The sequence below is a fragment of the Drosophila albomicans genome, chromosome 2L, assembly GCF_009650485.2.
Source record: "Drosophila albomicans strain 15112-1751.03 chromosome 2L, ASM965048v2, whole genome shotgun sequence".
NCBI classification, from domain to species: domain Eukaryota; kingdom Metazoa; phylum Arthropoda; class Insecta; order Diptera; family Drosophilidae; genus Drosophila; species Drosophila albomicans.
The window spans coordinates 1,921,100-1,993,188 of record NC_047628.2 but is presented as its reverse complement, the minus strand read 5'-3'; the positions used below and the strand labels follow the sequence as shown (position 1 = coordinate 1,993,188).

The 72,089-nt window shown below is 35.0% G+C and overlaps 1 protein-coding gene and 2 long non-coding RNA genes across 4 annotated transcripts; 1 reads left to right on the top strand and 2 right to left on the bottom strand.

The window, feature by feature from the left end:
* The first annotated feature begins 27,371 nt into the window (after positions 1–27,371).
* Positions 27,372–39,682, top strand: LOC127565232 (uncharacterized). The gene is made up of 2 exons (XR_007954611.1): positions 27,372–27,697; positions 39,501–39,682. It is a non-coding gene; the product is annotated as an uncharacterized LOC127565232 (long non-coding RNA).
* A 2,957-nt stretch (positions 39,683–42,639) lies between these two features.
* LOC127565149 (uncharacterized) lies at positions 42,640–49,746 on the bottom strand. 2 transcript variants are annotated; one of them, XR_007954523.1, is made up of 3 exons: positions 49,638–49,746; positions 49,110–49,554; positions 42,640–42,735 (listed from the first exon to the last, which is right to left on the bottom strand). It is a non-coding gene; the product is annotated as an uncharacterized LOC127565149 (long non-coding RNA). The 2 variants fall into 2 exon arrangements; XR_007954524.1 differs by having other exon boundaries at positions 49,647–49,695.
* A 12,692-nt stretch (positions 49,747–62,438) lies between these two features.
* Positions 62,439–63,678, bottom strand: LOC117563230 (uncharacterized). Its single transcript, XM_034241433.2, has one exon. It carries the CDS (start codon positions 63,603–63,605, stop codon positions 62,856–62,858), a length of 750 nt encoding a protein of 249 aa, XP_034097324.1. The 5' UTR covers positions 63,606–63,678; the 3' UTR covers positions 62,439–62,855.
* Between the last annotated feature and the right edge of the window lie 8,411 nt (positions 63,679–72,089).

Here is a 72,089-nt window from a genome sequence, read left to right as displayed (position 1 = left end):
GTAATGTAAATACCAACAAAAATTTCGGAACATCACTCTACATTTTAGTAAAAATACCGTGTTCGCATTATTGGGTTTTTACTACTAGATGGTTGCTTTGTTACTTGTTTTTAATTAAGTATATAAATTAATGTTAATCCTAGTTGTAGAAATATTTTTCAGAGTAAGCTTTTGCCTCAGTCTATTCAATATTTTTAACATTTCATAGCATGCATGAAATGTTCTCGCCCGTAAAAACATAAGAGATAGAGGGAGAGAGAGATAGAGAGAGAGAAAGTGAAATAAATAAGTAGTCTAATACGGACAGAAGGGCAGAGAAGGAATAAGGTGGAAAGTGAGGGATGTAAAGAAATAAAAAAAAAAATAAATTACATTTTGGATCTCAAAATATTAAATACTCTATTAAAGTGAATAAATTTATTTTAGTGTATACATATATTTCTGTTTAATTTATTTCAATATGAATTTTATTATAATTTAGAATCTCATGATCCCATAGTTTTTGAAGAGAATTAAAAAAATCTTTAATTTAATAGCAGATGCTATAAACAAAAAAAAAGAATCCTCGAGATAATAATGAAGATTGAAAAACTAACCGTCCAAATGAATATTCGAGATGACATTAAGTTCTATTTTATATGCTGTGAGATTTCTGTAAGTAACAAAATGAATAAAAGGGATGCAAACTTAAGAGCAAAGTTATAATACCTCTTGCAAGAGTATAATAACAACAGCTACGACAACAGCAAAAATCTTTTATGTAAAATTGAATATTCATAAGTTGTTCCACATAGCAGTAGCATGAGTAACAGGAATTGGAGGAGTAGCAGTAGCAGCAGCAGCATCAAAAGCAGCATCAGAAGCAGCAGGAACAAGAGCAGTTCAGGATAAAGCAGCCGTAAAGCCTAACATTCGTTGTTGTTTTTGGTGTTGTTATGGTATGCCTGCTCTGCTGGTCGGTCGGCTCACTGTACACTGCACACTGGCAGTTGATTGTTTTTTTGTGTAGTTGTGTTTGGCTGAGTGAACCTACAGAAGCACACACACAAACAAATTCGCTCTTACATGCACATATAAAAGTTGTCGTTGTTTGCTATTTTGTCATGCAAATTGTATTTATTGCGGCGAAAAAGCAACAACAGATGTGGGGACGACAGCAGCAACAACTACAACAACTGAAAGACAACGCCACGCAGTTGTAATTGTTTGCTATTTGGCATAGTGTGCATGCAGCACAGCACAATGGCAAATTTGATCAGTTTTGGTGGCATTCATTAATAACTCGCGAGGGACTTTTACAAATATTTTTGTAAAGTAAGCCCCTATCGTTTTTTTTTGTATTTTATTTTTTTGTAAGAAATAGTTTTATTTGAATTTGTTATTTTACTTCTTGTAGTTTCTGATTACCTCTAAACAACCACTCTGGTGACGTACTTATTTTTTAGATTGAATTATCTGTCATATTGTATTGTATTCGTTTACCGATGGCACCCCTCATGCAGTGATAATCGACGGAATGCTTTCTAAAATAACGGGTTTTTTCCAAAAAAAATTCAAAATTGCACATTGACACTGGATTTCTGAATTAATGATTTTACAACACAGCTTTAGACACAAATTTAACACATACATATGATCAATTTTTGCAATTTCTTTCAAAATTGAACTCTGTTTCCAAAAGATATTCATGCTAATTTCACCAAGTTTACAAATTGCTCGAAATATACGCCAAAAAAGCCACATGTTAATATTAACAGATAGCGGGAATGGACATTTCAAATTTCAATGTGCTGGCAATAGCGATATTTTAGCACTTTAGCACTGTTAAGTGAAGAATATGTTTATGGCAAAATATCCCAAATTTGCACGGGACAAATTTCCCATAGTCCACTGCTATTATGGTACTATGTACATACATATACGCTTACACGTATATGTGTGTGTGCGCTTCTGAATGTGAAAGGTGGTGTGAGTGTAGCCGCTGTGTTGTACATACATACATATGTATTCATGTATATATGTACACAAGAAAATTTACTGTCATTGCCTTCGGTACTTTGGCATTTCTTGAATTCTTTAAGAAGGAATCATATGTTGGACAGCGAAACTTTTGTACAATAAAATCAATGGTATCGAAACCCTCTTGAAGATCTCTAGTAGGGATTCTCTCGTTTAGGGGAGTGTGATCGTTGTTCTCGATTTTGAGAATCTTTCCCTCCGTATATCTCAAACTGATTAGTCGCAACGTTCATTATGTTGGAGCCTGGAAAACAGTTGCATTATTTTTAAAATAATAATACAAATAATCTTTGGAATAATGATTATTTGAGAAGGTGAAATCTAAGGTTTTACTCAAACTTTTTTATGACTTTGTCTTCTCAAGATCGCAATCCATTGATGTTTTTTGTAAATAAATACATTTTCATATTCTTATCAGGTTAACCCATTTAACTTCTTCGATTACCGGAAGCTCTCTTCCACACATGACTTATGGCTATACACCCTGGACCTACAAAAATGTCCAGATGGAGTCCCTCGTTGATATTACTACACTGACATTATTTACATTGATTTTAGTAAGACTTTTGACTCTGTGAATAGTTATCGTCAGGGCCACTTGATGGTATTGCTGTTAGGAAGTCAATATCCAAATAAACACAATGGAATCTATTTTATATTAAGTTACTCATTGCCATGATATGTTTATTGTGTTGTATATATAGAAGAGCACTTGCTATTCTCAAGGTCATATTAACTTAACAGATTTTAAACTAAACATATTAACTGTCTGCTCCACAGCATGTTCATTATCAAGGAAGATTTTCCATATATGTATATATGTACAAGATACGTACATATATAGAGAAAATGGAGTATGTATATTCCACCAAGGAGATGCGCTAATTTGATTTGCAGTCACAAAATTTACGATTGCGTTGTGGCCACTTTTGGTTTATGGCGGAGTCGTAAAACCAAACACAACCCGTTGGCCAGACGAGGCCACTCAGTTGCCTACTTAAAGTCATAATTGTGCCAATTGCGAGTTTCTCACAAGCCCGCAATGCCTTAAAATCACCATGGCCCATGGGTTAGCCTGAAGTTACAATCAATTTACAAACAGCAATCATATAGACACTCAGTCGATAAATTTTAATGCAGCACACGCAGATATACATATAACTAAGAAGACATAGGGGAGGTGGTGGTGTGTGGAAATCCTGTGCAGGCTAATTCCTAGTTGACTATTAACATAATCCTCTCAGAGGAGCTCTGTCTGTGAGAACGAGGTATACAAATGCATTAAAGTTTTTCAGTATCTTGGTTTGGAAGGCAACTGATGACTTTGATGAAAACTGTCATGAGAATGAGTTTCGAAATGAGTCTTGGAATGAATTTCGAAATGAGAATGGCAACGTGTGGCAAATAAAACCCAGAATCATAAAAGCAGCCAAGAATTGTGTTTGCAAGTTGAACACTGACGCGAAAGTTATGAGCGTATTTGAGGATTCATTTGGAGAAACGATGGCTCAACCCGGGGTTTAGTTTATAGTCAGCAATTTTGCAATTGTTCTTGCTTTGGGAAATTGAGCTTAAATTGGAGAGGTGTGTGTCAACTATTTTGGGTTATCTTTGCTCTGTTCATTGAAAAAGCTTGTAATAAAAGATACATTTGCATTTAACAATACAATCTCACTGGAAACACCATGTCTAATTTGACTTAACTACATAAATTATTTGTTCGATATCTATTATTGTGCTGTGGATGACGACAATTGTTTCAAATAATTGTAAGTGGCTTTTTGCACATTTTATTGCATTATTAATTAACTGCAATTGGGTAATCAAATTGAATATTACCGCTGTCATCGAGTGGCTGAAAGAGCACTGTCATTAAATTATTTTAATTACATTCATAATTTAATTGATTTTAATGTTGTGGCTGCAATACATTCTCCACTCCTGTCGAGTTCATTGTAACCAAACCCCCCCATGGCTTAGAATAATTGCTGACATTTGACATTAATTAAACTTTGCATGCGAACTTTAAATATTAAATTGCGAAATGCATTCGTTTGCCTCTTTGCTGTTATTCTGTTTTGTTTCTCATTTTTTCGATTCCTATAACTAATTTTATTATTTCACATTAATCATATGCCGCATGTTAATAATTATTAATAGCCAATAGCCGCACAGCCAATTGCTAATTTAAGCCATAAAATTGCAACAACATTTGCATAAAAATACCTTGATTTATGGCCCATAGCAACAAAAGCAACTGTAGAAAGAACACCAACAACAATAACAAGTTCATTTAAAAAAGTATACAAAAAATTTTACAGAATGCAAATAAAAAATATAAATAGCAATTAATTATTTGGTAGTTAACTTTCTGACACAAGTTCATACCCAAATTTGTATACTCTACAATTTACATTAGAACTTATGAAAGCAAAATGGGAATAAACTGTACTATAATAAATATAACAAAATAGCTTGTGCATGAATTCGATAATCGTTTTATTTTACAACAAGTCAATAAAACAAAATCGGTCTGAATTGCTAATATTTCCACTTCTCGCTTCATAAATACTAATGCATTCTCTTAAGGTTTTAGGAGAACCTTAAAATGTATATTTCACTGAAGTTCGTTCTTAAAAATGCTATCAATAAGTTATTCGTAAGTTTCAGACATTCATAACAATAAAGTGAATACGTGTCACCCAATAGTATTATATGTATATGATATTTATTAAACCTTACTCACAAGTCAACAAATGAATGAATGGATGAGGTTGCGTAGTTAAGGGTATTTCAGACTCTCGTTTGAACGGTCTGGTGGCCATTTACTGCATTTGGTGCAGCGAGTCAGACTCTTCATGCTAGTTCTGTTGGTCATTAAATGCATCTGCGTTGAACGAACGAAAAAAAAATAATATAAAAGGAATGATACTGGGACTATCAAGGGGCATGCGGGCTTGCGGTGGAGGAAGTGCTAGTTCCGCTCTGAACATTTCTATTTCCTTTGGCCATTTCTAGAATTTGCATATTTCATACCACAATGTATAATATTCATATTTATAAATCTTTTAACTGCACAAAACACAAACGGGACGCATCAAAAAGCCAAAGGACAGAAGTGAAAAATGTGCAAATAGAAAATGAAAACGTAAAAAAACGATGGGAAAAATTACATTTTTCGGTACATAGAAAACTACAAAAATACCCTTTCAGGCAGAAATCAAGTTTCTATTTTGTTAATTGTTTTGTTTTGTATGTTGTGTCGACATAAAATTCAATTTCAATTTTTCGCAAATTAGCGGAAAATTTCATAAATTCATGTCTTAGTTGAGTACTATTGATTATTGTATTGTAGACTTTTGGATCAGGTATATTCAGTTCTCTTGATAGGGTCTAACATGAGCTGGCTGCTTCTTTGAAAGCGAATTTGAATACCCTCTGCGAGGGTATAAAATAAATATATATGTATGTATGTATATGCATACATAAACGAAAAACCTGAAATGAGCGAAAATAAAATGAAGCAGTCGAAACAACAATAACATTCGCCTTCACATTCACACTTTGCTCATAAAAAGGAGACATAAAAATGTGTTGCAAGTCCGAGTTGAATGAATGAATACGAGTATGACTTTACCACACACACACACATACACATACACACACACACAGATACATAGACTCTACGGCAGTCCAAGGAACACACAATAAAAATACTTGCCTGGCATAGTTATGGGCAAGCAGAGCAGTCTCTGGCATGGCGCTGTGATTTTTCATTTTACCACCCGGCGTAGTTCTTCTCTATCCTCTATCACTTCTTACCTCCACCTTCATCTCCGGAATCCAAATCCGTCTGCGTTTCCGGTTGTCTTCTCCACCGACTCGCCTTGCGGCAACAGTTGTGTCAACGGCGGTCCGAACGCTAAGGCAAAAAAAAGGAATGCGTGCTGCATGCAACTGCAAAAGTGACCAACAATTACAAGTGAGATGGTTGCATTTAATTTATTTTTTGGACATATGTATTTAGTTTTCTTTTTAAAAATTGCTAAGAAATTTTAAATAATTATAAGGCGCCAAAAATTTGTAAGTGGAATAATCAGCTGATTTCCATAGATATCGCACTTTTTTCGATAAGTATATCAAAATATTAGCTAAAATACGGGCACCTTTTCGGAATCATTGCCGCATGATAAATGATGCGGCTCCATTAGCCATCCTTCTCTTACACACAGCCTACTTAATGGAAATTTTAATGATGCAGTTTAGTCTAAATAGCGTATTTACATTGTATTATTTACAAAGATACCACTTATATTTTTGTTGTATTTGATTTATTTTTCAAAAAACAAGTTACAATTCCAGTACAATTTTTGTTTCTGCAAAGCATTTTTTCGTGAAGAGAAATAGCAATAATTAGTATTGTGAAGTCGCAAGAGTTGTGGCAATAATATGTGCTTTGAAAATGTTTGCCATAGAAATAGGCAATGAATGTGATTTCATCTTACTTTTTAATAAATGCTAAAAAAGGTTACCAAAAACGGTCATTAAAATTTTTGAAACTTGTGAAATATATTGATTTTTCGTACCTTCAAAAGTTTGCTCATCTGGGAACGGCGCTTAAAACAAGTGAGTGTGCTCGGCTGTGAGATACCCGCTACCCATTTAAAAAAAAAACATTCTAAAATGATATAGACAATATACCGGAAAAATACTGAAATATTCCGCTAATGTACCACATTCATAATATACTTTAAAAAAAAAAGTCTGCCGACTAAAGTAGACGATTTTGCAATTCAAAAGAATCTCTTAAATAATTTCTGAAAATTTGCATAAATTATAACTACTGTAGGTTTTTTGTATATACCAAAAATTGCGCTTTAAAATTACACTTGAATTGGAACATAAAAAATGCGACGAAAACCAGTAAGAAAGTTACAGTCGAGTGTGCTCGATTGTGGGATACCCGCTACCCATTTTGAATAAAAGCAAAATATTGCGGTATTTTTCTCAAAATATACCAAACATACAAATAGTTGTTATTGTTTAAACCAAAATTCGCAGCTCCGTCTTTAAAATTACGCTTGTCATTCGATTTTTTGATTTGCGGGGGCGGAAAGGGGCGTGGCGAAAATTTGGAACAAACTTGATCTGCGTGCAAACATAACAAATGCTGTCGAAAAAAAATTATAGCTCTATCTCTTATGGTCTCTGAGATCTAGGTGTTCATTCGGACGGACGGACAGACGGACATGGCTAGATTGTCTCGGCTGTTGACGCTGATCAAGAATATATATAGTTTATAAGGTCGAAAATGCCTCCTTTCTGTTACCTGTTATATACATTTCCTCTCGGCACAAAGTTATAATACCCTTCTACCCTATGGGTGGCGGGTATAAAAATAATAGCTGATCTGAGATGGAGTGATTCATACGGACTATATCATCCCGGCTCGTTATGCTGATCAAGAATATATATACTTTATGGTTTCGGGGATGTGTCTTTCTGTCTGCTACATGTGTATACGTAAGCACAAAGTTATAATATCCCTATACCCTATGGGCAGCGACTATAAAAATATTTATAGTGAGGAAATTAACTTTTAAGTAATTGCCGTTTAGAAGGTTAATCAGTGCGTATAGATTTGTAAATTTATGGAAGTTAGCGAATGTGGGGCACTTCATGTAGCTTATTGCTCAGGAAAAGTGCTTGCCGAAAATCTGACAAATTTTTTTAATCAATCAATTAAATTATTGATTACTGATTTGGGTATAATAATGCTATAATTAATGCCATATTTGAATTTTGAGTACATTAGTGCTCTTCACCCCAAGAACTCATTAAAACCGCCCTCCCAGCAAACAATTTTTATTGCTGACTCTATTAGGAATAAAATAATGTAAAAATTGCAAGCAAATTCCCGACTTGGCAAAATAAATGAGTCTGGGCAAGAATCGGCAAAGGAATTTCCTTCGATTAAGTTCGATGATGATTGTACGGAAGATGGAGATGGTGAGAAAGAGAGTGGGGAAGAGGTGGATAACGAGAGGATGCGATTGTAAACTAGCCAGACCGACGGCTAAGCCAATAATCAAGACTAGAGGCAGAGGGGCATCCTCTACAGCTCTGGCTGTCCAGTAGACTTCTGGTCTGTTGAGCTCTCGGTCTGCTGAGTGGCAGCTAATTTATTACGAGCATTTAACAAGCATACTCCTGGGAGGCGCTGGAGATGTAGCTTTGATTTATTAGGTGTGGCTTCCCTGTTTGGTTTCTTTTAAGTTCCTCTTTAGACTACATTGGACTCTGATTGTCTATGAGATACCCGGTATTTATATCTTTAAATTGAAATGAATTTTAACATTATTAATGCGAGAGTGTTTTTTTTTATATATTTTAAGACTTCGATTATGTATTCTATACAGACATAAGATATTAATTGTGTAATATAAAACACATATACACGACTACTTTTTCGATTGTGACTAATTTTGTATACCCTTGCTCACTAAAGATATCGTTACACATATTGCCAACACAGTGCACAGAGTCGAAAAAAAAGACACCGGAGATACTGAAAACCTAATGTGAATGTAATTTGTTGCTAATGCGATGTGGGCGATGCAAGTCTTTTTTGAGCTTTGTCTAGCAATTTAATTGCATAGATTGTTCAAAACGGCCAAGAAATTAAAGAAATTTACCAAGTCATAAAAAACAGCGTAAAATTTACCGATTTGATATGGCAAAAATAACTTTAATGGAGAACACAATAATTAGAACATTTATTCCACAATTCATTTTAAATAATTATTTATATTTGGTCAATCACTGATGTTTTTTATTTGTATAAGTATTAATCACAACAAATAAGGCGTCATCTGCCAAACTTATTAGAATCTCATAAATATACATTTTTTTTTATTGTTTTGGCTTTAGCAATATGAAATAATTTAAATATTACTTATTGCTGATACATCTTACGCATTGACTTGAGTGCATTTAGTTTTCAAATTACAGTAGAAGTTAAATTAATCCTTAAATTATATAAATGAGAATAACTTTTATTTTTCAATTTAATTACTGTTGAAATGTGGTTGCAGAACTTCCAAGTAGCTTACGTATGCCTTTAATTTGTTGGCTTTTTGCTTTTGACGATTCACTCGACGAAGAGTCGTACAACAAGGAGTTGCCATTAAAGTCCATAAATCACAACATGCTCGAAGCATAGAAATAAATCAACCCTTTATTATCAACACATCGCTATGTTTGTTATCGAAAGGGTTATTTATAGTACTCTTGGGATCGGGTCAATGCCATGCGGCTTCCACTTGCGTAATTCCAAATCTAAGCGTTGGCTTGTTAATTTTAAAACGTTCAAAGTTCAAGGTTGTTGGTAAAATAATCTTACCTTTTGCTACTACGCCGCGCGGCTGACCGCGTTGCCTACTTTCGAGGGCCAACTGAGACCTAATTATTGTCAGTCTAGATGAATATGTGTGTGTTTGTTTGTGGGTGACTTTGTCGAGCTCATTAAGCAAATCGCATTATTTGCTTATAAGAATACCGAGCATTTACAGTGCACTAACCCGCCACACACGCTCTGACAGTCCCAGAAGTGGCAGCTTCATTTACTGCCAATAGAAAGACTCTGAAAAGGCTCAAACCCTGTCGAGAGCTTACACATGCCAAATGAATACATCATTAGCTGCATGGAAATGTCCTTATGCAGCAGACACACAAACACACACAGACACACAAGAGACTAAAGCCGACTGAGTAGCAACGAGAGCTCACGTAGAAAGGAAGAATGGGAAATGATGGACTCCTGGTAGCCGTGGTGAGTTACAAGTAGTCTTGGCTTAGCTACTTAAACTGCAGCTTAACTTTGAAGTGCTCTTGCAAGTTGTTAACTAATTACGTATACGTACAGCATGAAAGTTGTCAATAAGTACGCTATAGGCATTTACCACAATGTGAGTTGAACAGTAAAAAACTTAACAGAGACAAGGATAGACTGCAAAGAGCTTTTACGTGTTAACTTTGGGAGAATTTTTTTAAGAATCAATTTATATGGGTCATATGCAAACTAATGGAAGTAAAGTATAATATAATAATAATAAAATAAAATAGGACACATAAAGGTTTTCTTTTATTTAAAAGTTAACTATCATAGAATACAATGCAAAAATTGGAAAGAAAGTAATTTTTTTGAACCGCAATTCAAGATTAGTGGAAGAACCGTAACACGTAATGTAATTACATATCAAAACTTTGAACGCTTTACTCGAAACACGTTTTTTGAAATTGGCACATAGCATAGCTCAAACAATTGTCAACATTGTCGCTTGAAATTTCGACCATATCTGATTTTATTTATTTATTTTTGTTTTATTTGATTGGGCGATTTTTAGTTAACTGACAAAAAACTGCTAAAAAATCAAAAATCTGTATATTCTCTGCATATTCGAGGCCAAAAGATATATTCTCAGATAGATAAATATATGAAGCCATAGAAATCATTTATTATAATTTACAGAATTGCTTTAAAAGGCTTTAACTGGATCAAATAAGAGACAATCAACAAGAAAAGAGTAAGAGTAATAGTCGCGATTGTAAACTTTCAAAAAAGTTTAATTTTTTTTTTTGGGATTGTGAATATGGCTGGGCATCCAATTTCTGGGCTTGGTTTTAAAAACCATGACGACCGAACAACTACAAAATTTTTACTTAAAAATAACTTAGATAATACCATAATTTTTATTACATAATGTCAAAAGTTGACAATTTTTTTCGCCTGTTATTATGAATTAATTTGTAGTTAAATTATAATAGAAGAAGAGACAAAAAAGAAAAATCAAATTTATAAATTTTTTCTCAAATCTTTTATTATTATTATAAGAAAATTGAATTGTCTTCAATCTGATTATTTTTAAACAGTAAGAAATGCTATGTGAGATACCCGCTACTCATTTTGAATAAAAGAAAAGTGGTGAAGTGTTTATTTTAAAATATACCGAATTATTATTAAATTATATTATATTATAGAAGAAGAGAATACGTAAAAATATAACAACGGCTAAAATGGCAAAAATTTTAAGCAACATAACAAGTTTTGTCTAGAAAAAAATAATCTTTATCTCTTATACTTTCTGAGATCTAGATGTTCATACAAATAGATAGATATGGCTATATGGTCTAGGCTGTTGAACCTGAAGAAAAATATATATACTCTATAGAGTTAGGGACGCCTCCTTCTGGCTATTACATACTTATCTTGGAGACGCGAATAATACTCTTCTATCCTATGTTTAGCGGGATTAAAAAAGGTAAAAAGGGAAAAGTTGCTGACATCAAAATAAGGAATCAGCATACACAGCAAAATCGATTTAGTCATGTTCATGTGTTAAAGCCCCTATATGTTAGCGACTTAAAAGATAGAAATGCCGTATCTTCTTCAAATGCTGATATATAATAATAACTAAATCGTTCCTTTAATAGTTATAATTTTTTTTTATGTATTAATATATATACATATATATTTTGTAAATATATATCGAAGAATTTATATCAGTATAGATTTGAGAGGAAAAATGTTGAACCTAGCTTGCGATAGTTTTAATTCATTTCTATCTGACTGTGTGGCCGTCTGTCCGTATGAACACATTTTTAAGACTTTAATAACCTAGACTTCTAGAGCCTATAAGAGTTAGGTCCAATCCCACAAATCAAAAAAAAAATTCGAATAGCTATACTAATTATCCTGAAATTTTGATTTTGATCAAATAAAAACTATGGAGGTTTTTTGTTACCCTACATAGTTATATCTAATATATTTTGTACACTATACTATATTTGTATACTTATCCACATCAGTCTCTTCATGTAGAGACTGCAAGAGCAAAATAACTCTCATCAGTTAGATCTAATCTATTTTCAGTATTTTATGCCCATAATGATTCACGCAAATCCAGAATTAGTCATAGTTCAGGCAAGCAACGGAATATGCAATATGTCATGTTCCATCAAGCATTTTAATGGGCAACGTATATCGAAGTTGAGCACACACAGCTTTAGTTTTCTTCAGTGCTTCGACTAATTTGATTACTTCGGCATTTTAATTTCCTTCTGACGTTCAGTTTAATCAGTTCGCATCGAAAATGAAAGCGATTCCGGTGCATAAATACAATTAAGAAGCTGAAGCAATGCTTTGAAAAGTTTTTCCAACGGTAAATTTGTGAGAAATCTAAATTAAAATTTAAAACGAATGTTGGTGATCCAGAGATAGCACATTTCTAACAAATATTTTTTTATTAAAAATGTAAGTTGAATTTTTACTCAAATACCACAAATGTTTATCTTGCTAATAAGCTAATTTCCTCTCTGAAGCCAGCTTAACGGAGATAAAGTTCATTATTTGAAATTGGGAATGAATATCATTTGAAATGTTTGTTCAGAACAGCGGAAAGAAGGTAAGGTAAATTAAATTTTCTAAAATATTGATACTCGATAAATGATTTTTGTCATTTTTAGGGAATCTATGTTTTAACTTCTTTTGATGTAATTTGAAATATTGAGTTTGAAATCAGCTGCTATTGAAGTCAAGCTAGAATAATTAATTGATAGCAAAGCCTTAACCCGTGTCATTTGTGTAACGATGCCGAAATTGAATTTTCTATCAAAGCATTGATGTAAACTTTGAGTTAATTTAAATGCCAATTGCTTCTTAGGCTGGCAAAACAAAAAACTTTGCAGACAATTGAAAAAGTAACGGCCCGAAATGAAGTACAAACACAAAAATGTTCTTAAAAAAAAGAAAAGAGAGTCAAGGAACAAGAGGGAAGAAAGCGAATAACCCAAAAAGCATTCAAATAATAAATCACACCTTTGTCACTCAATGCGTCTCGTTTTTTCAATTAAAAGCCGAGATGCCACCTTAAAAATTGCTTTTGCTTTGCCTTCTGCTTTTCGCCTTTCGTCGGTATTCACTCCCTGAGACATGTAATTAGTTGACAAAGGTGTTGTCGGGGCTTAATTGAATTTTTATCTCAGCTTCTTTTTAGCGTCCCCCAAAATTGCTTCAATTAGAAAACGAGATTCACTCTTTTTGGGGCTCCTTCGAAATCATGCAAATTTTGTGGGGACTAATCTAAAATACTTTAAAGATGGCGTTGACATTTAAAATATTTCAGTTATGTTTGTATTAATTTGACTGCAGCAACTTTAAACAAAAGGGTTTCCTTAAAAATTGGTCACTGGAGTCATTTTGTATGTAACCTGTTGAAGAGCGCTTACAATTTCAATTGATCAGTAAGTGAGAAGAAAACGTCATAAATTTAATATCTATTCATATCCCGAATGTTAGTAACATTATTTGTTGCCTGCCAATTTGTATAGGATGTATTGGGCTCATAACAAGCTCAGGTCATAAATTGGCGTTTTTATTGAAAACCAACAAAGAGGAAAACACTTTTAATTGCTATTACTAACAGGCTAGAGACTTGGGCTGGCAGGTTGGGAATTCGAAATCGAATTGGATGGCGACGCCCACCATCATTGGTTTGTTGTCGGAGTTGTTGAATTTTTTCAATGCTCTTCATTGTTTCGCTTTTGGTAGTGGTCGGATTTCGATGACCATTGTTGTTGCTGTTGGTCGGGGTGTTGTTGGAGTTGTTGTTATTGGCGGCGAGTTGACAATCACAATCGTGTCGTAGTTGGGGCATCAAACCGCAGCAATGTCAGCATAAGCCGATTGCGTGGAATTTTCCATTGTCCTGTTGCTGTTGTCGTTGTCGTTGTCGCTGCAGTGTCACCCAGAACAGAAAGGGGAATTCTACGGGGAATTACGCGTAACCTCCACCGCACAAAGTCGAATGATAAGTCAATTGTTGTCTGGAATCCTTGCTGGTCCCCTTGTGCTTCCCGTTGCCATCCCAAAATAATGAACAGCAGAACGGACAGTTCCAACAAACAAACAAACAATCGACATGCGATTTGTGCTGAGCCATAAAGAAAAAAAAAAAAAAAAAAAAAGAAACAGAAACATCAACAAAAACAAAAATAAAATGCAATTGACTGCAGCTCTTTGGGCTGGGACTTGGGGCGCTCTTTTATTAACTGCAGTTAGTTTCAATTTGCGGCTACGATCTAATTGTTCATTACGGTCTTTATCCTGTCTCCGAGTCGAGCCTTGCCCCAGTCATGGCTTCTGTTTGCCCAACGCACACACACACATCCTCCCCCACAGCCTAAGGAGACCGAATCGAGTTTTATGGCCAACAATTGCGCTTAAGTGGACCCAACTTTACGAGCCTTCCTTAGTCACACATTGCCTGCGACTGTCTGGGATACTTCATGGCTTCAAGGCGTGTTCCATGTTGTTCGACCGAGGACCCACTTTGGGCTTCAACGGGCACGATAGAACAATTCAAAATAGCACGCAAGCCAAATCAAGTTATGTTGTTGTTGAGTGGAGCCTGGTCTGGGGAATGAGCAACTAGATGTGTGTGTGAGTGTGTGTGTGTGAGTTTAGGTGTGAGTGCGGGTGTGGGTGTGAGTATTCGCAGGGAGCGGAACGTCTTCGTATAGCTGTTTTGGTGTTGACATGCAAACAGAAACTCAGTATGACAACAAATGAGCACGACACGCTGCAAGTGATAGACTAATAAATACCTTTCTGATAAAACTTTGTTTACACTTTACAAAACACTAAATGAAAACAATTTATATATAGACTTCAACTCTGTCAAACAATAATTGTGTGATGTTAGGCCTATTAACATAGCGCATACATATATTTATATTAGTTAGCCGGACTTTAAACTTCCGTTCTGAAAGAGCTGGATTCCGAACCTCGATCAAAAAGACTTGTCAGTGGTAATACCTCCATTGACATATTGAGGCCGCTGTGCAAACAGTTGACTTGGGAAATTATTAGAGACAAATAAATTAAATTTTATCGCCCCACCCAGCGAAGCGTAGGTGCTGACGATAGAGGGCGCCATTCAGTAAGCAATCCTCACTTTGGTAGGCCAATATTTTACGACTGATTAATGCGGGCGTCAGAGTTAGTAATGTGGAAACCCGCTAACGGCGATATACATATATAATACACGGAGAGACATAAACAGAGAGAAAGAGAGAGAGAGAGAGAGAGAGAGAGAGAGAGAGAGACGGGTGAGAAGTGAAACCATCAATACAATTTTGATTGCCGTTTGTTAGCAATTATGGATTTAGTCGCTGTTCGCTGCTCTTTGTTGGTTTTGTCGTTGCTGCTGCTGCTGCTGTTGCAGTGCAGTTGTTGATGTTGTTGAATTGATTTTGGGGGTGGCACGAAGGCTGACGGAAATGGAAATAGGGAATAGGGAATAGGGAATGAGAAAAAGCAATGGGGATCGGGAAAGGAAAAGGGAGTACGTATTTGTGCTGGGCCAATGGCCAAGTGCACTAGAATTTCTTCAGCTCCATTAATGCCGCAACATGCAAACTAAAAGTTAAGTTTCCGCTCAGGCAAAACAACACGAACTCCTCATACAAATAACAACTACAACGAACAAAGCTTGGCAGCAGCGTTTAACAAAGTTATTGGCTGGCAACACCCAGAGAAAGCCAACTCGACTCTACCCAATTTCCTGGTAATGCTGCAGATGATGGTCAACTGCAACAGCAACAACAGCAACAACAGCAGCAGCAGCACGGCTAACGCTTTGTCTTTTGGCCAGCCTCTTGCCCTCTTTCATCATCTCTTGCTCTCTCTTTATTGTTCCTTTTGTGCTTCCCTCTCAGCAATAGCACCTTTTGTTTTTTACAAGCACTTTGCAAATATTTATTGCTGAAAGCAGCGTAAACAATAAACTCATAAACTGCAGCGTCGCCACGCCGACGTCCAACGTCCAACGTCCGATTTTCGACGTTGCAGTCGGCTGTGCGTCGACGCCATTGGCATAGCGGATAAATCGATTTTGAAAATAAATTATATTTTGCAATATGCACGACGACATAATATATTATATACTCTACTTTTTTTTTTGGTATATAATAAGTATTCCTTTTACTACTCGTATCGCTGGTTTTTGTTCGCAATACTAACTTTGGCTATCAATCGGATTTGCTTTAAAAGTTCTGGCACTATTTTCAAGCGAAAAACGTTTCCTAATAATGCGATAATAATGACCATGTAAAACCCAATTGAATGTGTAAATATACTATATTTTCAACAATAGCTGATTGATCTGAATGTGTTCTTAAAGTTTAAGAATACATGTATTCTATTATTTAATAGCACGCGGTGTTAACTACGCTTTACACTCAATACAGTATTATATTATATAGAATATATATAATGCTTAGCATATTTGACGTAAGTCCCTACAGGACATATACCAGTCGGTTAGTCCCCTTTTAATATACTTTATATTTTAACAATGTCGAGTATAAAGCGAAAAGCACAAAGTACGTCATTGTCGGGTACTTTTTATATTGTTTGCCTTGCACGTTTGTCATGTGTCAAAGACTTATGTACACAGACGTTGGTATGAGTGTGTATATGTATTGCACTCACATACACACACGCACACATGTGCGTGCATCTGTGTAAATGCATACGCTGGAGGCCTGGGCATTGCAACAGAAATTGCATTTTATAAATTAGCTAAATATTTTGGCAACAGGCTTCTCTCTACTTTCCTCTCCCTCTCCCTCTCTCACTCGTCCTCTCTCCCTGTGCTTCCATATTTCTCTGTATCTCAGCTGCCTGTCTGTTTGCAAAGCAAATGAATGCATTTTCAACTCGACTATTTACTCAACATTGCGAATGAGAGATTTTTGTTGTTGCTGCTCCTGCTGTTGCACAAACATCGGTATATAGCAGGTAAATGTAGTCTGAAGTAATGAGAAGGCGTTGCAGCGTAAAATATTACTAACAATTTGAAGGTAAACATCAAAAGTTAGACCCCCAAACAGAGATCTAATTAGATATGCAAACTGCAAGGAATAACATACAAGTATGTTATTTTAAGACACATTTAATCCAGACATTTCCAAATTAACGAAGTGGAAACTATTAAAGCTTCAAATAACGTATTTGGCTGCAATCACAAATCATATGTCTATCCATATTAATGTGTAATTGTGTATAAAGTTATTAAATCATTCAATTATATTGATTTCACATACTCAACTGACTTTCTTAAGACACTCTGGGACGAATGGTACAAAGTTTAAGTTGATAACAAAGTCAGAGTCAAAGGCATAGAAATAGTCTCGCTTAAAATAATTAAGCTTTTGTGCGCAGCTTCATTATATTTCTTTACCATGACAACGTTTTGATACTCAACAATTACGAAAATGTTAGTTTAATTGTATTTGATACGTTAAAAGTTTCTAGATTGCTTTTGCCTCATAACAATAAAGTATCCAATATTTTAGTCCAGTTTAAAAGTTTATGGTTAGAAAAAGGTGATTTATTTATCGTTCGTTTAGTTATTGCTACTTAAATGGAATAAATAAAAAAAAACATTCTTTTTATTTTTCGGAAACGTTTAACAGTGATAAAAAAAACGACATCTTCGCTTGCGATTCTTTTAAATAAATGTAAATACCCTATCGACAAATTTTTAAAAGTAATAACATTAAAATTAATAAAAAGGTATACAAAATGGTGAAAATTACAGTCTGCTTTGCTTAAAGAACAAGTAAGAGCATTATCCACTATCTAAAATTAGAATAACATAAATTTACCAATAAGAGGAATTGGGTTATTTCTGAACTCTATCAATGATAATTGATTTGCATATGCACACAGTCTAATTTGTATGGAATTGCAAGAGGAAAGGTAAATAGAAGATTGCCGAAGCTAACTTTAACTGATAGATCACACAGATGCACCGACATATTTGAGAATACTCACAATATTCATCTGCATTCAATGTCAATGAGTTATAACACTCATATTTTGATATCCGCAACTAATTGAGTAGATCTCAGAAACTATAAGATATAGATTATAGAGATTTCGTTTAGATTTCGTAGTTTTCGTTTAGATTTTTGCACGACACTCTATTGTGTGTACAACAAATCGCGACTATAGTTTTATAGTCTCTGAGAACTGTCTGACGGATAAGCAGACAAATGGATATGGCTATATCGTCTCGGCTGTTGACGCTGATCATGAATATATATTGAGATAACTCCTTCTGCCTGCTACATCCACTTCATTAAAGAAACCAATTTTATATTGTAAGAAAGGCTGTTGCTTTTTACGGTTGACAATCTAACTTTGTCTCTGCTTTGTCGGTATATTAATTTGGAAAACTTATCGATTTATTCCCTTCGCACAGTTAAAATTAAATTGGGTGGAGCTTTCTTAAATGTTTTTTATGTATTGTGAAATACTGTGTGTAGATATGGAATTGACTTAAATTTATTATTAACTTTCAGTCAAGGCAAATAGCTGCATACATATGCAACAATAAGAAAAAGATAGAGTATAAAATAATAAAAACAAGTAAGAAAGCTACAGAGATACCACCGACCCATTTTGAATAAAAGCAAAATATTGCGATGTTGCAATTATAATATACCAAATTAATGTACCGAAAAATACTACAAATATACTAAAGGATATTTTAGGTATATAAACAAACTTGATCTGCTTGCAAACATAACAACAGCTGTCGAGAAAAAATGATGTCTATCTATTATAGTCTTTGAGATCTAGATGTTCATACAGACGGACGGACAGACGGACATGGCTATATCGTCTCGGGTGTTGACGCTGATCAAGAATAAATACACTTTACAGGGTTGGAGATGGATCTTTTTGACTTTTACATAATACCCCTCTACCCTTTGGGTGGCGATTATAAAAAGGATAATGTACTAGTAAAATGCATCATGGCTTCTACAAGTTGTTAATATTGCTCAGACATTTGATCATCAATCGTCCATTCACATGAACAACAAATCTATCCAAATGTGATGAAACTTGCTTCAATTTCATTTAGTTGTTCACGACGTAGCATATATGCTTTGTTCCCTTCGTTGTTGACGAACATAGAACTGAAGCAACCGTTTGCTGTACACTTGACGATTGCCCACAACTACGGTTCTATGGCCCAAGGATCATCAGTACTGTGCTGAACCATCACTCAAAATGGCGTCAGTTCATATGTGGCATGAGGATACCTGTGTGTGTGTGTGTGTGTGTCTGGGCTTTACGATGTTGTAATCCTAATGAATCCTGCACCTATTTATTTTTCATTGTGGGAAATTGTGCAAATGCCATGACAACATTCGGTTCGGTTCGTATGAGCAGCAGACCCAGCCTCCTCAGCCCCCTCTCTATCTCCCATCTCTCTCCCCCCCTTTGCTCTCCTCCTGTCTTGTCTCCCCTCGTAGCGTTCAATGACCATATGTGTGTTCAATTGTTTAAATGTGCTGTTACAACAGCAACAAAATACGAGCCAAGCTCAGGAATGTTGTTGTTCGGCTGGCTACAACATTCTCGTTCTGGTTCTGCGAAATGTGTGGGTGATGCGGTGGAAATGGAAGAGGACACTTAGTATTTGACAGCAGTAGCTTCATTGGCCCCGTTGTTGTTGTTGGTTGTTGGTTGTTTGTGTTTTACATGAGGCATTGTCTCTCATCAGTTTAATTAGTCGCTACGCTTTAGCTTTGCTTTGGCAGAAACCTTGCCAACAAAAATAATAAATGTGTGTACTTTGTTGTTATCGTTGTTCCTCTCGTAGCCGTTTCCGTAGATGTTGTTGTTCTTGTCATTGATGCTGTAGCTGTTGCTGTTGCTGTCGCTACTGTTATCCACATCATGCAGAGACAACAACCTAACAGCGACCCACAGCCTGACAGATGCCTGCAGCTAGCAGCCCCGACTCACGACTCTATTCAGTTGAGCCCAAGACATAGCGCATCTGGTATGCGTATGCATATTTTATGGTCCTGCGTCTGTTTAATGTATACGAGCTTGATAAAGCGAGTAGACTTACAGTTATATCTGAATAGGATACAGCTAATAAACCAAGGATTAATTATTGAATTTATGTTCACAAGAACTCAAAAACCTATCCGCAGACGAGAAGAATTTTTTTGCAAAATATTTAACAAATTTATATTTGCATTATAATATTTGGATTATGATAAATAGATTTTAATTAGTATATCACATTACTATGGTGAGATGCAAATGTCTAACAATTAAAAAATTTGTATGCTTGTTAATATTTAGAATACTATTCATGATCTATCAGAATGTATCGATTTGACAGCGCTAAATTCTTAAAGCTTAATTACTTAAGTGGCGTATAGTGTTGAAATATAGTGTGTGTTAGAGATGATTGTGATCGGATGAGTTGATATATTCAAAACTATTCAAAATGCATGTTTTTCAGTTTGTAATCTAATCTATGAACATGGTACTTAAAAACGCCTTACATTTGTTTATTTCTGTATACGCATTTATTGCTGTTTGTTAATCATCAAATAGGGAAAGTGTTGTGCGATTTTAGCAGAAATATCACGAGTATAGCGTTTTCCACAAAACCACTCAACTAATTGCTTTTTGAATGCATTTTCAATTGCCAGGCCGTGTTTTTTTTATTGAAATTCAATGTGAGAGTCAAACTGTAGATCTGGATGAAAGTATCACAAAAACGTGATGAAGTTTGTAACATTAGAATGAGATGATTTATTATTGTTGATGCATTTTAGTTGCATATCATTCATTATGTTAAAGCTTAAATGTCCTCAATCCAAAGCAGTTATATTTTTTCTCAATAACATAGAAAGGTATTTGACTATCGGTGAAACCCTTCCCAACAAATTTGTGTTAGCCAAAAATAGTCATGCACAGAGGAACATGTCCATTATCGGAATCAATTAAGTAACTGGTGCTCCGTGTTTAGCAAGGACTTGTCTTGCATGATTTTTTGAATAAAAGTCCGTTTGCATAAACAAATGTACATTCTTGCTGGTCGTTGGATTATGCTTTTTACAGCTTTGCGATAGTAAAAAGAATGAAGCAGAGATCGAATCGGTTCGATTCAAAAATGTGCATTTAATGGGAAGCGATTGCAGCGGCGTCAGAAATAGATGGTGCTTCCGTTTAACTGCCTCGTTAGCCCGGCCATCGAAGAAACATAAAAATGGTACGCTGTTGGACTGAAAACGAGACCACTCCTTCCTTCCTGCTCCTTTAAGTCTACTTCTCTTTGCCCCTTAGATTTATCGCTTTTATGCGCTGGAAATCACATTAGCCCCGCATAAAACCAACGAAACGCGTAAAAATTTTTGCAAAGAAAATGCATTGATCTGCCGGAGCAACACTTAAGAGGACTATCACCTTCACACGTATATAAAGGGTGCTATTTTGTAGGAACTCTGAATAAAGTCAATGGTTAAAATTACCTTCGAATATTTAAGATAATTTTTTCAGCTGAATGTATTGTAAGTAAATAATTTATTTGTATCTATAATATTAAAATAAACACCCTCTGTGAACTTCATTTTGAATGTTGAAGAACGCAATGTTATTGGAAAATCAGAAAGAAAAGGAAAGTAGGATGTGAATGGAAAAAATAAGGACAGCTTCCCTTGTGTGCTTTCCACTGTTTGTTCAATTTGTGGGGCGAGAGGGAGCCAAGGACACAGAGTGGGGGGTAGCGTACTTTGCCAATGGTGCACATGAAATATGAGTTAAGGAAATTGATGACAAACATTTCAACGTTTATTGCATAAAATTACCATAAAATATTGCACGCAAATATTTTTTGCTCGTTATGAAAATTCAGTTCTATTTTTTTTGTTTTTGTTATTTAGTTTGCAATGATTTCACGATCGAAAGAAGTGCAAAGCGGAATAATTGCAACAGAAATTGTGGATAGACTCAGAGAAGCGGGAGAGAGTGTTTGCTTCACATATAACATATAGCAATGCTTTAATGTTCATTTAAGCTGAAAAATCTTTCATTCTATTGTATCGTGCATTGACTAATTTGCTAAAAATTATTTATATAAATTTATATCAGTGAGATAATAAATTTTTACTTATAAAAACAATTGTTTAACGGCTCGTCATTTATTAAAATGATGAATACAAATAATTTATCTAAGCGGTCAATCTTCAGTATTTGCCTTCGTATTGGTTATAAATTAAAACCAAAGCACTCAGTGCACTTTCAACAGAAGGAAGTTAGAAAAAAATAAGATTTAATATAAATTATATGTTTGTGTTTAATAAGGTGCTAAATATTTTATAATTTCTAAAAAGCTTTAATTCATTAAATAAAACCAACTTAATAAAAGAAATAGCCTTTAATAAATAAATAAATAAAAGAAATAGTCAAGATCTGATTTTAGAACAAAATCTTTCCGAACTTCTGCAGAAAATGTATGTAATAGGTAGAAGCAGACTCCGACCCTATAGAGTATGTATTCTTAATCTGCGTCAACAGAGCAAACTATATAGTCATGACTGTCTGCCCTCATGAACACCTGTATCTCAGAGTTATAAAAAATTGAACTTTGATTTTTTTCGACAGTACTTGGTATCACGTAAATCAAGTTTACTTTACAATTTTGTTACGCAACCTAAAATTTTTTGAAAACTGGAGTAGGGTTTAAAAGAGTTCATACAATTATAACTACAGTTTTTATTATTCCTAAAAATCGATTTCGAAATCATAGAAATAATAAAAGTTATTTTAGAATTCATTGCATATGGCAAAACACGGTTGTCAAATGTTAAATGTTTTGGTTGACGATCTGATATACATGGTATATGATATACTTCTAATGTAGATGTATCAATATACCAAATATATTTCGTTTATTCTTTCGGTATATTAATTTGGTATATTTAGGGAATAATACCATTTTAATGATATTACTTGTTATGTAATGATAACTAGTAATGAAGCACACAATAATTATGAATTTACTTGATATTTTTAGTAGTGCATCATGCACGTCTGCTTGTAGACATATTTTCACCTGACAGTCCAAGCGTCGCTCCATGGACATCTCTGGGTGATATCGATGTTTTAGGATACACTAATATTTTTGCAATTTTTTTTAAATTAAAATTGATTTTTTCAAATTTTTATGAAGTGATATTATACGTTTTATATATTGAAATCAGGTTTATTCACCTACAATTACAGTTAAACACCTCTAAAGAGAATGTCTGCAATTGCATAATTAAAAATATTACCGTTGCCTTGGTAGCTTGCTTCGCTACTCGCTACTTTTAGTGCCTTGCTGGTCATGTCATATTTATCACTACCTGCACTTTATTTTCCAGCCACTATAAATTGTCGGCTGCTACTGCTGCTGTTGCTGCTGGAAAGTGTGGCCAGGATGCTAGATGGTGTCTTTCCCGTCTCTTCATTTCTCGCATCAACGTATCAACGTTGCCAGCCGCATGGCACCCACAGGCAACATTATTTGACGTAACCAAAGTAATTTTAATTTTCAGTGCGCACAACTCAGAATGGTGCGGTGGGAAAAGGTGGGGTTTGCCTACCGCCGGTGAACCAGCAAGTGGCACTACAATGCACTCAGAAAGCGAGAAAGGCGAGGTGTATGGCGGGAGAAAGACTGAGGAATGGTTGCTTAAGCATATTGTAAATAGACTGCATAATGAGCTGCGTTTGCTTTTTGAGAGTGGCAGTCGGAAATTGAGATGAAACTGGAATCTGATGAGACACCTTAGTAAAGTAGCTATAAATTAAAGTTTTACTTCTCGGAAATCAAATTTAAATTCAAACAAAATTACTCGGTTAAATAATTGGAAAATGATTTAAATATTGGTAGTATCTAAGTTTTATTTCAACTGACACCGAACAATTTAGTGTGGGCAACCCTTTGCAATGATGCGACCTCAGTTTGTGTATTGTTCACACGATCAAGTCTTATATGATCTAGACTAACGTCAATTTCTACCCATGATGAAGTAAACTTTTACCTTACAAAAATATACATTCTTGATCGGTTCAAGAAAAGTGTAGTCATTTTAACAGAACGATATTAGAGTTACGCAACAAAGTCTAAAGTGCTTTACTTTCAATTTGTTCTGTTTGCATTGGGTTCTTGGTAAAATCTCAGCGATCGATTTCAGGAACCTCTTTGAGAGATTGAAACAGGAAAAGTTAAAATTATTATATGTGAGGAGATCAACCTAAAAAAAAGAAACTAATTTAAAAGAACTAAAAAATTGTCGCAAAACATGTATAATGTTTGTGGCACGTTGTTGGCTATTCCACAGTGATTGACTATTTTGAATTACAACTTTTACGTACTTGTCAGTCTGTTCACATTTGAACAAAATGATTAAAAATTTTTGGGCTTGTTTGATATCGAAGTGTGTTTAATATGTATAGTCTCACAAACAGCATCATTAGGAAAGTAGATCTGATCATAAACTTAAAAATATAAATTAGTTTTAATTTTTATTTTTAAAAATATAATATAAAACTTTTTTTTTTTTTTTTTGGTTTTTATACCCATAGGGTAGAAGGGTATTATAACTATGTACTGGCAGGAAATGTATGTAACAGGTAGAAGGAGGCATCTTCGACCCCATAAAGTATATATGTACATATATTATTTCCGTATGAGCACCTAGTCATCAACAAATATAGATATAGTTAGTTTCTGACAGCAGTTGTTATGTTAAGTGAGTTTCAAATTTTTGCCACGCCCAATTCAATAATAGTTATTGTCCTTGTGATTTCTGAAAATTTGGTTGCGGTCATATAAAAATTGTGAAAGTTATTAAAGAAATACTTTTGTATAGGGAAAACGCATTAAAGTCGAGTGTGCTCGACTGTGAGATACCCGCTACCCATTTTAAATAAAAGCAATATATTATATTTTGCTGTATTATTCTAAAAATATGCAAAAATACTAAAAATATACCAACTGGTATATTTGGTATATTGATTTAGTACCGCATTCAAAATATACCATAGACGTCACAAAAAACCAGATTGTCAGCCAAAGCAAATGCGACCCCTAGGAAGTAGGCGTTTTTGCTCATACAAAAGTATTTCTTTAATAACTTCGATAATTTTTATCTGATCGCAACTAAATTTTCAGGAATCTCAACTACTATAGTTGGCGTCGCAAAAATTTGAAACAAATTTGATCTGAGTGCAAACATAACAAATGCTGTCGAAAAAATTATAGCTCTATCTCTTATAGTCTTATAGACATGGCTAGATCTTCTCGGCTGTTGACGCTGATCAAGAATATATACTTTATAGGGTCGGAGATGCCTCCTTCTATCTGTTACATACACGGTAAATTTAAGTATTTTTGTAGTATATTTTTTATTTTAAGAAAATATGTTTTTTTAAATGGGGTACCGGCTATCTCAAAGTCGAACACACTTATCTGTAGTTCTCTTACTTGTCTTCATATTCTACTTAAATATACTATATTATCGATAAGCATTAGAAATAAAAAACACCGGCTGATACAATAGTTGATACTTTTGGTAAGACTTCTCTAATAATGTTCATAATTCTACAAATATCTAGCCAAATATATAAATCGTTCTTAATAAACATTTGGCCTAATATACACGAATGTATTCGTACGCATATGCACATTAACACTTTTAAGAAATATATTCTTATAACTATTGAAATTATTATTTCAAATAATAAATATTTCAAATGAAAATTGTTAAATTTAAAAATTTTATCGTAAAGTGGTCTTCTATCAAGAACACAATTTTTTGGTGTATACTTTCTATTTTAGAAACTGATCTTGTTCTAAGTACACAAGCTGAATAAACATTTAAACTTTGCGACGCTCATTAAATAGTAAGCACAAAAAGAGTATTTGCGTTCTGACCTTTTTTTGTTAAATCAATTGTCGCTATTCTTCTGCAAAAATCTGCAGTCATATTTAATGTGCAAATTTAAAACCTACTGAATAAATAAGCCTATTCGTTTCCTCATAGTATATAAGACAGCTAGTTGTGGGAGAAAGGTATCATTCACAAAATCTTTTCGCTAACATGAGAGCTACTACAATTTTATTGGGATGTGCCTTAGTGGCCATTTGTCTTTCCTATTTACCAAGAGCTGACTCTACTTCAACTACAACTACAACCACTACCGAGGCTAGCACCACCACCACCACGACCGAAGCTACCACAACAACCACTGCCTCCTCATCTGACACCACTTCAACAACCTCTAGTAGTGGAGCTAAGAAGACCAGAAGGAAGCACCATTGGAAGGTCGTGAGAAATCCTGGAAAGACGGTCATCAAGAGACACCGCAAGCAAGGCAAATAAGAAAATTTTCCTCAGATATTGATTTTCTTCAGAATTGTATGTACAATACTTGCAGTGCATGAATTAAAATGACCGAAAATGCATAAATTTGTTCGTGTAAAAGTATTTAATTCTTCATTGTTGAGTAATATATGTTACAATCAAACAATTCTGAAAATTACAAGAGTAAATGTGCCTATAAAATATGTTGTTACTTGTTTTAATATTTTTGAGGGAATACGACAAAATATTGAAATATTTTGGGCGTTCAATCTTTGTTACACATGTTACACAGTTATATTCATGGTAAGATGCTAAAATTTGCACACTACTTAGTTCAGAAAACTCAATTGTGAGATTAAACCCCGATTTAAATTCAAATGCAAGATCGGTAAAAGCTACTATTTTCTAGCAGAAACAACTAACCTTTGTTAACTACAGTCGAGTGTGCTCGACTATGAGATTAGAGGGTATCTCATAGTCAAGCACACCCATTTTGAATAAAATAAAATATTTCGGTATTCAATGTAAATTATACCAAAAAATTTACCATAAAATGAACAAAAAATATATCAAATGGTATATTTGGTATATTCCACTTTCACTACATTCAAAACATTCTTAGAGTGACAGCCGAAGAAACTAATGCCCCTAGTAAGTGTGCGTTTTTGTCCATACAGAAGTTATATTTAATAACTTCGACAATTTTTATCTGATCGCAACAAAAATTTCAGAAATCACGAACACTTTAGTCATTATTTACCGTGGGACCGATTTAGCGAGCGAGACAGAGATAGAGTATCGGAATCGCCTCTACACGATTGCCAGTGTTGCCCCACAGGTTCACACCCAGCAAACAAATATTAATATATTTATTGCTAAAATGTAGATTTCCTTTTCATTAATAACATTCTGAGAATGGTTTTACATCTGTCAATAGCTGCTGTAATAATTTAGTCCTAAATTTATGTATTACTCAAGATTGTAAAATATATAGTATTTTATTTTAGTATTAAATTATGTATTATATATGTATATATTTTTTTTATTATTTTTTTCTTCTCTGCAATCTGATAAAAATTGTAAAAGTTATTTTAGAAATAAATATCGAAATAAAGAATTAATTAATATTACACGATCAAAATTAAAATGTATGCATTTTTCGAAATATTAATGCACACACTTTAAGAATTATACAAGTTTATCTGAAGAAAATCAATATCTGACAACAAAATATCTCATTTAGATCACAAATTTTCGGCCTCCTTTGCGGTGTCTCTTGATGACCTTCTTTCCAGGGTGTCTCACGACCTTCCAATGGTGCTTCCTTCTGGTCTTCTTAGCTTTACTGCTAGAGGTTGTTGAAGTGGTGTCAGATGAGGAGGCAGTGGTTGTTGTGGTAGCTTCGGTCGTGGTGGTAGTGGTGCTAGCCTCGGTAGTGGTTGTAGTTGTAGTTGTAGTTGAAGTAGAGAGTCAGCTCTTGGTAAATAGGAAAGACAAATGGCCACTAAGGCACATCCCAATAAAATTGTAGTAGCTCTCATGTTAGCGAAAAGATTTTGTGAATGATACCTTTCTCCCACAACTAGCTGTCTTATATACTAAGACGAAACGAATAGGCTTATTTATTCAGTAGGTTTTTAAATTTGCACATTAAATATGACTGCAGACTTTTGCACAAGAATAGAGACAATTGGTCTTTTTAAAAGAAATTTGTTAAAAGGGAAATATTCCGTTGGATTATGACGTTGGGATCCGTGCAGTGTTATCCAAAACGTAGCAAACTCTAGTTTTATCAACAAGTAAGAAAACTACAGTAAATTGTGATCGACTTGAGATACCCGCTACCCATTTTTAATAAAAGCAATATATTGCGGTATTAATCTTAAAATATACCAAAGATATACTACAAAAATATTAAAAATATAGCAAGTCGTGTTTTTGGTATATCGATATAGTACCACATTAAATCAAGTAAGAAAGCTACAGTCGAGTGTGCTCGACTGTGAGATACCCGCTACTCATTTTTTATAATAAAAGCAAAATATTACGGTATTTTTCCAAAATATACTAAATGAATATACCATTTTTAATAAAAGCAATAAACATGTATTTGGTATATTGATATAGTACTACACTCAGTGCAAAACATACCAGATTGTCAGCCAAAGCATCTACGACCCTTAGTAAGGAGGCGTTTTTGCCCATACAAAAGTATTTCTTTAACAACTTCGACAATTTTTATCTGATAGCAACCAAAATTTAAGAAATCACGAAGACTATAGTCATTATTGTATATGCCTAGCTCTAGCTTTAAAATTACGCTTGTCATTCGATGTTTGTCAATTTGCGGGGGCTGACGTGGGTTTGGCAAAAATTTGAAACAAACTTGATCTGCGTGCAAACATAACAAATGCTGTCCAAAAAAATTATAGCTCTATCTCCTATAGTCTCTGATATCTAGGGGTTGATATGGACAGAAGAACAGACGGACAGACGGACAGACAGACAGACGAACATGACTAGATCGTCTCAGATGTTGACGGAGATGCCTCCTTCTATCTGTTACATACATTTCCTGCCGGCACAAAGTTATAATACCCTTCTATCCTATGGATAGCGGTATAAAAACTCCACACTTTCGGTTTCCAACTCTTGGTTTCCTTTCTACTCCTCTGTTTTCCTCATTCCTTTCTGACTTGGTGTTATCTATGCATACATCTGTATGTAGATAAACTAAACTATTACTAAATATACATATGTACATTGTATTTAAAGAATAAATATAATTACCTTTTTTTTTAGATTCACAAAATATTTCTCCATGCTTAGAGCCGCTTCCAACCTTCAATTTAAGTTAACCTAGAATGCAATTTTATCAGTAGAGAATCTCTACTAGAGATATATATTTTCTAACCCAAATTCGTGCAACCAAACCTCGTCTTAGAAAAATGTGAAAATTGCCCAGGGAAAAAAGACTATCGATAGTGGCTCAGAGAGATAAATATTCGATACCTCGATAGTGCCATCGATAGTTTCCCAGCTGTATTTTCAATACCAAGGCGAGGACGTCATCTGATCGGAAAAATTTATAAATATCTAATTTTATTATTAATCGAAGAAGAACACTCTGCGTGGATATAGCAGCTAGCTTTATAAACGATCAAAAGCGCTTCAATAATTCGGCGTGTTAGCGAAATATGGATCGCCGTACATAGCGTCATCTCCACGCTACTCGCCTGTGCACAAAAACTGCTAATGTCGACATCGTTTGCACCTATGCTGATAAGCTAACATAAGAGAATCTCCTAAGCCCCACCGCCGCGACTATGTTCTTAGCGCCGGCTAATGATGGAACTATAAACGTGGGACCCGATTTAGCGAGCGAGACAGAGATAGAGTATCGGAATCGCCTCTACACGATTGCCAGTGTTGCCCCACAGGTTCACACCCAGCAAACAAATATTAATATATTTATTGCTAAAATGTAGATTTCCTTTTCATTAATAACATTCTGAGAATGGTTTTTACATCTGTCAATAGCTGCTGTAATAATTTAGTCCTAAATTTATGTATTACTCAAGATTGTAAAATATATAGTATTTTATTTTATTTATGTAAATTATGTATTATATATGTATATATTTTTTTATTATTTTTTTCTTCTCTGCAATCTGATAAAAATTGTAGAAGTTATTTTAGAAATAAATATCGAAATAAAGAATTAATTAATATTACACGATCAAAATTAAAATGTATGCATTTTTCGAAATATTAATGCACACACTTTAAGAATTATACAAGTTTATCTGAAGAAAATCAATATCTGACAACAAATATCTCATTTAGATCACAAATTTTCGGCCTCCTTTGCGGTGTCTCTTGATGACCTTCTTTCCAGGGTGTCTCACGACCTTCCAATGGTGCTTCCTTCTGGTCTTCTTAGCTTTACTGCTAGAGGTTGTTGAAGTGGTGTCAGATGAGGAGGCAGTGGTTGTTGTGGTAGCTTCGGTCGTGGTGGTGGTGGTGCTAGCCTCGGTAGTGGTTGTAGTTGTAGTTGTAGTTGAAGTAGAGTCAGCTCTTGGTAAATAGGAAAGACAAATGGCCACTAAGGCACATCCCAATAAAATTGTAGTAGCTCTCATGTTAGCGAAAAGATTTTGTGAATGATACCTTTCTCCCACAACTAGCTGTCTTATATACTAAGACGAAACGAATAGGCTTATTTATTCAGTAGGTTTTAAATTTGCACATTAAATATGACTGCAGACTTTTGCACAAGAATAGAGACAATTGGTCTTTTTAAAAGAAATTTGTTTAAAAGGGAAATATTCCGTTGGATTATGACGTTGGGATCCGTGCAGTGTTATCCAAAACGTAGCAAACTCTAGTTTTATCAACAAGTAAGAAAACTACAGTAAATTGTGATCGACTTGAGATACCCGCTACCCATTTTTAATAAAAGCAATATATTGCGGTATTAATCAATACCATAATACCAAAGATATACTACAAAAATATTAAAAATATAGCAAGTCGTGTTTTTGGGTATATCGATATAGTACCACATTAAATCAAGTAAGAAAGCTACAGTCGAGTGTGCTCGACTGTGAGATACCCGCTACTCATTTTTTAATAAAAGCAAAATATTACGGTATTTTTCCAAAATATACTAAATGAATATACCATTTTTAATAAAAGCAATAACATGTATTTGGTATATTGATATAGTACTACACTCAGTGCAAAACATACCAGATTGTCAGCCAAAGCATCTACGACCCTTAGTAAGGAGGCGTTTTTGCCCATACAAAAGTATTTCTTTAACAACTTCGACAATTTTTATCTGATAGCAACCAAAATTTAAGAAATCACGAAGACTATAGTCATTATTGTATATGCCTAGCTCTAGCTTTAAAATTACGCTTGTCATTCGATGTTTTTCAATTTGCGGGGGCTGACGTGGGTTTGGCAAAATTTGAAAACAAACTTGATCTGCGTGCAAACATAACAAATGCTGTCCAAAAAAATTATAGCTCTATCTCCTATAGTCTCTGATATCTAGGGGTTGATATGGACAGAAGAACAGACGGACAGACAGACAGACGAACATGACTAGATCGTCTCAGATGTTGACGGAGATGCCTCCTTCTATCTGTTACATACATTTCCTGCCGGCACAAAGTTATAATACCCTTCTATCCTATGGATAGCGGGTATAAAAACTCCACACTTTCGGTTTCCAACTCTTGGTTTCCTTTCTACTCCTCTGTTTTCCTCATTCCTTTCTGACTTGGTGTTATCTATGCATACGATCTGTATGTAGATAAACTAAAACTATCGTACTAACCACGAACCACACTCGGCGACAGCGACACTATACATATGTACATTATATTTAAAGAATAAATATAACAGCATAATTACCTTTTTTTACATTATGTAGATTCACACAAAATATTTCTCCATGCTTAGAGCCGCTTCCAACCTTCAATTTAAGTTAACCTAGAATGCAATTTTATCAGTAGAGAATCTCTACTAGAGATATATATTTTCTAACCCAAATTCGTGCAACCAAACCTCGTGTTAGAAAAATGTGAAAATTGCCCAGCTCAATCGATAGAGAAAGAAGACTATCGATAGTGGCTCAGAGAGATAAATATTCGATACCTCGATAGTGCCATCGATAGTTTCCCAGCTGTATTTTCAATACCAAGGCGAGGACGTCATCTGATCGGAAAAATTTATAAATATCTAATTTTATTATTAATCGAAGAAGAACACTCTGCGTGGATATAGCAGCTAGCTTTATAAACGATCAAAAGCGCTTCAATAATTCGGCGTGTTAGCGAAATATGGATCGCCGTACATAGCGTCATCTCCACGCTACTCGCCTGTGCACAAAAACTGCTAATGTCGACATCGTTTGCACCTATGCTGATAAGCTAACATAAGAGAATCTCCTAAGCCCCACCGCCGCGACTATGTTCTTAGCGCCGGCTAATGATGGAACTATAAACGTGGGACCGATTTAGCGAGCGAGACAGAGATAGAGTATCGGAATCGCCTCTACACGATTGCCAGTGTTGCCCCACAGGTTCACACCCAGCAAACAAATATTAATATATTTATTGCTAAAATGTAGATTTCCTTTTCATTAATAACATTCTGAGAATGGTTTTACATCTGTCAATAGCTGCTGTAATAATTTAGTCCTAAATTTATGTATTACTCAAGATTGTAAAATATATAGTATTTTATTTTAGTATTAAATTATGTATTATATATGTATATATTTTTTTATTATTTTTTTCTTCTCTGCAATCTGATAAAAATTGTAAAAGTTATTTTAGAAATAAATATCGAAATAAAGAATTAATTAATATTACACGATCAAAATTAAAATGTATGCATTTTTCGAAATATTAATGCACACACTTTAAGAATTATACAAGTTTATCTGAAGAAAATCAATATCTGACAACAAATATCTCATTTAGATCACAAATTTTCGGCCTCTTTTGCGGTGTCTCTTGATGACCTTCTTTCCAGGGTGTCTCACGACCTTCCAATGGTGCTTCCTTCTGGTCTTCTTAGCTTTACTGCTAGAGGTTGTTGAAGTGGTGTCAGATGAGGAGGCAGTGGTTGTTGTGGTAGCTTCGGTCGTGGTGGTGGTGGTGCTAGCCTCGGTAGTGGTTGTAGTTGTAGTTGTAGTTGAAGTAGAGTCAGCTCTTGGTAAATAGGAAAGACAAATGGCCACTAAGGCACATCCCAATAAAATTGTAGTAGCTCTCATGTTAGCGAAAAGATTTTGTGAATGATACCTTTCTCCCACAACTAGCTGTCTTATATACTAAGAAGAAACGAATAGGCTTATTTATTCAGTAGGTTTTAAATTTGCACATTAAATATGACTGCAGACTTTTGCACAAGAATAGAGACAATTGGTCTTTTTAAAAGAAATTTGTTAAAAGGGAAATATTCCGTTGGATTATGAAGTTGGGATCCGTGCAGTGTTATCCAAAACGTAGCAAACTCTAGTTTTATCAACAAGTAAGAAAACTACAGTAAATTGTGATCGACTTGAGATACCCGCTACCCATTTTTAATAAAAGCAATATATTGCGGTATTAATCTTAAAATATACCAAAGATATACTACAAAAATATTAAAAATATAGCAAGTCGTGTTTTTGGTATATCGATATAGTACCACATTAAATCAAGTAAGAAAGCTACAGTCGAGTGTGCTCGACTGTGAGATACCCGCTACTCATTTTTAATAAAAGCAAAATATTACGATATTTTTCAAAATATACTAAATGAATATACCATTTTTAATAAAAGCAATAACATGTATTTGGTATATTGATATAGTACTACACTCAGTGCAAAACATACCAGATTGTCAGCCAAAGCATCTACGACCCTTAGTAAGGAGGCGTTTTTGCCCATACAAAAGTATTTCTTTAACAACTTCGACAATTTTTATCTGATAGCAACCAAAATTTAAGAAATCACGAAGACTATAGTCATTATTGTATATGCCTAGCTCTAGCTTTAAAATTACGCTTGTCATTCGATGTTTTTCAATTTGCGGGGGCTGACGTGGGTTTGGCAAAAATTTGAAACAAACTTGATCTGCGTGCAAACATAACAAATGCTGTCCAAAAAAATTATAGCTCTATCTCCTATAGTCTCTGATATCTAGGGGTTGATATGGACAGAAGAACAGACGGACAGACAGACAGACGAACATGACTAGATCGTCTCAGATGTTGACGGAGATGCCTCCTTCTATCTGTTACATACATTTCCTGCCGGCACAAAGTTATAATACCCTTCTATCCTATGGATAGCGGGTATAAAAACTCCACACTTTCGGTTTCCAACTCTTGGTTTCCTTTCTACTCCTCTGTTTTCCTCATTCCTTTCTGACTTGGTGTTATCTATGCATACATCTGTATGTAGATAAACTAAACTATTACTAAATATACATATGTACATTATATTTAAAGAATAAATATAATTACCTTTTTTTTTTAGATTCACAAAATATTTCTCCATGCTTAGAGCCGCTTCCAACCTTCAATTTAAGTTAACCTAGAATGCAATTTTATCAGTAGAGAATCTCTACTAGAGATATATATTTTCTAACCCAAATTCGTGCAACCAAACCTCGTGTTAGAACAAGTAAGAAAGCTACAGTCGAGTGTACTCGACTGTGAGATACCCGCTACCCATTTTAAATAAAAACAAAATATTTTGCGGTATTATTCTCAAAATATACCAAATATACTGCAAAAATACTAAAAATATACCAACTGGAATATGTGGTATATCGGTGCAGTGCCGCATATACCTTAGACGGCACAATATACCGGATTGTCAGCCAAAGCAACAAAGGCCCCTAGTAAGTAGGCGTTTTTGCCCATACAAAAGTATTTCTTTAATGACTTCCAAAATCTTTATCTGATCGCACCCAAATTCTCAGGAATCATAATTACTACAGTTACTATTGTATATACCAAAATTCGCAACTCTAGCTTTAAAATTACGCTTGTTATTCGATTTTTTTGATTTGCGGGGCGAAAGGGGGCGTGGCAAAAATTTGAAACAAACTTGATCTGCGTGCAAACATAACAAATGCTCTCGAAAAAAAATTATAGCTCTATCTCTTATAGTCTCTGAGATCTAGGTGTTCATACGGACAGACGGACAGACACACAGACGGACAGACAGACAGACGGACATGGCTAGATCGTCTCGGCTGTTGACGCTGATCAAGAATATATATACTTTATATGGTCGGAGATGCCTCCTACGACCTGTTACATACATTTCCTGTCGGCACAAAGTTATAATACCCTTCTACCCTATGGGTAGCGGGTATAAAAATGTGAAAATTGCCCAGCTCAATCGATAGAGAAATAAGACTATCGATAGTGGCTCAGAGAGATAAATATTCGATACCTCGATAGTGCCATCGATAGTTTCCCAGCTGTATTTTCAATACCAAGGCGAGGACGTCATCTGATCGGAAAAATTTATAAATATCTAATTTTATTATTAATCGAAGAAGAACACTCTGCGTGGATATAGCAGCTAGCTTTATAAACGATCAAAAGCGCTTCAATAATTCGGCGTGTTAGCGAAATATGGATCGCCGTACATAGCGTCATCTCCACGCTACTCGCCTGTGCACAAAAACTGCTAATGTCGACATCGTTTGCACCTATGCTGATAAGCTAACATAAGAGAATCTCCTAAGCCCCACCGCCGCGACTATGTTCTTAGCGCCGGTTAATGATGGAACTATAAACGTGGGACCGATTTAGCGAGCGAGACAGAGATAGAGTATCGGAATCGCCTCTACACGATTGCCAGTGTTGCCCCACAGGTTCACACCCAGCAAACAAATATTAATATATTTATTGCTAAAATGTAGATTTCCTTTTCATTAATAACATTCTGAGAATGGTTTTACATCTGTCAATAGCTGCTGTAATAATTTAGTCCTAAATTTATGTATTACTCAAGATTGTAAAATATATAGTATTTTATTTTAGTATTAAATTATGTATTATATATATATATATATTTTTTTATTATTTTTTTCTTCTCTGCAATCTGATAAAAAATTGTAGAAGTTATTTTAGAAATAAATATCGAAATAAAGAATTAATTAATATTACACGATCAAAATTAAAATGTATGCATTTTTTTCGAAATATTAATGCACACACTTTAAGAATTATACAAGTTTATCTGAAGAAAATCAATATCTGACAACAAATATCTCATTTAGATCACAAATTTTCGGCCTCCTTTGCGGTGTCTCTTGATGACCTTCTTTCCAGGGTGTCTCACGACCTTCCAATGGTGCTTCCTTCTGGTCTTCTTAGCTTTACTGCTAGAGGTTGTTGAAGTGGTGTCAGATGAGGAGGCAGTGGTTGTTGTGGTAGCTTCGGTCGTGGTGGTGGTGGTGCTAGCCTCGGTAGTGGTTGTAGTTGTAGTTGTAGTTGAAGTAGAGTCAGCTCTTGGTAAATAGGAAAGACAAATGGCCACTAAGGCACATCCCAATAAAATTGTAGTAGCTCTCATGTTAGCGAAAAGATTTTGTGAATGATACCTTTCTCCCACAACTAGCTGTCTTATATACTAAGAAGAAACGAATAGGCTTATTTATTCAGTAGGTTTTAAATTTGCACATTAAATATGACTGCAGACTTTTGCACAAGAATAGAGACAATTGGTCTTTTTAAAGAAATTTGTTAAAAGGGAAATATTCCGTTGGATTATGAAGTTGGGATCCGTGCAGTGTTATCCAAAACGTAGCAAACTCTAGTTTTATCAACAAGTAAGAAAACTACAGTAAATTGTGATCGACTTGAGATACCCGCTACCCATTTTTAATAAAAGCAATATATTGCGGTATTAATCTTAAAATATACCAAAGATATACTACAAAAATATTAAAAATATAGCAAGTCGTGTTTTTGGTATATCGATATAGTACCACATTAAATCAAGTAAGAAAGCTACAGTCGAGTGTGCTCGACTGTGAGATACCCGCTACTCATTTTTAATAAAAGCAAAATATTACGGTATTTTTCCAAAATATACTAAATGAATATACCATTTTTAATAAAAGCAATAACATGTATTTGGTATATTGATATAGTACTACACTCAGTGCAAAACATACCAGATTGTCAGCCAAAGCATCTACGACCCTTAGTAAGGAGGCGTTTTTGCCCATACAAAAGTATTTCTTTAACAACTTCGACAATTTTTATCTGATAGCAACCAAAATTTAAGAAATCACGAAGACTATAGTCATTATTGTATATGCCTAGCTCTAGCTTTAAAATTTACGCTTGTCATTCGATGTTTTTCAATTTGCGGGGGCTGACGTGGGTTTGGCAAAAAATTTGAAACAAACTTGATCTGCGTGCAAACATAACAAATGCTGTCCAAAAAAATTATAGCTCTATCTCCTATAGTCTCTGATATCTAGGGGTTGATATGGACAGAAGAACAGACGGACAGACAGACAGACGAACATGACTAGATCGTCTCAGATGTTGACGGAGATGCCTCCTTCTATCTGTTACATACATTTCCTGCCGGCACAAAGTTATAATACCCTTCTATCCTATGGATAGCGGGTATAAAAACTCCACACTTTCGGTTTCCAACTCTTGGTTTTCCTTTCTACTCCTCTGTTTTCCTCATTCCTTTCTGACTTGGTGTTATCTATGCATACATCTGTATGTAGATAAACTAAACTATTACTAAATATACATATGTACATTATATTTAAAGAATAAATATCCTTTTTTTTTTAGATTCACAAAATATTTCTCCATGCTGAGCCGCTTCCAACCTTCAATTTATTAACTAGAATGCAATTTTATCAGTAGAGAATCTCTACTACTAACCCCGAATTCGTGCAACCACCTCGTGTTAGAACAAGTAAGAAAGCTACAGTCGAGTGTACTCGACTGTGAGATACCGCTACCCATTTTAAATAAAAACAAAATATTTTGCGGTATTATTCTCAAAATATACCAAATATCACGGCAAAAATACTAAAAATAGTACCAACTGATGAATATGTGGTATATCGGTGCAGTGCCGCATATACCTTAGACGCACAATGGTGGATTGTCAGCCAAAGCAACAAAGGCCCCTAGTAAGTAGGCGTTTTTGCCCATACAACATACACTTTAATGACTCTCTTTATCTGATCGCACCCAAATTCTCAGAATCACATAATTACACAGTTACTATTGTATATACCAAAATTCGCAACTCTAGCTTTAAAATATACGCTTGTTATTCGATTTTTTTGATTTGCGGGGCGAAAGGGGCGTGGCAAAAATATAAAACAAACTTGATCTGCGTGCAAACATAACAAATGCTCACGAAAAAAAATTAGCTCTATCTCTTATAGTCTCTGAGATCTAGGTGTTCATACGGACAGACGGACAGACACACAGACGGACAGACAGACAGACGGACATGGCTAGATCGTCTCGGCTGTTGACGCTGATCAAGACTATATATACTTTATATGGTCGGAGATGCCTCCTACGACCTGTTACATACATTCCTGTCGGCACAAAGTTATAATACCCTTCTAACCCTATGGGTAGCGGGTATAAAAATGTGAAAATTGCCCAGCTCAATCGATAGAGAAAGAAGACTATCGATAGTGGCTCAGAGAGAGATAAATATTCGATACCTCGATAGTGCCATCGATAGTTTCCCAGCTGTATTTTCAATACCAAGGCGAGGACGTCATCTGATCGGAAAAATTTATAAAAATATCTAATTTTATTATTAATCGAAGAAGAACACTCTGCGTGGATATAGCAGCTAGCTTTATAAACGATCAAAAGCGCTTCAATAATTCGGCGTGTTAGCGAAATATGGATCGCCGTACATAGCGTCATCTCCACGCTACTCGCCTGTGCACAAAAACTGCTAATGTCGACATCGTTTGCACCTATGCTGATAAGCTAACATAAGAGAATCTCCTAAGCCCCACCGCCGCGACTATGTTCTTAGCGCCGGCTAATGATGGAACTATAAACGTGGGACCGATTTAGCGAGCGAGACAGAGATAGAGTATCGGAATCGCCTCTACACGATTGCCAGTGTTGCCCCACAGGTTCACACCCAGCAAACAAATATTAATATATTTATTGCTAAAATGTAGATTTCCTTTTCATTAATAACATTCTGAGAATGGTTTTACATCTGTCAATAGCTGCTGTAATAATTTAGTCCTAAATTTATGTATTACTCAAGATTGTAAAATATATAGTATTTTATTTTAGTATTAAATTATGTATTATATATGTATATATTTTTTTATTATTTTTTTCTTCTCTGCAATCTGATAAAAATTGTAGAAGTTATTTTAGAAATAAATATCGAAATAAAGAATTAATTAATATTACACGATCAAAATTAAAATGTATGCATTTTTCGAAATATTAATGCACACACTTTAAGAATTATACAAGTTTATCTGAAGAAAATCAATATCTGACAACAAATATCTCATTTAGATCACAAATTTTCGGCCTCCTTTGCGGTGTCTCTTGATGACCTTCTTTCCCAGGGTGTCTCACGACCTTCCAATGGTGCTTCCTTCTGGTCTTCTTAGCTTTACTGCTAGAGGTTGTTGAAGTGGTGTCAGATGAGGAGGCAGTGGTTGTTGTGGTAGCTTCGGTCGTGGTGGTGGTGGTGCTAGCCTCGGTAGTGGTTGTAGTTGTAGTTGTAGTTGAAGTAGAGTCAGCTCTTGGTAAATAGGAAAGACAAATGGCCACTAAGGCACATCCCAATAAAATTGTAGTAGCTCTCATGTTAGCGAAAAGATTTTGTGAATGATACCTTTCTCCCACAACTAGCTGTCTTATATACTAAGAAGAAACGAATAGGCTTATTTATTTAGTAGGTTTTAAATTTGCACATTAAATATGACTGCAGACTTTTGCACAAGAATAGAGACAATTGGTCTTTTTAAAAGAAATTTGTTAAAAGGGAAATATTCCGTTGGATTATGACGTTGGGATCCGTGCAGTGTTATCCAAAACGTAGCAAACTCTAGTTTTATCAACAAGTAAGAAAACTACAGTAAATTGTGATCGACTTGAGATACCCGCTACCCATTTTTAATAAAAGCAATATATTGCGGTATTATTCTTGAAATAAACCAAAATATACAGCAAAAATACTAGAAGTATAGCAAGTCGTGTATTTGGTATATTTTCAATAAAGTAACAAATATTTTATGTTAATGTGCTGAACTTCTACATACGCACTATAGAGAGTGGGCAAAAGCATACATACATATATAGATAGAAGAAAATTTAGGGTTGACAGTGTGCCAAATTGAAAAGAACAAATGTCAGCAGTTTTATGTACTAATAAAAAGCAACAGAAATAACAAACAACAACAACTTTGACAAAAACAGGAGACCCGACGAAATCAACGAGTAACACAGACAAAATACAATGTATAAATGATGATGTGGCTTCTGATGAATGCATGTGTGAGTGAGGATGTGAATGTGTATGGACATGTGGATGAAGGAGCATTGCTATGTATTGTATATATGCATGTGTATGTTGGTTGCAAAGTGAATAGCAAATTTGCATGCGTTGGATTACGACAGAGTTGCGGAGTCTGTAGACCCTGCACTCTGGCATAAGTCTGACCTGGGCTAGGATCCAGTTTTGGATCATTTTATTGAGTGCGGTTTTGTCAGAGTTTGTTATCCTTCATCGGTTTGTCTTGTGCTCATTTCAACTTTTGAACCATTTAGCAAGGCAACATTTTCATCTGAGAGGACCACTTGATTGCGGCACTAAATTATATTATGGTCATTACTGAAAGGCTTTGCAAATGCTTTAGCTTGCATTCATGGAAATGTATGTACATATACATCAAACATACGTATGAGTGGTGGTGTTTGTGCTTCGCTTATTACGAATGTTTTATTCATTTAGACAACAAAGTTGTATTGAATGTGTTGTGTAAAGTTAATAGTAGTTTTAGGCAAAAGTCTAGCATATATTTAAATTTTATGCATTCAAGTCCAGTGTAACACTTTCTGCTAACATCGATCAAACTAAGAATTTAGTTGTTATACGCGTATCTTTTGCATCAATTTCAACTATATTTTAGTCCCAAATTACTTCTAGCAATGTTTTATGAGATCACGTAGGGAGCGATGACCGGAGCACGTTTTTACCCGTCTTTATTGTAGCCACAAGCTGCAGCATATCTGCAACAGTACAAGTTGCAAATTTGCCGGTTTCTTCACAGCCATGGAGTACAATCCACTTTCACCAGCAAGTCAGAGGCCACAAACTGTGCTAATTAGCACAGACAAAGAGTTACAAAAAAGCAAAAATGAAAAAAGAAACACACACAAAGGAGAAAAAAGCAACGAAAAAATGAAACAGCTGCTTTTGCATTAAGTCCCGGGAAGCACACGAGCAGACTTGTTGTCTAAGGGAAGCAGGCGCAATAATTACAACCGTTAACACACAATAGCCTTCGATGCACATACAAGCACAGACACAGCGAAGCATAGAGGCGAAGAGCTGTGGCAGAGGGGCGTACATTACGCATACGACATGGTGCATGATTGAGGCATTGTGCGATATTGTTGTTGCTCAAACAAAAGCCGCTGCATACGCTGCTTACAATGATAAAAACAGAGCCTGGATTTGGACAATGTGTCTGAGTCCGAGTGCCAGAGCGGATAAAAGCTTATTTACAAGGATTACATTAATGAAGCTCGCGGCTATGCAGCACGCTCTTTTGTGGTGTGCATTTTCGAGTTTGCTTTAGACATTTCATTGATGTAAACATTATTCGGTAACATTCTAACTCGACCTGGTTTGCTAGGACATTGCTTGGTTTTCGAGGATCACAATAAATATAAGTTGTAGAAGTGATCACATTTTTAAAGATGCCTCAACCCCGTGCAATCTTAAAATATTCTTGCACTGTACGTATGTACCATAAATAATGTAGAAGGCATCCAGACGGAATCATATTGCCAGCATTTGCATTTACACCTGTAGCAATGACAAGCCGAGCTAAAGGTGCAACGACTCGAAGTCGACGACAAATCACGTTCGCAGCCTTTGGAATAAGGTATGTACCAAAGAGTATGAACATTTACATCAATAGCAGCCTTTATATCTACAATACATATGCATACATATACATATGTATGGATACTACATATACGAGAGTATGTATACCGCAAGAGACGCCTAAGCTTAAGTGCCATTTGGCAATTCAAGTGAAGCCGGTACAGAGTGTGCCAATGTCTGCTCATTCCCTTGGAGAATGCCTCTGTGTCGAGCATGTTTCACAAGGAACTTAATGCATATTTAAAGAGTTGACTGGTAAGTGCCAAAAATCGAATATTTAGTCGAATTTCTCTATGTACATTGCTGATGCCAGTGCCAATGGCTCTGGCAGCGCCATTGCCATCGCATACAGCAGATGAAGCAGCAGAAGCACAACCAGCAGCTGTTGCTGCACCTGAAGTCCCGTTGGACTACAACTTGCCACTTAGAGGCGTCGCATTGCAAATATCGTAAACTTAAACTGCTTAAGTGCCTCTCGCCTCGACTCCTCCGTGCATGTGTTCATCGACTGCTGATGTCTCACAGGAGTGACATTATCTCACATTAAATATAAATCCATTAACGATAAGGATATAATAGACAATCACTCAAATAACAATAATGATGCAATCAGCTACTTTAAGTATATTTTTCTAATTTTCTAATATGTAATACATACAGTTAGAATACCATGTTCTTTGGAGAAAGCTCTTATTTCTTAATTGCGATAGTCCATATCTGCTTCCTTTTTTTTGTCATCAATCTGAATTGCAAAAAACAATAACAATGACAAATTACACGCAGCTTAAAAGTCAGTAATAAAAATATATTAAGTGTTAGAAATTAATCATATTATAAACTGTGATCCTGATCATTAAATGCGATAGTGATAATCATAATTTTTTTCTAATTTCTAATTGGATTTTATTTTGGTGTTATTCTAAAAACTAATCATTATTATTTCATATTATATTATACTATACTGTGCATTATATACGATTCGATACAATTGTGGGCAAAAGGTATCACGGCTTGGAAATACTGTAATTGATATCCATGCACAATTGAAAGTCGAAGTATAAATTATTTTTTTTAGAAAACGGCACGAGGTACGAACAAAAGTTCCCAAAAGTCAATTTTTCGTTTTGGTACCTTGATGTGTGGAACGCCATTTTTGCTACTAAAACAATAAAATTTGTAGTGGTTCTTTTCAATGAAAATAACAATTATTTTCAAAAACATTCAATCCGAGAACGAGCCTGGACCTTTAACGAATACTAATTAGTTTTATGTAAGCAAGCAAGAAAGCTTCTGTCGAGCTGTCTCGAAAGTGAGATACTCCATTTTGAATAAAATGCAAACAATGCTGTAGTTTTCAAATATACCAAATTGACATATCTAAAAATGTACCAAAATATGTATTTGGTATATTGATAAAGTACTAGATTCAAATATACCAAATTGTCAGCTAAAGCATCTAAGAGTCTTAGTAAATATACGTTTTTCCCCATACAAAAACCTTTTCCATTTTTTATCTGCTCGCAACCTAATTTTCAGCAGCATAATTCAATAAAATAAACTTGTACAGGAGCTCAAAATTTCGTGTATGTATATATATTTATATTTGCTAAAGTAGTAGTACGTAGTTTTTCGTGATAGTTACTGGTGTGATCTTTGGCAGATATTGTTAAATTGATGATGAAAACTGTTGTGGTATATTAACAGGTTAAATTTGATATCGCTTTAATTTAACTATTATCTTATGTATTATAAACTGAAAATGTAACTTTGGTATATAGATATGAATTTATTTGGTATTCTTAGTAGTGCGAAATGCTCGTCTGTCATTTCTCCTAATACCCTGTTTAGATTGGGCTGCATCATTGAAAATTCCCGTTAAATGGAATCTTGCACCGCATCATTCCATAAGCAAATGAGTGTAAGAAAAGAACGAGTAGTTGATCTATTACAAAGGTATTGAAAAGTAAGTATAGTAATTCTCTGAAAATATAGTTGCAGTCAAGATAACCGGTGGTCATGTTTTTTTTATAAACTGAATTTTAAAAAGGATGATCAACATAAAAATTCTCACATTAAGATGCCGCTTCTATATAAACTTACTGAAGACATAATTATGTATGTGGATTCGACTTTGAAAATATATTGGAAAATTTATTTGAGTATTGAGTTGAGTCATCATAGGAATTACTACATGCGTATGTTACGAGTAAATTGTATATTTTATTCTTAAATACCCGTGCATTTTTTTTTTTGTGTTTTCTGATTCAAACCGCAATTGAATGCATATTTCCGTGAGTCGGCTATAAATTTGGTAGATCGCAGTGTGCTGTGGCCATTTTGCCTTTTCGCATGCCACTTGAGTAATTAAATTCAGCATCGCATCGAAACGCAATGCAACGCAACCTGACGTTGAATCGTGATGGGCGTGGCATTAACGCTTTGTGGTTAACATTTTCGTGGTTAAATGAATTTAAAACGTGCAACGCGCGACTGCGGCAGGTGCAAAGTGACAACAACAAATTGCCGCCCCTTCGTGTCTCCTGGCCGTCCGTCCGTCTGTCCGTCCGTCCGTATGTCTCGCAATGGACCAAAGGACGCTGACATATGGAAATATTCTGACGGATGCCACCTAAGGGAGGAGATAAGGGGAAGACCCACTGTCGTCCATGGGATAGCTGCCAGAGACGAATTGCTGCCCATTGACATGCAAATTGTTCGCGCAGCGACAACTGCAGCAATAACATCAATAAAACAACTGGGGAACTATTGATACTCTTTCTGTCCATTGAAAATTGAATAAAGTTATAAATAATACAGTGTTTCACTCTTAAATTCACACAAATAGAGAGATAATTGCCAAGAAGTTAAGTGAAGCAACTCACTATTCAATAATTTCATTGGTTTTCTCTAAGCTTTTCTGATGAGTTTTGATGCTAGATAAAATATCAAAGGTAAGTGGAAAAACACAATACTTAACTGTTTTGAGATCAAGAATAAACTATTTCCAAAGTAGCAAATAAAATGTATTTTAATGGAATCAAATTGTGATACAACATCGCATGAATAGCGATTAAATTGTTGGTCATCTCTCACTAGATTACGAAGGACTCTAACGACATCTTTCTGAATTTACAAACACACTTTTTTCTCACACGCAGTTCCCTCTCCACTCACTTATTTTCCCTCTCCTCTTACGAACGCTCTCTTCCTCACTGGCTGTTCACGCTCTTTACTTGTATTTTTATTGAAAATAATTTCAATTCGCTGGCACGACGATGTCCGACGACTGATGAACTTAAATTGACACTCGCATGGCATCTCTCGTTTTGTTTTCATTTGCCTTTTAATTTCATTTTTTATTTTTTACTTATGTCCGAACATTTCTACCTATTTTAATGTAATTTATTTGCTGTTGTAATGGCTGTTATTGTTGTTGTCGTTGCAACAAATATGCGAATGCAAATTGTTTCTTTAATTGAATCATTTGGACTATGGCGTGTGGCGTGGGAGCATTTTAATAATTTGTGCTTATCTCGTGATTTTAATTAAATGCATGCAATAATTATTATCTTACTATTATTAATTATTATTGCAAGTTTGGAGTTATCACACTCTCATGAAGCGTGCTAATACAAACATACATATGAATTATAATATTTGTATAGCAACATTTTATAATTTACTTGTTTAAGCACATCGTTGAATTTTAATAATTCGCTATATCGGGACTGCACATTTGTTATTCGAATAATGTTTTAGCGGAAATTTCCACACTATTTTAAGAGAAAAAAACATATACCAAAACATTCGTTATTTCTTTTGAATAAAGATGAATCCTTATGCTCTTGATTAGCACTAAAATTAGAGCTAAGAATGATTTTTTTTATTTTTTGTTTTGAAATAAGTAATAAATCGAATTTATACATCTTCTAGTAAAACAGAAAGTTCTTGAAATCAATCTTAGCCTTAAATAATCATTATTAACTACAGTCTTTACGAAAGTTCTAAAAATTTAGTAGGGATCAAATATAAAACTGAGAAGCTATTTATGAAATAACTTTATAATTGCTTTGGTAGATACTTTTGTAAATCAATGAAAATTTAGTTGTATATATTTGTGAACTACTAGTGTTAATTTTAATTGAAGAATTTTCTTGCATTAGGAAATTAATTTGTATATTTTTAACATCTCTTTCAGTAAATTATTATACCGCCTACCCGTAGGATGGAAGGGCATTATAACATTGTGCCATGTATGAAACAGAAGGCAGAAGGAGGCTGACATCTGGCTGACATCGCGAATGACTTGCCTGGTAGACACTCAGTTCTGCATATTAGGCAAAAAGAAGGGATAATGGATCGTCAAGTGTGTATACATGAAATGTCTGGTAGACATTCGCTATGTTGTCTACTATGAAAAGACAATTTTCTCTAACTGACAGTCTACCAGACACGTCATGCACGATGTCAGCCAGAGGGACATTTTAATTTCCCAAGACTGCACTTGACGTGTCAACAAGACATTTAACATATGTATCGTGTCAGCTTGACAGTGTTATGCCCAGATACACGGTTGCCATTCCAAAAAAAAGTTTTGTACCAAAATTTTGAAAAAATGTACCACAAATTTTTTCACGCCTTAGATTGGCGCCTTAGATTGTATGCGCCTTAGATTGGCGCATACAATTTTCTCAATTGACATAATACATCGTAAATCGACTGTATGCGATATTTTCCAGTGTTAGTCATGGTTCAATTTCTAACTGATACAAAATTTGTGTATGGTGGAACAGAGTGTCTGATGTTAAAATAATATGTGTGAACATAAGATTTTATGAAAAATTTAAATTCTAGACCAGGCATATTAAAAATGTACCAAAATGAAAAAAAGTGATCCAATATACCAACTCATAAAAAATGTACCAGTTTTGGTACATTTGAACCAATAGTGGCAACCGTGCCCGTACATCAATAATACTTTCTTAATATTCCAAATAGAAATACATATGTGTAGTATAGATAGTATATATATCGTTTGGAATACTTTAGTTTTTTTGTGATATTTCGATTTGGTATTTTTTTACAATAATACCGTACAAAGTTTCTTTGGCTTGATCGTATCCACCAGTCGAGAACAATCGAGTGTAGCTTTTTTCTATTTTTTAAAATCATATTTTGACGCATAACATATATTTGTTGTTCAGTGGAGTTAACATTTCCGGAATGCCCTATAAGGTATTTTCTAATACATAAGACAAGCCACACGGAAATGTAAGAAAGCAAAACACTAAGGCTACATCTTGAATGAAAACAACAACATCAAACCAACCATCTAGAACTTGACACAAGAAAAGTGAAAGACTTTCCCCACAATGCGTTGTGTTGTCTGCTTTGTCAAGTTTTTAGCTTTGCACGATAAATGCCGCTCTCTGATGAGTTTCCACTCCTTTTCTATCCAGGTTTTTGCCACCCTTTTCCACTCTCACTACTTGAATTTTATTTGTGTTTTGCATATAGTGTGTAAAGTGTCGCATTTTCTAACAGCGGATGGGAGTTGTGCACTAGTGTCTACCAGAGTGTTTGCGAAAGATGCTTTCAGCAACTGAAACAGATGAAGACAGAATTCTCTTCACACATCATTTGTGAGCGATTACAATACCTCTTAACGGGCTCTGATCAACCTGACAGTTACCTGAAAAAAATTCCACAGTTGCGGCAAGACAGAATCTAGTTTCGTCTGTTGATTTGGTAGTCAATTGATTTAGAATGGAATTCATTCATTAACACATATGCACACAGAGCAACAATACCGGTTCTAATTTTAAATAAAAGGAATTCCTACATTAAAGAAACAAAAAGAAAATTTTTTTTTTAATCGAATAGTTCTTCAATTCAGACTTGCAATCTTTTCAATCTGAAATAAAACAATCTTGATTCAAGATCTTAAATAAGATGTTTTTAATCTGAAAATGCAAATTTAACATAAAAGTCTTGATTTAAGATTGTTTCAACCTAAAAATCTTATTTCAAGATTGTTCTTTTTAAGATCGAAAAAATCTTAAATCAAGATGTTTTTAATCTAGATTATTTTCTCTCTGTGTACATATCTGAACTCAACTTTTCAGGTGATTTGTAAAAACCGTGACATTGGCATTGCTTTGAAAATCATATATTATCTTCACATCTTCCTTGGACGGACATTAAACTTTTGCCCAGACTTAAACACTGTTTGTACCCGATACCAATTCGGCAGAAAGATATTACATCAGTAGCGTTGTTCCAAAAGACCATTATTATTCTCATCAAAACGTTTATTTATCTTTTGAAGTGTGAAATTGCTTATTAAATTGTGACAAATATGCTAAAGAGGATTGTAAATTATGTCCACTATTAGATCAAAAAAATCCGGTGCCGCCAGAATGATTTTGGTATATTTTATGACTAATTTTTAATGTTGGAATTCATTCCCTTTATTTCTAGAGTTAATGATTTTCAGGCTTTCCATAATCATTTTGATATTTCAACATGATCAGTAAGGTGTCGCACTTTCAATAGAAAATTCAATTCTTTGATCTTTTACTTAACTCAAAATTTCAATGCAATTGAAAAATGATTTACCATCCATTAACTGTTATTTTGATAGTTTCAAAAAATGTGTTCTATTCGCACATTATATTTCGAGGAGAATCTCAGACGTTGCTGAATAGTTCGAAACTCTTCAGCTGTTAAAGCTGATAATAAAAGGAATACATCTTTTCCCATATTATTTTGCAAACATATAAATAAAAGCGTTTGCAAGTTCAAAACAATTGCGATCAGTTTTCGGTTGAAATAAAAATAGTAATAGTTTTTTGTCGGCAGTAGTACCCAAGTTTGTCAGTCTGTCTGTATGAAACACGAGATATTTTGCTTGTTTGTTTGCATGCAGATCAATTTTGATTAAATTTTGCTCGCAAACGGAAAAACAATCGAACTAAACGTAATTTTGAAGATAGATTATGCTACATGCAATAATAACTAAAGTACTTATGATTCCTGAACATTTGATTGCGATTAGATAAAAACTGTATAAGTTATATAAGAAATACTTTTGTATAAAAAAAAACGCCTACTTACCAGGAGTCTTAGTTGCTTTGGCTGACAATTTGGCATATTTTGCATGTTTTTAGTACTTTTTGCAGAATATTAATTTGGTATATTTTAAAATTAATATCGCATTGTTTTGCTTTCATTAAAAATGGGACGCTTTCTTGCTTGTTTTTTTTGTAAATTTGGCTGTAATCTTTGGAATAATACCATTCCTTATGTCAGCATTTTTTTCGCATTTCGATTGATTTTATTTGTGTTGAAGATCTTAAAGTTGAGAACACTAAATGCACGCATGTTTCTGTAATCGAATCATATTGGGGAAAACTGGATTTATGTGCGTACAATATTTTGAAGAATTGCTCGCATATTTTCTTTTATGAATTGACAGAGTGGTCAGTAGGAGTTAGGACGAGAAGAGGCCTTGGTAAAACCATTTCCTTGATCGCTCAACTTAACGGTTCTAGTGTTAGCACTAAAAATAAAGAAACCGGTATTAAATGGATTATTGAAGATTATGATTATAAAGTAGTATTTCATGAATTAATTAATACATACATGACTTACACGAACACTTTTTACAAGCTTGCTTTTTCCAGCGTAATCAGCCTTTAATATCTGGGTGTATCTTTGAGATATTAAATTAATGTCTTTGTCCTAGATGTTTTAATCAATACATAGGATCAATATTAAGAAACGATTAGACCAAGATAACCAATCTTTCATCTTGGAAAAGTTTGCAATTTACTTGATAGTAAAGTAGTATAATGATAAAATGACCTAACTCTTTCTTAAAGCATTAGGTACAGGCTGTAGAACAGCCTGAATTTCTAAAATATTTGCTCTCTAGCGGAGCGCTGAAAAGTATGCTACGATTTACAAATCACTTCGTCGAGTGCAGATGCCATGTGGCGCAATCGACGCGTCGACGCGTCGACTGTCAACGCGTTGCCCTGAAAACCGAAAGCTGTGCCCAGGATTGAGGTTTACCTCAATTCCTACGTTTGGCAGGAGACTGTCGGTTAGTGACAGAAGCAGTTTGCCGATAAGGCTGACAGAAGCAGGTCGACCAGCACAATGTTAGTGGCAAATTCATTGCCAAAAATTCGTCAGACGTGCAATGAGAGAAACCACAAAAGCCTTTAAAAAAGGAGAATACAAAATAAGCAGAAACTAATCAAATTATTACTTAATTATGGCTAAACGTCGATTACTGCAAAAGGACACAGCTGCTGCTCTTGATGTCGTCCTGTGCGTCGTGTCGTATTCTTCGGTCTGTCCGCACGTCGAATTTATTACAAAATAAATAACAAAATATTTGTTACTTGGCTAAATTGGTCACGTCGCAGTGCACAGGTATAAAGCGGATATTGTAAAATTAAATTGATTCTCTCCCAATTTCTCTTCTCCATCTTCAGTTCTTGTTGATGTTGTTGTTGTTGTTGTTGCGATGCTTTGTTGCTGCTCCTGTTGCGGCTTTTATTTTCCATTGAGCTTGGGGACATCATGGCAAAGGCATATACAATGTGCATTTATATTGTGGAATAAATAAATCTAATGCCTGTTCATCATTTTCAGCAGGGAAACGTTACAAATATACGTGACAGATTAGAGAGAAAACAGAGACAAACAATACAATATGGGAGCAAGAGAGAAAGAGAGAACGAGATATAAAGCGAGAGCAGGACAGAAAAGTGCGTTTAGATTTTTAATAAATTTCAAATGAACCTCAAAGACGACCACAAAATGAACGCTTCAAATTGAATGCGCAATGAAAGGAAATGCTCCAACGTTGATATTAACTTGAATTTGATGGTTCTGTGATAACGATTATTAAATAGGGCATCCTAATTATAGAGGCAACATAAATCATTGATAATATTATACTTGTATATATGTTAAAGTGAAAAATTCAAATTCATAATTGATTCATATTTCGATAGTGATGCGCATATTTTGTTGAGAGAAAGGATTTCGTCTTGCAACCAATTGATTTCCATTTGATTTCCATTGCCAGCAAGCGCATTCAAAGCAATGGCAGAAAACATGAAAAACAATTGAAATGGAAATGCGAATACGTATAGAGTGGGATATGACAAACAAGTGCAACAATATGTTGCAATTGTCAGCCAGCGAGTGTAACAGAAGCGAATTTCTAACATCATCACGTAGAAACCAGAGCCAAAAAACAACACAACAAAAAAAAAAAAACCAGGAGATAGAAGTAGATGACGACAGCAGTCGACATTCTCTCGCTTCTGATTTAGCCAAGGGATATGAGTGTTACCATCGCAGTTTCCATAACAATCGCAATCACTGCGAGAACACAAGAACAGGACACTGGGAATAGCAGCCGGAGATATAGAAACATCCAATGCGAGTATCACGATAATTGCTCCGACGAGGGTGAGCTGCACACGTTCTTCCGACTTCTAATACGAGTACACAACTATTCGAGCTTGCAGCATGAAACCGAAAACACATGCAGGAAAATAAACAATAAAGCAACAAACGCTGCAAGTGTATGCTCGAAATACTCGAACATACATTATTAGGCAAGGAAATACTCTTTCAATGTTCGCATGAATATGAAATCATAATTTGGCAAAATAAGTATAATAAATACTTAATATAGAATACATAGTTATCTACGAATTGATGCCTCTTGAAATTCTAAAAGCGACTTAAGCGAATCATATCTGGGTTTGCTAATTAATGTATTAGTAAAACCTTGAAGACAAAGTTATTGTTGTAAGCTTGCGGTGTGTCAAGCATAGACCATTTGTCATGCTTTCAACTCAGACCGAGTTTGAAATTTAGTTTAAAGTGGCAAGTGTCGCAAGATACAGAAAAATGAGGGGGTCAGCTGCTCAGTTAGTTTAATTGATCAAGGAGCTCTGAGATTAGAGATGCTTTACATCCGATAATATTTCGCTAAACAGTCTCATATAAATATATTTAATTTTTTTATGTGTTTTTAAGCAAAACACACCTGATCCAATGGAGTCTTAGCTACTTCCGCTAGTATATTCCATATATAGCCTTTGCTATATATGTGGTATTTTTTTGGTTAATTTTTTTTTACAAATGTTTTGCGGTTATCTCACAGTCGAGCACACTCGAATTTCTGACTTGTTTAATTTAAATATAAAATATATTTATATGAATTTATATCGATTAATTCCCGAAAAATCGATTACCCTCACATCGATTTTTAAATCGAATTTTACATTTTTGCTTATTTAATTGCCCAACTGACCAGTGCAATAACTCGACTGCCGTTTTAAGAGAGTTTTAATCATTTTCACGCTTCACATACTTTTTGGCTGGCGATGGAAGCTTTCAGTAATCATCAGCATTTATTTCGCTGTTACAGCCAAGTGGCAGGTGCCAAATGGAAGCAGAAAATGTTAAAGAACAAATTATTAAAGCATTAAATGCAGATAAATACACTTTAAAATAGAAGACAGATTTCTGATCAATGATGAGAAAAGTATTATATATTTAGGTATGGTCTTATTCTTTGTATGTGGCTAATGTCTAGACTACAGACAGTCTTCCCATTATGGTTAAGTGATAAGAAACAAGAGTTCTATTTATGTAGGTACACTAGTCAAGAATTTATTGTTCGTCGTGTTCACCATGGCAAATGCTTATTGTGTGTGTGTGTGTGTGTGTATGTGTTTTGCCAGCTAATTTTGCAACGTCAGCAAAGCCTTTGTGCAGTGCGAGCATTGTTGGCATGACTGAGTAAACAGGGAAATGCGTCTGGTTAGTTGGCTCAGCATTTCCATGACCACAAAACACTTGTGCTCATTTTCGTTTTCGTTTTCGTTTCCATTTTTGTTGTTTTTGTTTTCTTTTTAGAGCTCTTCTTGAGGGGGGGAATCTATAGAGTTTCCTTGGCGCATTGTTTTAGACAATGGATGACATGAACTACCAATTTCAGTTCGCAGTCAGCTGCTTTGCATTTCAAATGCAGACACCAGCCGGAAATTGTTTTCCACCCCAAAAGGTTTGGGTTTGCTCTTGTCCAGACACATTTTTTTTTTTTTTTTTTTTTTTGGTATAGGGCTCAGGGGCTGATGCGTGGGGGGAGCCTACCTCCCTCTCAATTAACGTGCATTCAAATCCATGCCACGCGCCTGCCTGCTCGGTACTCTTATCTCTATCGATTAATCAACCCTTTTGTTTGAACTTTCACTTGCGACTTTTTGTTGCACGCTGCACTTTTGACTCATTTCAATGACACTCCAACATCTAAACACACACACACACACACACGCACGCACACACTCACAGCTGAGGAGCTCTTATCGCTGCTCTCTTAAGGGTAGTTTACGCCAGTGTTTCCCCACTTCAGCTGCCGCTTGGATATCATTCGCCTATTTTGCACCTTTTGCAGGCAGACATTGTCAAAATTCATAATTGAACAGTTTTACCCCGATAAAGGAGCTGTGTTTCTGTGTGTGAGTGTGCTTAGTTCTATACATACGCGTACATACATACGTACATACGTGTGTGTGTGTGTGTGTGTGTGTGTGTGTGTGTGTGTGTGTGTGTGGTAGCCAAGTGCTTTTCCAGTGCGCAATTGCTAGTCGAAAATCTTCGTTAATAATTCAAGAGCTTTTAATGTCATGAATATTCATAAAATTTTTGAGCATGATTTGATTTTATTGCGTATTTTACTCCTACTCCGACGACAACAGCAGCCGCAACGGCATCAGCAATACCAACAACAAGGACGCCATCAGCAGCAACAACAACTACAATATTAACACAACAAAATTGAAAATTGAAAAAATCAGAAGAATACAATTTGAAAGACCTTCGATGAGAGATTGTTTCAATGACAAGCAGGCCAGAATTAAGTCGCTTGTTTTTCGACTAACTAATAAAAAATAAGAGGGATATGTGACATATTTTATTGCACGGAAGTAATTTTTACAAGATTTTTATTTGACTAATGCAACAAGTAATATAGAAGCGACAGAGCGTTTACATCAAATGTGAGTGTTTTCGATAGTGCAAATTTATTTAGATCCCCTACTAAGAATATTCAATCTATCCTTCCTCATAAATCTAAGAAATCTACTAAGATTTCCCCTATAAGTTACATACATATATGTATGTACATATCCAAGTTTAATAGTAGTACTTATGAATAACAAAAGGTAAAGTAAAAAGGCTAACTACACGAACATGACTCGACTTTTGACTTGAGTTGACTTTACCCTTTATATCTTAAGCGTTGTTGTTGTTCTTGTTGCTGCCTGGTCGACCCGCTATGCCGTCAAACAAGATAACCCTTTAGGATTTTTATAACCACACGTGCGTTTTGTTTCCTTTCTGTTTGACACACAGCCCTCTCTCTCTAGAGTCCCTTGCAGTCCGCGAATTTCTTTAAAGTTTGGCATGGCAACTCGTAAATTTAGTGAAAAATGTGTCGTAAAATTTATCGATGTGTGTGCGTGTGTGTCCGTTGTGTAAGCAGGTCGTCGTATTCGGGGTGTAGAGTGATGGGGTTGTGGGGGTGCAAGGCGTTTATTGAGGTGAGCTGCGTGATACCAGGGGACTGAAAATGCTCAATTTCTTATCGATTTTCATAATGTTGAAAACGCCAAACCTTTAAACGTTCCTCAGGAGTGAGCCGGGGTGTACTCATTCGCGGCTAATCATTTTGAGTACTTTGCTATTCAGTTCAAGTCCATTAAATGGCTATTTGCTTATCAATTTTGTGTCATTTTTTGTTCAGCGACGGCACGAGCGACAATTCTACTCCTTTCTAATCGTACCTCGGCCACGGACTCGGACTCGAACTGGGACTCGGACTTGGGCTCGGGGACCTGCCAACCAATTGTCGCATTGCATTGTTGTTGTTTATTGCTACGAATAATTTCGGTGCTGGCATTCAGATTCGACCATGCATGGAATACGTGACAGTCGCGTCTTTTGTGTAATTGCGGCCTGTCTCTTATTCGTACTCCGAAAGCTGTGTGGGCGAAGAGTGCACGAGGGAATGAGAGAATGCGAGAGGAAGGAGAAGTTAGTTAAAGGGTCCCTCGAAATGAAATCAAATGATTTGCCGTGCAACTGATTTATGTTTAATTTATAGAGCTGCCCGCCGGCCTGACCGGCATGCAAATAAATTTCAAATGCGGCCCTTCGATGAAGACATAAACTCGACTGCCGAACCAAACTACAAACGAGACCCATCAAAAGCTCTGACACAGCAAATTCAAGAGCGAGAGCGACATACATAGAATGAGAGCGAAAGCGAGTGCGAGAGAGAGAAACCGATGATGTGTACGTGTGTGTGTCTGGCATTTTGTCAGCATAAGAGAGAGCGTTCGTGCGCGCTGAATAAGCCAGATGTGAGGGTAACCAAGAGCAAGAGAGCCAGAAAGGAGAAAGAAAGAGAAACATAGGAACGACATCGTTCCTAATCGGCTTTCCTACACCGACCAAGTTTTGCTTGCGGTAGGACAAGACTTGTCGCATATAACTGTATAACTGGAGCAACAGCAAATGTGGCAGCAATGATGGCAAAATGCCGGCCACTGTTTTGTATAAGAGTCACATCAGAATGCTGTCAAATGGAAATGAAAATCTTGAAGAGTTTACGTTATATTTAAAAAGTAAACTAAATTGTAAATATTAAACAAAAAATCTAATCTAATCTAAATATGATGTCTACAGAAATTGAATTAGAATTAGGAACGGTCCCTCTAATATATAATCTAATTCTAATCTTTTTTTTGTATTAATAGTTGAAAACTTTGTTTAAGTATTATTGGTTTTTGTATTATTGATATTCGTTAAAAAATAATTGAATTCATAACATCCACAAATAAATTCCTTTGACTTCATTTCGGCCAAGAGAGTTATTAGGTTTGTGTCCCCGCTGAAGTCGTGTAATCTTTATACTACTTTTACTTATTTTATTTCCTTATTAGATAAATATTTATTTGTAATACTTTTCTAATAAATAAATATTGTGGAAAACATTATTTACAACATGAAAATAAAGAAAAATTCCCAAGGACCAAATGTCTATATATAAATTGTCGGGGTAATTCCTAAAGCCATTGAGTAGTTAATTCTAAGAAGAGGATTTCTTACTATCATCTCACCTGACTTTTGTTTCATTTACTTACCTCAGGTTACCTCTGGGAGAGCAAGAACAGAAATGATTTTATTGCACATCCCGAATATGTGATTGTCCAGGCAGACCGTGAGAAGCTCTCGCAAATGTAAAACTCTTTTGCGCCGCGAAAGTTGTCTGTTAAACTAACGAAACTGGTATTTAATCTTCTTAAGTGTGACGAAGAGCAAACTCTCGCCATCGCCATCGCCTTTCTTTGCCAACTTTGGGTATACTATCAACTCGGATGCTTAAAGCCATGCCGCATTGAGCCCCATATGGCTTATGACCACAGGCTTAATATCCTTCGTTGCACCATTTTTTCTTCTATTTTTTCTTGTCTCTTCTGCCGTAGTTCGAACCCGCTAACGGCAAGAAGAACGCTTTCCGAAAATTCGAGAACTTTAAACTGCTTCACACATTGAAAAATATTTTATCTTCCTCATATGCAAGCACGTAAACATCATTTTTTCTTAACTTCTTTTTGATTAATTGCAGTCAATCTTTTTTGAACATTGTAAAATTATTGTAAATGTTATTTAGATTAGTGTGTGTCTGTTAAAATCCTTATAAAAACTATTCATATTTCGTCGTTTTAATTGAATTAGACTTCCGGTAGTTTTCAGACGTCAATGGAAGCTTAACTTACTTATTTGTCGAGCGTAACAGCTGAGGTGAAGCAAAGCAATCTTTTTAGTTTGATTGGGCAATTTCGAACAATCTGTTGATATTTCAATGCCGTGTCCAAATTACCACAACGAGCTTACCGTATAATTTGTGTGTTTCAAACATAAAACTTTCAAAAAGTCATCAAAAGTTGAAGTGAAGTGAGGTCACTTAAGCAAAGCCAAGCTGAGCCTGGTCATAATTGTTACGTTTTTGCATATGTTTCATTTGCGTTCTTTTGTTTCTGATAAATGTTCAACTTGGAAAGATTTTAAAGACTTCTCGAGTTCATTTAAGTTAGTATAATTTTATGTGACGCTACTTTAAGTATGCAATTCTGTCTGGGGTTCCATCAGAGCTGCAAAGAGCGGGCTAATTAGCCGCTGTTGAAGGAAAAACAAAAAAAAAAAAAAAAAACAAATAGAAAAAAAAAACACTAAAAAGAAACTGATTTGATGCTATCGAGCTGCGCTTTACACTCTAAAACGCTTCCAACACTCCCAGCTATGGGTTTGACTTGGTGTGACTTGGTCTGGTCAGCTCCATCAGTTGATACTGTGTGCTTTGTATTTCTGCTTCGTTTGCGCCGCGTTGTAATTGCAAAAGTTTATCTTTATCTGTGCCACGGGCAGCAGCTCGGCAAATGGTCACATTAAAGTAATTACATTCACTGCTCCGGCAAAGCTGCTATCCGAGCTCTCTCCAGCGTCTTTATCCACAATCTCTCGTGCCTATTCGTCCTCATCCTTGTCCTCATGCTCGGCCTCGTGCTCATTTCAAGCAGCATCAGGTCAAAATGAGGCGCCTTTGCGCTAATTTGCACTACGATGAGCAGAATCGGTTTTTGTATCTTCGAAACAAAAGGAGTAATATCAGAGCGATTCAAAGTATGGAACATTTTACCTTCGTACATTTAAGTTCCTTCTTACTCCTTGTTTCCATTAATAATTTCTTTCCTTGTGCATTCGGCTGTAAATTATTTTCTTTAAATGCATAAAACTAAAATATTATATATAAAAATTTATATATACATATTTCTCGATTTGAAATTAAAAAATAAAAAAAAGTCATGACTATTAAAGATAAAAATTGATTTTTTCGGCACTCTAATATCAATGTTAATTTTCCTACGATGATAAGTTCTTAATTAAGACCGTTAGATCTCTTACTTAAAACATTCCCAAGCATAATAAAAAGACAAATTCACGACTTTACCTTCAAAATTACGCTTAATATTCGATTTTTATCTATTTACGGTGACGGAAGTGGGCGTTGCAAGTATTGGAAACAAACTTGATGTGTTTGCAAACATAACAAGTACTATCGAAAAATTAAATCTTTATATATTATAATAATTTGTATACCCTTTATACATAAGGTATAATATTTGTGTACCTTGATCATATGTTTGTAATACACACTGTGTATGTATCTTCGATCCCATAAAGTATATTCATTCTTGATCAGAGTCTCGATGTAGCCATGTCAGTCTATCTTTCTGTTGGTATGAAGCCCTGAAACTTAGAGATTATAATAGATTAAGCTTTTTTCAAGCCCACCTCCTGAAACTTAGAGATTATAATAGATTAAGCTTTTTTCAAGCCCACCTACGCACTTGAAATCAATTCTTAGTACATACAATTATAACTATAGTCATTATGACATCTGCTAAATTGGTTGCCATCATATAAATTTAAGAAATCGTTTTGTAGGCTGCTGCTGTCGGGTGTTATTGACTTTGGTTGACAATCTAGTACTATATCAGAGTACTATATAGTCTTTGCTATATATTGGTATTTTTCCCCGCATATTAACTGGGTACATTTTCAGAATACTACCCAAATATTTTTCTTCTATTGTAAATGAGTAGAGGGCATTCACAATCGAGAACACCCAACTGCAGCTTTATTGTTTCTTATAAAGTGCACAATACAATAATAAATGCTATTAGTTTTGTTGTTGGAATTTACAAGAAATACAAATTACAAATTACAATACACAATATTGTCAACAAATAAAGAATACCTCCATGAGTCCTCTACCATTATAAACTAGTGAGTCTGGCATTATATTTCTTGGCGGTTAGCGCAGACTTTGTTTTTTAAAGTAACAATTTTATTACTGTCGAAAAATTTAATTTTATGCTTCGGCAGCACATTTGTTATCTACTACCTACAGAACAAAGGCAAAAATTTAAAGTACGCATACAATTTTTTGCTTGCTCAAATAAAAACAACATTTTTGAAAAGCCGATTTATGTAATTACTTGTATAACTAAAATTAATAAACAAAATGTAAGAGAGCTGTACTCGACCTCAGATACTCGCAACTCATTTTTGTTTAAGAAAAAACAATACGATATTATTTTTCAACAAGTTAGAAGGCTACAGTCGAGTGTGCTCGACTGTGAGATACCCGCTACCCATTTTGAATAAAAGCAAAATATTGCGGTAACAAAAGTATTTCTTTAATACCTTCCACAATTTTTATCAGATCGCAACCAAATTTTCAGAATTCATAAATACTATAGTTATTATTGTATACACAGCTCTAGCTTTAAAATTACGCTTGTTATTCGATTTTGATTTGCGGGGGCGGAAGGAGGCGTGGCAAAAATTTGAAACAAACTTGATCTGCGTGTAAACATAACCAATGCTATCGAAAATTATAGCTCTATCTCTTATAGTCTCTGAGATCTAGGTGTTCATACGGACAGACGGACAGACAGACAGACGGACATAGCTAGATCGTCTCGGCTATTGATGCTGATCAAGAATATATATACTTTATAGGGTCGGAGATGCCTCCTTCTACATGTTACATACCTGCGATACCCAGAGGGTAGACGGGTATAAAAATTCCAAAATTAGTTTACAGGAAAATACAAAAATATACCTAATCCTGACCCTGGAAAAAAACAAATTGTCAACCAAAACAACTAAAACCCGAATGCAGTATGCAATTTTTCTTGCAACAGAAAGACTGAATATTTTTTGAGATTAAAGTCATTTTAAAATAATAAAAAAAAAGTTGTTCATATGTGAAATGAGTTTTCAGCAATTTGTCCCTTTATTTTAAAATAATTTAGTAAAGAATCTATTAGGTATGTAGAATTCGACAAGGAGTATCTGTAATAAAAAAATAGAGTCGCTAGAAGTTGAACTTTTCTAATGGCAAGAAGTTCCTCTTATGCTTTAGCGCAAGGAGTCAACACTATCCCTGCTGTAAAATGTTTTGAAACGAAATTTAAGGTTTGGCAAATGCTACTGCAATAAGCGGACTTGCAAATATGTAATCAGGCAAATAAAAGAAATGTATTTAATAACACCTTCACACTTATAACATATAAATGCATTCTCATACTCGCATTGATGCCATAAGGCTTGCAGGAATCGGAATTCTAAATTCGGTAGCGAAGAGAAACTGCTGGCAAATGGCAATTTTATTTATGACTGTACCAAGGGGCATTCTCAGTGTTTACTTCAAAGCAATTAAAAGAAAACCAGAAGTAAAAGCAGCCAACAAATACTTTATCATATTTGTCTGCGAGAATTTGAAAAGGCTTTTACCCTGTTGTAGGGGAGAGGGAAGATCTCGGACAGACATATGAAAAGCCTCGCAGTTAAATGGCCACTCAGGAAACGAACTTCGTTTATATTGTGTCAGAATATAGTACCTTTATGTTTGCGAATGTGAATGGAACTGGCTAAAGAGAGAAGAGGGGAGTACTGGAACTGAGAGATGGCAAATGGGAACTGAATCTGGATCGGGATCTGGGAATGTAGAACACTGCACAAATAACCTCAGGGCCATAAAGAAATACGTTTACTATGTACTAAAATTGAGTAAATGCTGCCATTACAGGACTGCAGTTAGTTGTTCGCCGCCTTCCCTTCGAGTAGCTTGGTTCCCTTCCTCCGTCGGCACAAGTGCTATGTGCTGTGCTATTATTTTGAGTGCACCCAACTTGCCTGGCGCAGCAGTAAAAAGACAACAATAGAAATGGCCAAGCACAGACATCGAGCTTCAATTGTTTGACAATAAATGTGATATAGGCAACTCTCATGCCCACCGAGAAACCAACGGAGTATTACTCTGATACCAAATGGTCCGGCCACTGTGATGATTAATTGTCACAGCAGCATTGGCTAGAATCAATTATTTCCCTCAACCTCCGATTCTCATTGATATCGTTAATCGAATTAGGCTCAGTCGCCAAAAACTTAGTCAAAAACTTAGTGCAGCAATAAAATTTCAACAATAACGCTTTATCTTAGTTCGAATAAGTAAAAAAACTAGGGAAACTAGCTATCCATTTTCAATAAATGTATTATTCTCCAAAAAAGGCTATATTTGGTATATTTATTATTGAAAATATACCATAGAGAATAAATAGTATTCGTTGTATTCATTGTCCACCTAAGCAACTAAAACCCGACTGCAGCAGCCCTTTTTTGTCGTAAGAAATTATCTTAATAATTGTCTCTTAATAACTTCGATAATTTTTATCTGATCGCAAGCTACAGTCAAGTGTGCTCCACTGTGAGATACCCGCATCTCTTTTTGAATAAAATATACTAGATTAATATACCGAAAAAATACTTAACTCTACCAAAGGCTGTAATTGATATAATTGACATATGGGTAATTCTCTGAGGGATGTCGCGTGCGACCAGCTTTTCAGTTACAAAAAAAAAACATATTCTAAAACAATTTTAAAAATAAGAAAAGGTTATTTTTATAGCTCTAGATTAGTACTTTAATTAGAGCTGTTGTTTTCTGTTCTAATAATTGCAAAAATTAACAAATTCGTACGCAAAACCAAAAAATGAACGAATTTATATATTTTGTCGTAAAACAGAATAAGTTACTAAAATCAATCTTAGCTGTAAAAATAGTGCTAATCCAAAAGCTTTAAGAAAAACCTTCACTTAATTTTAAAATTGTTTTAGTTTATGTTTTTTTTTGTCACTGTAAAGCTGTTCGCACGCGACATTTACCAGAGAATTACCCATATATAGCAGTACATTTAAAATTCACCAAAGAGTACAAAATATACCAGATTGTTAGCCAAAGTAAGACCCTTAGTAAATAAGGTTTTTCCCCATACAAAAGAATTTCTTAGATAAGTTCTATATTGTGGAATCATAAAGACTATAGTTACCATTCAAGATCAAGCATATATAAAATAAGGTTCAAGATTCGTTCATCTGCCTTTTATATAAATTCCCAGCCGCCACAAAGTTATCATACCCATCCACTTTATAGGTAGCGGGTATAAAAATAAATCTGTTGATGAAAGAGTTGTCATTCTGATTTTTTCCCCAATACAAATTCGATATAAAAAATATGTAGTGTGATCCGCCATCTATAAAGATGTCGGTTATTTCGATTGCTGACGTATTGAATGTCCTCTGAAAATAAAGCATAAAAATAATTTCTAAATTTTAACCATACTACGTAGAAATATAATCTGATGTACTTAAATTATCAATAAATATTACTTGTATTTATAATTTGAAAACCACAAATAATTTAATTTTTTTTATAAATGTTACTAATTCACTTTTGCTGAGTTTCTTGGATTAAATGCATAACAATTGAGCTCAGTTGAACGACTTGTTGCTAAAGGTGGAGCAACAGTGAAGACAGCTAATGGAATGTAAGAACACTGCGGAAAGAAATGCTTGGCAGGGATGCTGACGTTATGCAAATTGCCAGCCATAAACGAATGAGACAGATACGGAGACAGATACATTTCAGGAGAAAAAGTATTTGTCAGGTGGAAAAGTGATTCAAAGTGGTTTGCCACAAAAAATTTGCACTTTTGTATTGTTTACTAAGCTCTTGCGGCACAAAATCGATGTGGGTTGAAGTTACACGTATAAAGATTTTAGTGTGTCTTTAATTATTCGTGGAAGTCCTCACATTATTTAAATTTTTATAAGGATCCCTTAAAGCTGTTCTTATTGGGGGCTGTTTTGAGTCCTTAGCACTCTTTCGGCTTCGGTGTAGAATTGCTTATTTCGGTTGAGTCCAACGGAAAAATCCGACTTTTTTACCATTAACATGTTTGTAAGAAAGACTTCCTTGTCGGCTTGTCTTATATCGCTAGATATTATATCTTCGTCTTCCTCACTTTCATTTGAATATGCGACATTGGAGTTGGTTGAAGTGCTAGACGGGATGGGGACATCATTAGTAATAAAGTGTTTTTTAGATTCTAAGTAGTCTTCCGCTTCTTGTATCCGTCTGGTCAATTGTTCACTTTTGAAGAGCTTATCGCGTTTATCAACGTTGTCAAACTTTTCTAGTTTTGAATAGATATTGTGCAAGTCTAGAAATATCTCAGCAATATCATCGCTCACCGCCCTAGAGTGTTGGATGTAGGAATTTAGTGTTTGCTTAATGCCTTGCATCTCATCATACAATTGCTCATTGACTTGCAGCTCCATTAACACTTTGGGAACGATTAAACTCATTAGCTTATTTTCGTCTATATCATTGAAGTATCCCTTGTTCTTAAATTCTTTCAGAGTCTTCTGAACGATTCGTTCCACTTCCTGTTGCCTATACAGGGGCAGTTCAGTAGTATTCGAATTGACTGAACTACTACTGATCTCCATTAGCGATTCTAGTTGTTTGGGTGTTTTACAGATTCCCAAAATATCTACAGATGGTGACCCAAGTGAATTTTCCTCAGTTTTCTCAGACATTATATATTTTAAAAAGTTTTACCCAAAATATAATTTATTATTTTTTCTAATGGCTAATCAATTTAGCTAGCTGACTACTTGGATATACAATTTTACTCAAAAACAATACCAAATAACAAAAATATAAAGTCTTAGTAGCTTGATAATCTGATATATTCTGTACTCTTTGGTAAAATTTGAACGCAATAGTATATCGATATACCAACTATGGTGTTATGCATATTTATACCCGCTACCCATAAGGTAGAAGGGTATTATAGCTTTGTGTATGTAACAGGCAGAAGGAGGCATCTCCGACCCTATAAAGTATATATATTCTTGATCAACAGCCGAGACGATCTAGCCATGCCCGTCTGTCCGCCTGTGTGTCTGTCTGTCTGTCCGTATGAAACACTGGATCTCAGAGACTATAAGAGATAGAGCTATAATTTTCGAGCTATATAATTCTATATAATTTTAGAGCTATATAATTCGACAGCATTTGTTATGTTTGCACGCAGATCAAGTTAGCTTCAAATTTTTGCCACGCCAACTTCCGCACCGCAAATCAAAAAAATCAAATAACAAGCGTAATTTTAAAGCTAGAGTTGCGAAATTTGGTATATACAATAATTACTATAGTTGTTATGATTCCTGATTTTGGTTGCGATCAGATAGAAATTGTCGGAGTTATTAAAGAAATACTTTTGTATGGGCAAAACGCCTACTTTCTAAGGGTCTTAGTTGCTTTGGCTGACAATCTGGTATATTGTACCGTCTATGGTATATTTTGAATGCGGTACTATACCGATATACCAAATATACCATTTTGTATATTTTTTGTATTTTTGCAGTATATTCGGTATTTTTGAGAAAAATACCGCAAAAAATATTTTTTATTTCAAAATGGGTAGCGGGCATTTCACAGTCGAGTACACTCGATTGTAGCTTCCTTACTTTTTTATTTTGTCGGTATATTAATTTAGTATATATTTAGAATGATACTTTAATGAGTATTGGGTATCTCACTGTCGAGCACATTTAACAGTCGCTTTCTTACTTATTAATCTGAAAATTATATTTGAAATATTATTTTTCAAACTTTTTAAGATTAAAAACAAATTTTAATATTTTTATCAAAATTTTAAATGGTTTAAACTTAACACGCTTTATTGTAGTTTTTTGAACGAGATTTTTTTGTTATATTTCACACAAGTATTAATATACGACATAGAAATAGATAACAGAAGCAGATATCTTCGAAAACAATTTACCAGTGCGTTACTTAAAGTATTCTGGATCATCATCAACAGTTGAATTCGATTCTGGGACATTATGAGTCTGACTCTTTAGAATGCAGAACTCATCTTAAAGTTATAAAATTTAAAATCATCTAATAATACCCGCATTTGGATTCCTTTCCTGCTTTCCTGCTGGGACTCTACTGCTCCTAAAGCTTGGGGCAACATATTTCTAGATTTTCTGATGTAATTTATAGACTCGAAAGAATTTTGTTATTTACAATGACTGCGAGTGCTAAGTCAATTGTTAAACAAAAAATTGCACTTGTCATGAACATATGGGGTCGAACATAATTCGGAACATTTTTATGAGCAACGAAGAGAATGCCAAAGCACAGTGTGAACATTGCGAAGTGCACAAAACTCAGTGCTCTGTGTTCAGTGTTCAGCAGAGGAATTTCTGACAGGGAACGATCAGCAGAAGCAGCAGGAGGTGGGAGCAGACTAACCAATAGCACTGGCATTGGCACTGGCGAAACTCATGGCATTCCACGCGACGCTGGACGCTGTCAACAATCACGAATCAATTGTCTATAAATACCAGCGATGTTAAGGCAAACTCACTCACTTCGAGAGTCCAGCCAATCCCAGTCCCAGTCCCAATCCGCTATACGGGAGTTCCAATCCCCTACAGGCTACGCACGAAACTATCCTGGCTGTCCTTGGCTCTCTACTCTATAGACTCTATAGAATGGGTAGTGTGGGTGTCCCATTGCTACTTCCGTCCTGTCGTTTTTCATTACATCGCTTGTAACTTCCGGTTTGTTAAAGCGACACGCACTGCGCTTCGCAGTCGACTCCGATGCTGCCTACCATACGCTTCCCTCCTCTTTGCCGCTCTCCCCGCTGTGTATCTCGAATTCAGTGTCCCCCTTTCATAGTCCTCTTTCCTCGATGTTATGGCTGCTGACATCCATGCAAACAAACGCGCCATCGAACATACGAACCAAATGGCACTGGCCAAACTCGAGCTTCTCCTCCTCTACCCCTCACTCTTCCCCTTCCATCACCCACCGCCATTCACCCATCTCGAATGCCCAGTTCTCATATCCCCTATATCCTCGACCAACTACTCCTCCTCTAGCTTGACTCTGTTTATCCGCACGTTTAGACTGGAAATGACAAATTCACTGTAGGTGGGCTCCTGGGTGCTCGGCCGCTTTGCTTAACTCCAACAACACGTTTGCGACTCAGCAAACACCGTCATCAATTTCCGTGGGGAAATCACGCCACATTTTTGCTCAAACAAAATGTTTGCTCTGGCTTCGAGGCAACCGATTTTGGATGCTTATTCTGTGACCGATCTGCGTCGATTCCATGATATATCCTAATACTTCGCTAATAAACTATATAAATTAAATACAAATTCGTTTCATCACTAAAAATGTTTTGCATAATTAATTGACTGCAAGTTTTGAAGAATTTCACGCAAGTTTTATAGGATAAACAAATTGCTTGAACAGTGATAGAAATATTACACGTAAGAAAGTTACAGTAGACTGTGCTCAACTATGAGATATCCGCTAACCATTATAATAACATATTCAAAAAATATACATAAAAATACCAAAATATACCGAAGACTATATACCAAAGAGTAAAGTATACAATTATATACTTTTCCCATACAAAAGTATTTCTTAAATAAATTCCACAATTTTTATGCAATCGCAACCAAATTATCAGGAATTATTAATACTACACTTATTATTGCAGGACTCTAAAAATTAATCTGGGTTTTTTTTCAATTGACGGCAGAAGTGGGCATAGCAGAAAATTGAAACAAACTCGATCAAACTAGGGCTGTTGAAAAAAAAAAGAAGATTTTTATTGCTTATAGTCTCTGACATCTACACAGACGTGTAGATCACACACAAAACGTGCTAAGATCAAGAATAAAATCTAGTATAAAGATGGTTTGTATGTCAAAATTGAACTAAGAAGGTTTACTCTTAAATCAAGATTTAAAATTTATTCATTCAAGATCATACTCTTGATTCTAGAATGGAAAAATCCAATAAGGCAAAAACAAACAAAATAAACAGATTGCGTGTTTTTTATATTTACACACTTATTTACATATATTCCCGAATGTTTCAATTATAACACTTACTATTTTGTATATACGAACCAGCTTGAGTTTGAAACCAAAACCTACGAGACCACACAACTCAATGACTTGAGGCATCTATACCTACTAAGGGCAAAAACACCAGAAATTAGGTTTTCATTTTAATGGAAAGAAATTCCAAAATTTGAAGAAACAAGATCAAATTCTTTTTTTAAATCAAGATTTTCAATCTACTCTTCTACAAAAAAAATTTGGTTTAAGATTTTATTCTTAAAATGAGGTGCTTTTTATCTTAAAATTCAAATTTAGCATAAAAATCTAAGTTTTAGGATTGTTTCAACCTAAAATCATATTTCAAGATTGTTATACCCGCTACCCATAGGGTAGAAGGGTATTATAACTTTGTGCCGACAGGAAATGTATGTAACAGGTAGAAGGAGGCATATCCCGACCCAAGAAAGTATATATATTCTTGATCAGCGTCAACAGCCGAGACGATCTAGCCATGTCCGTGTGTCCGTCTGTCCGTATGAACACCTAGATCTCAGAGACTACGAGAGATAGAGCTATAATTTTTTTTCGACAGCATTTGTTATGTTTGCACGCAGATCAAGTTTGTTTCAAATTTTTGCCACGCCCATGGTATATATAATAATAACTACAGTAGTTATGATTCCTGAAAATTTGGTTGCGATCCGATAAAAATTGTCGAAGTTATTAAAGAAAAGCTTTTGTATGGGCAAAAACGCCTACTTACTAGGGGTCTTAGTTACTTTGGCTGACAATCTGGTATATTGTGCCGTCTATGGTATTTTTTGAATGCGGTACTATAACGATATACCACATATACCATTTGGTATATTTTTAATATTTTTCAGTAAATTTGGTATATTTTGAGAATAATACCACAAAATATATTACATTTATTCAAAATGGGTAGCGGGTATCTCACAGTCGAGTACACTCGACTGTAGCTTTCTTACTTGTTTTTTTTTAAGATCGAAAAATTATAAATCAAAATTCTTAAACTAGAAAATCTTGAATCGTGATTTTAAAAATAAGATGCTTTTAATCTTAAAATGCAAGTTTGGCATACAAATTTTGATGTTCAACCTAAAAATCTTATTTCTTTTAATAATATAATAAGTTATAAAACCCTTCTAACCAATGGGGTATAAAATAAGATTAAAATTCTTTTCAAGAACAAAATTCAACATTTCTAATCAATCATGCCTAATATAATGCCGCGTTGGGTTAAACTAAATACTAAATAACTTTAGAATACATCAATTTAATGCATTAAGAAAACTATTTTTTGAGTAGCTCCGTGAATTCCCTAACTCTAAATCTTTTTCTTTTGTGTAGTAGTTTAGAATTAGAATAAGGGAATTCATATCCATTTAAAAGAATTTTTATATCCGCTACTTCTAAATAAGAATAGAACATTTTTAAAACTCGAATGCTTTTATCTATTATGGCTTAGTTAAAGACAAATATCTAAATAAATATCGCAATAAGTATATTAAGGTAATGCTGTGAAGTTACAAATATTTTCGTTATGTAGAAGATTTATCTATGTTTATAGCTGTAGTGTTAAACATTTATTAAGCATGTAATTATTTTTTTGAATTACGAAGAAAAATTTGCCACTCGCTTGGCTTCCGCTACAAGAGCAAATATCTATTTTATAAGGCTCGATACAACTTAATTTAGAGATCTCCCCATTGAATTGTTTAAATATTTAGGTGGGAACTTTCTGATGTGGATGACTTAAATCTATGCTGCCAATCGCGCCAGTCAGCGTCAAATGCAAATTTAATGGTCTATGAAAAGGTAGCTGGGCAAATGCTTTTAACCATATCCGCAGCCATTAAATGAACTACGAGCTATGCTGGAAAATACCACAACAACAACAACAATAACAACAGCAACGACAGCAAGCGAGCAACAACAATGGAAAGCGATGCCACGGCAAAATGTGAAAATCAAAGCGCATTAGTGGCTGGCGTTATTTCATCTTATTCTCTACTTTGAATGGCAGCCGCATCGCTAATAGCATATCAAGTAGAGGCAGTTATTCGTCTTTTCCCTTCACCCTTCTCGGAGCGAATGAATTATCCAAGGGAATGGCTGGCTGTCTCAAATCAACCGCAAATCAACCACAATTTCAATAAAATAAGTGAAATGCGGAAATCCTAATCAATTTCTCAGTAGTTGATCCGAAGTAGAAGGACTACAGTAGTCTCAGGTTGAAGTGACCATCTAGGTTCGAGCTGGCAATAACAGTCAGTTAGAATATAATTTAATATGAGCAGAAGATTGAGTTTCGTATTCAAAGCAGAGGAAAAGAAATTAAATACCCGTTAAAAAGACCAAATTGAAATTTCAAATATGGTTTGTTTAATTTGAATGTCTATAAACATAACAGACTGTAATTAAATTGCTTTGCTTTGGCTTTGCTGACATGCAACCCAGAATGACAACAATCTCCACCAAGTTGCCAGTGTCGACTGAGTTTCAGCTTTAGCCCCAAAACAAATGCTGACTTGGCGGACATGCTCCCGTCCAGCCGTTAAGGAATGAGGTTGTTGTTGTGCTTCTTCTGGGCATCCCGTCATTCGTGCATGCAATCCCTGCACACATACACTCACACTCACACAGTCGCAATCACAGTCATAGTGACTCACACGCACAGGCAATGCATTGAAGCGCAAATTAAGCTTGACAAGCAAAAATTAAACTGTGCATTTGTATGTCCGGGTATCTGTATTTGTATCTGTGTCATTTTAAGTACGCCTTTGTATACATGCTGCTTGTTTAGCAAAATATCAGTTCTTCATGTGCACGTTTATTAAACACTGGCTAAAGCCACAAGTGAACGTGCAAATCAAACAGAACGACTATAATAAATAATGAAGACAAAAATAAAATATACCCGAGTCGGAGACGGGGTCGAAGCGGAGGATTGAACGAAAATATTAGTTCAAACAGAACGACTATAATAAATAATGAAGACAAAAATAAAATATACCCGAGTCGGAGACGGGGTCGAAGCGGAGGATTGAACGAAAATATTACCTCCCTTGATGTTAATCCCTTTTGTAATTGACTAGACATTATTAAGCTAACCATAGTTGGCCACAATTTATTTGACATTAAATGAGATATCGATTAATGAGTTATAGTTCTTTAATTCGGTGCCATTAAATCATCAGTTTATTGAATTAGAATGTGGATAAGTTCATGCACATCCAAGCAATAGAGCAATTAATATATCTCCCGAGTTTTAGCTATAAATAAATACAAATGCCACATAATTTTAACGAAGAAGCAACAGACGTAAGCAAATAGGCAAAAACAAAAAAAAAAAACAAAATGGGAAAGGATTATCACACGAGGAGTCAAAAGACGCTCTTGTTTGTTTATCCTAAAGCATTGAAGAGGCCATTGGCGTCGAAGCACTTAACCGCTAGACACAAACCCCCACAAATCCCTCAATTCCCCTTGCTGAACTGTGTGACCCCAACCCCCAGCCAAATCTCGACAATGACAGCCATAAAATGTCTGGTCTTTGTTTTTGTTCACAATTTCTAGGCCCAGCTAGAAATCCATATATTTTATATCTATCTTTCTTTTTCCTACCCTATACCCGTCAAACGTGAACAAAGAGGTATTTGTGTAGGCTTTCCAGACACACAGTAAGAGTAGCGATATCCTCCTGAAAATAAACATTTCCAGCACACACATCTTTTTTTATTAAATCAAATAGTTTTTAAGAGTGTCTATTTTAGTGTCAAAACACAGATATTTCGAGAATAATACCCAATGGGTATACGGTATATCGAAGCTGAGCCCTCTCAGCTTGAGTTCTTCTTTTATTTTCTTCGCTCACAATTTGACATTGAAGCGCATTAACTTTGACATTCGCGTGAGTTTTTTTGGTCGAGTCCACAATTCAGAATGATTATGGTGCTTCAGAGTTTTCTTTCTCTCTCAATTTCTTTCATAATATTTCGGTTGCTTTTCTCCTTTCGGCTGCCATGACTTTTACACTTTGTGCCAAGTTGAAGAAATTAATATTAGCGACTGGTGCAGACACTTTTCGTAAACTGCAATCTCATCGGATTCTTATCAGTGCAGCTGCTGAAGTTAAGTACTAAGTGCTCTGCATGACTCTGAATCTCTAAGAAAATATAAATAACTCGCGATTGATACACAATAGATGAATTATGTTTGGTGTGAATGTGTGATAAAGATGAGAGCTCGGCAAGCTGACAAGAATTACTTCACTTAAATTTTATTCCATTTAGTTGAGACCCAGTTTAAGGGTTTTTTAAGTTATTATAATAATTTTCTGGATAACCTAAGGATTCGAAATTTATTTAACATTTATACACTCCTGTCCAAAATTATACGACACCCCTTAAAGTATGGATTCATCGCTTTGAGAAGAATGGCAAATGAAAAAGAGCGAAATAAAGTATGAAGAATAATAGCACAAAGAGTAATGCAGAAAATGTCCTATTTTGACTCTGTTTGCATCTTCCGTCTCAAGTAACGGTAAAAAAAAGCACACACGCATAAATTTAAGCTAGGCTGCACATACATATGTATATAAAAGACACATTTCAAGAAAGAAAGATTTCGTCCGAATTTGTTTTATTTGTAGTTTCGTTAAACATATAATAAGTTGTATAATTTTTAATATTATAAATACATACATACATATTTGTATATTTTAGCAATCAAACATTTTAGACAGTATGCATGCGTTATACTTCCTTTCGGAGAAGAATATGCCATAGAATATAAATGACTGAAAAGATTGTTTGAGTTTTAAATTCCTAATGTTACGCACTTTCAATGACACACATTAAAAGCAGTGGAGTGGCATTTGTGAATAAAATCCAGTCTACGATGTTTATACAGTTATGAAAAGAATCCAAACAATCAACGATATGTCAATCGTGCTCTACAATCTGTAAGTACTAGACAAATGCTATCTATATGCAATCAGCAAATATGGTTTGATGGTCTCGAAATGTTTGCGTTCCTACCAAGCAAGCAAAAGTGATGTAAAAACAAACGATAAGTCAAAGCATTCACTCCATCAGTCAGTCAAGTTGAGTCATT

Excerpts from the sequence above, each read along its gene's own strand:
- LOC117563230 (XM_034241433.2), bottom strand. The coding sequence starts at position 63,605 with ATGTCTGAGAAAACTGAGGAAAATTCACTTGGGTCACCATCTGTAGAT.